Source organism: Erigeron canadensis, chromosome 7 (assembly GCF_010389155.1).
Source record: "Erigeron canadensis isolate Cc75 chromosome 7, C_canadensis_v1, whole genome shotgun sequence".
Lineage (NCBI taxonomy): Eukaryota > Viridiplantae > Streptophyta > Magnoliopsida > Asterales > Asteraceae > Erigeron > Erigeron canadensis.
Genome location: NC_057767.1, coordinates 8,957,682 through 9,029,156, shown reverse-complemented (window position 1 = coordinate 9,029,156; position 71,475 = coordinate 8,957,682). Strand labels below are relative to the sequence as shown.

The window sequence follows — 71,475 nt, the reverse complement described above, 5'->3', positions numbered from 1 at the left end:
GGAAGACAGAGGTATATAAGAAAAACAACTTTTTGGTACACAATTACATGTCCTTTACCGATATGTAAAATATACGTGCATTGGTTATATAATCGGGAAAGATTCGATGGTTTTCTTGTTTCGAATATGGTCTTTGGATTTGCTTTTGAGTCTTTCCTACCTGTGACAAAGATTATGTTTTTCGTGTTTAGGCGCCTAAATATAACAACATGAAAAATGTATAAAATTATTGTAATTCCACTTTATAAACTCATGCATTATTGACTTATTGTCTACTTACTCCAAACAATTGTGTATATATATGCTGATACGATCTACATTTAAAGTCTTAATTGTTGGGTCCAAAATCCATTATTGCTTAATATTTTGGTTTAGCTTTTGTGAATATATATATATATATATATATATGTGATTCTGTTTAAGAAAATGATGATTTTCTGAGACGGTGTTAGGAAAAATATACAAGAGAGAACAAAATTAAAAAAACTGCCGTAAATATCACTTTCTTGCTATGGATCTCAAACATAACCTTCGTTGATGACTCGATGAGAGCCTCTATAGTAAAGCCATATACATATAATACATTAATTTAGGTAGAAACTGGAAGCAGCCTCTCTACTTAGGTAGAGGTAAGGTCTGCCTACCTCTTAACCTCCCCCATACACCGTCGAGGTATTAGGGCTCAAAACCCACAGAAGACGGCACTGAGCAGTTACTTTACATTAATTTAGTTACTTTAAAATATCATGTAGTAGTAGGGTTGTCTTCCAACTCGGCAACTCTATTATCTTTTCTAAACATAAAAAGTTAAAAACACATGATATCTATTTTATCATACGTCTCTTTCAAATCACTCGCTTCTGACTCAACGAAGACCGAAGTCAAGAAGATATCGTTAGGTCTACCATGAAAGCGTGCATTCTATCATGTTCATCTTTATTTGGGCTAGTTCTAGTCTTATAGATAAATGTAACATGTGTTGCTTAATTATCTCAGCGAACTAGGCACACTTCTAACAAACTTTGAAAGTGAGAAATTGATGACAATCGACAGTATAAATCGTTGCAAATTTTTATGAGTCACAAAAATACTATTGTATTAACATTTTGGAACAAACATAGCTTATAATTTTACCAATGGCCAAAATTATCAATTTAACTTACCTGGAGTAAAAAAAAAATAATCCACTTATTTTAGTTAAAGAAAGTGATACGTTCCCATAAAATATGAGCCTAATAATCGTCATAGTAATTATATTATATCACATAATAAATTACTGTAATGTATTAATGTCCTTTGTTGTATGACTATCCTCTCTTGCATTTGCATGAGTTCTTGAGTTTAAGCCTCGAGTAGGACATACGTATTAAGTCCCTTTATTAAGGCTTGACTTGGGTATACTCAGATTCAAGTTTGAGGGGTAGGGTATTACTCATATTAATCGTCGTGTCTTCGGGCGTATTAGTAGAGGATTTTTTCCCCATCGGGTATTTGAAATAGAAATTTCTACTTCGAGAGAGCTCTCTAGCGCGGACCTGGTTAAGATAATGTATGCTAGATCTACCGCTGTCGAATCGCGACACGAAGTTTCCAACGAAATTCACCTTTAAAAAAAAAGTTTTATTTTTTAATTCTACAAATGTTATGATCAATTTGTAAATAGATCATGAGATAAAATTAAATTTATTTATTCAGAATAACAAAATATATCTTTAAGAAAAAATATCTGTTTGAAATAGATCCCCACATAGAGATTTTCATTTCGTTATATATACCAACTCAAGAATCAGAAGTCTACACGAGGGGCAATCCTAGTAGGGATGGGTACTGGTCCCAAAAATGAGCAAAACATGCTATTGATCTCGGTCCCATTTGAGCCGGTACTGGGACTGGTAACATACTAAGACGGGACCGGAAAATCGATACCAAATCCTGACTAGTCCCAAAAGTTAACACAACAGAACTATCAAAAGCATGCACCAAATGTTTCAACTATAAGTTGAGCAGAATGCAATATTTCAACAAAGTCCGTTACTCTCTGCTATGTTCTGCGAAAGCCTTTGGTAGTTCATTGGAGGGGTTATTAAATCTCCAATGATCAATTAATTCGTATGAAGAGGGGTTATTAAATCTTCCGTTACGGAAAATCTACATAATATAATAACTTACATGTTGATTTATTGGCGTCTTTCACTTTTCTTTATGTCGTTTGACATATCAGAGACACATGATGATAATTCATCTATTGTAGCTTGAAATATGATTTTGTAATCAACATCGCAAGAACTTCAAGAAGCCCCGTTAATTTAAAAACTTTAGTATTTACATTATAACTTTTACTACCATTTACTTGACGTGATAATGTTATTGGGTGCTTTATAAGTTCAAATCATGGTGAAACAATACTACTAGCAAATGAATTTTTAGGCATGTAGATGTCATCATGAACATTAAAATCAAGTTCCGAAAATGATTCAGCTATAGAAGTTGAGACTAGGCGGGATTTGCAGAATTTCCCGATACCGGTATCAATTAGTACTGGTCCTGAAAACTAACAAAAGTGAGTACCGGTCTCGATCCCATTCAAGATTCGGTACCACTTATTGGTACCAAGATATATAGTACGGTACCACGGATCGGAATTTGTGATTTTTTTGCTAATTCGTAAATCCTAGAACATGCCTACGCCCTACACTGTAGGAGTACGAGACATCTTAGTGGTGGGACCCAATGGAGATGTCACAATGACCGTCGGAGCAAATCAGCAATGACCGTCGAAGCAAATCAGTCGGACACGTGTAAAATAGTAGCCGAGACAATTATGCATTTGAGGAAAGCTTTCTACTACGTGTCAGCCTTTTATGGGGCCACAAAGTGGAATTCATCTTTTTGAGTCACTAGAGTAAGTTTAAAAAAAAGTCAAATTATAAACGTATAGCCCAATTGGTTTACTCTTAGTATATGGTCACACAATTAAATTGTATTATGTACCGTTTAATATTATGAGCACCATAACATAACCATACTATAATCATGCATGTCAACTATCATAAAAATAATTTTATAAACTGACCTCACAACCTCCAAAAATTATATCTCATACCACCTCAATAATTAATAAAAAATAAATTAATAAACTTCTCCCTTTATCCCCATAACGCCACCAATTCATGTATCGTCAACCTCAACGCACTACAAATAATATTGTATTTATTCACACTTTTAGGTGAGTGTGAACAAATTAAAAATTTTGTTACGCTTTTTAGTGTGTAGAAATATATTGATTTAAAAGTATATGGAAATTTCTCCACACTAAAAAGTGTGTATAAATAAAAGTTCACAGTTTTTAGTGTGAATTTTCATAATTATTTTGTCACATCTCATTTGTTCACGGTAACTTTTTTAATTATCGTGGACAAATGGAGTGTGACAAATGTGGAGAAATTTTGTGTGAACTTTTATTTATACACACTTTTTTGTGTGGAGAAATTTCCATACACTTTTAATTCAATATATTTCTACACACTAAAAAATGTGACAAAATTTTTAATTTGTTCACACCTTTTTTTAATTTGTTCACACTCACCTAAAAGTGTGAACAAATGCAATATTGTTTGTAGTGACGGCTCAAGGTTTGTCTACCCCTTCACCATATTACGAACACTCAAGTGCTACATTTTATCTCTTTTCATGTCAGAATGTTATACAATCGTTGCAGCCCAATGAAGACATATTGCTATGGTTTCTATTGTATAATGAGATTATGATTCATGAATTTACCTGAAACAATTAAGTCTCAATATAATAGGGCACCTTCAATATCGAATATATTTTTCAAAAAGTTTATATATAATAATCTAGTCATGTCATACCACATCAATAATCCATAAGAGACTAAGTTTTTTTAAACTGATTTATATAATGGACTATTGTAAAGATTTGATAAGTCACGTTAAAATAATACAATCTTACGATCTTATGGTCAAATTCGGTGAAGCAATATTACTGGCTAGTGCCATTGGAAAACTAGTTTGTTTTATTCGAATTTCCACCATAGATTTTTATTCCATATATGTATGAACTCAAATTGCAATACCATTAACTATATATGAGGTGAGCAACAACACCTTCGTTACCTGGTAACTATACACAATACATCACTGTTTCGATTGTTCTATCTGAAACTTGTTCTCTTGTTATTTATACAATACAATACAAAATTTGATCCATCATCAACTTTGCCGTATGAATTCAACTGTTACCCCAAATAGTGGATATTAATTGTTTCCTAGGTTTGACAATTACCAATTCTCAAGTTGCGTTTTATTTACACCATAAACTTAATTGCTAGAGAGATAATCCGTCAATAGTTTTGTAGCTGTTAACCAGAGTTTGTAATATTAACTTGAAGGGAAATACGTGCATAAAAAAACTTGTACATATTAAAAGTCCGCTCTCAGATTTTCATGATAAATTTACAAACAATTTATGCACCTTAAACACAGCCTCTAACTTGAAATAACTAACTACACATAAACATTTGTCGTTTTACTATCAGCTTCTTTAAGAAGCATCATGACACGTTAATATATATAAACATATGCTACAAAGTTTGCTTTATTTGCCATGGATAAAATAGCCCCGACTTGTATACAACAATAGCATGTGAATTATTTGGTGAAAGTAACTTTACACCTTCCGATCTATCAAGATATTTTGGTCCCCTCTAACCCCCATATAGGGTAACTACCCTATATAGCAAAATGGTATCACTCACTCTTTTTAATTATAGCAAAATTTGATACTGCGACGTCTTAAAAGATCTAACAATTTCTATTAAAGGGCAAGTTAATTTAAATATGAGATGATTTGTTTTAATTGCATATAACTTAAAATACATCCTCAGATTTAAATTAGTATCACAACCGTTAAAGTGATGTTAGTCGATCGGCTTTTTGTTTCATTATATCTTTCATTCTAGCTATGTATAAAAATTATCTAAGTTTGGTATGAAAGATGAGATAAATATACATCTAAGCATATGTCTTTTGCTTACTTAGAAAATCTATAGAGCTAATTAAAGTAAGGGAAATGCTAAATACAACCCATAGGGTTGTATTTAACGTGCATAAAAAAACTTGTACCTTCAATATTAAAAGTCCACCCCCTAATTTTCATGGTAAATGTACAAACAATTTATGCACCTTAAACACAACCCTAAGGGCTGTATTTAGCAAACCCCTTAAAGTAAAAGTAACTCTAAACCAAATTGTATCTCTTAATCAATTCTAAAACTGTTTATAGGTTCTACCAACATTAACTTATCGTATAACCTATAAATCCAAGTAACACCAAAACAACCAATATATAATCGGTAAAAACAAAAAAAAAAAAACTAAGTAAAATTACAAATTTAATATATTTATGCTTTACATGTGTTTGTTTGTTCCTTTTTTTTTTTAACATCAATTTTATAAACTAACGCCCTTTCGGCGAATTATCGAAAAGACACTAAAATTATATGAAATATGTGTTTGTTTGTTTGTTCCTTGGTTGGTTTATTTTTGTGATTCATAAACACAAACGAACAAAGATAAACATGTCAATTTTCTCAACAAACGAACATAAATACATTTAATTTTATATTCGTTTATACTTTATGCGTTCGTAAATCTAGCTTGAAGTTAAGTAAACAAACAAAATGTCTACATGTGTTTATCTAGCTATCTGATAAATTTGTGTAAATAGTAACAACCAAGAAAGAATGTATGGAGCTTCGAAATTCCCTCTTCACTTCACAATTACGTTTTCCACAACTTACACGTGGCATCATATCCTTAAACCCCTCCAACTTCAATAATTTGTATTTATACCTTCCTCCCAACAATTTCTCTCATTTTCCCCTTTACGCATTCTTCCTTTTTTCGCTCTTTCATCCATTCTTAATATATTCATCATCAAAACACCTTGTAACAAATTCAATCTTGAATGCCGGAAGACGAACAAAGAGTCACAATGTCATTGGGGGAGTCACCGTCTTTGCCTCCAAAACACAACAATAATTCGGACCCAAATTTCTTTTCAACTTTTCCAACCGCTGATGACGACTTTAGCAACCGTCCTAGCAACTTCTCTGGCTACGACCATAATCGTATGAGTAGTGACGCTTCACCCATTTTGATGTCACCATGGAACCAAAGCTCTCCATTCCATGCATCTCCTTGGTTTGGTGGTGTAATTGATAGTTCAAGCCACCACAAGAATGAAGAACAAAAAGATAGGTACATACTTATGCATTATTATATTCTTGACATATATACACATAATGAGTTTCCTTATTTTGTAAACAATTTTTTTTTTAAGAACCATAAGAACTTTTAAATTATATATTTGTTCATATGTTTTTTTTGTTTATTAACATGTGAAATGATATACAAATGTATGTTATAAAAGAAAATTTTTGAAGAAATCTTCAAAGTAGCATTTTGTGAACTTGTGAATGAATTTGTTTACATTTTATGTTCACATGTGACAAACGGCTATATATAAGGTTTTGAAAAAAAAATTTTCTTCTGCAACATATATTTTTATAACGTTTCATATGTGAATGAAAAAAACAAAAAACAAATGTCATCCAATATAAAGTTTAGCCGTTCATGGTTCTTAAAAAAAAAAAAAAATCAAAATAAGGTCCCTACACATAATAACTTATTTATCGTGACATTCAACAATGAATATTGGCCTTTTTAAAATTTTATTGTGACAAAACGTACAATGATTGATCTATTTAACGTGTACATAAATAAATGTGAATAATGTTACTCCCTCCGTCCCAATTTAAATGTTACGTTGACTAACTTTGACCGTAAATAACTTTGTTTGTGTCATGTAACACTTGATATAAAATATATAAATGGATTGAGTTTTTAATGTACTTTTCGTTCATATAAGTTTCATCAACTACTATATAGTACAAACAAAGTTATTTACGGTCAAAGTTAGTCAACGTGACATTTAAATTGGGACAGAGGGAGTATAAGAATGAAATAATATTAATATAACGTATATAAAATTAACGTGTACAATTTGTATGCTTGTTATAGGGAAGGACTCGTCGGGTCACTTTTTCGGGAGGAAGGCCACATATATTCCCTAGCCGCGACTGGCGACTTACTTTACACCGGATCCGACAGTAAAAACATCCGTGTATGGAGGAATTTGAAGGAGTTCACCGCGTTTAAGTCCAGTAGTGGGCTTGTGAAAGCGATTATCTTATCTGGTGATCGTATATTCACCGGCCATCAAGATGGAAAAGTACGAGTTTGGAAGAAAAGCCGAAAAGATCCAAGCATCCATCAACGTATCGGAACATTCCCAACGTTTTTCGACATTTTAAAGTCGTCAATGAGGCCTAAAAATTACGTTGAAATAAAACGAAAGTGCACAACACTTTGGATGAAACATTGTGATGCGATTTCTTGTCTAAGTATTGACGAAGAAGAAGGTCTTTTATATTCGGGCTCATGGGACCGGACATTTAAAGTTTGGAAAATATCCAACTCTAAATGTTTAGAGTCAGTAAAAGCACACGAAGACGCTGTAAACAGCGTCGTCATGTGCAAAAATTCCAGACTGGTGTTCACTGGATCCGCAGATGGATCCGTGAAAGTCTGGAAACGTGAAGGACAAGGAAAACAAACAAAACATAACCACGTTGAAACTTTGTTAAATCAAGAATGCGCGGTGACGGCCTTGGCCGTGTCGGAAACCGGTTCTTTTGTGTATGCCGGGTTGTCGGACGGGTTGGTTAACTTTTGGGAATGGGAAAAACAGTTATCTCATGGTGGTCTTTTGAAGGGACATAAATTGGCTGTTTTGTGTTTATCGGCAGCTGGAAACTTATTGTTTAGTGGTTCGGCTGATAAAACAATATGTGTATGGAAAAGATATGGGAGTATGCATAACTGTTTGTCGGTGCTGACGGGGCATACCGGACCGGTGAAGTGTTTAGCGGTGGAACGGGAGACGAAAGGGAGTTCCGGTGAGTCGAAATGGGTGGTTTATAGTGGTAGTTTAGATAAGTCAGTAAAGGTATGGAATGTGTCCGAAAAGGCTCCGGAGATGCAACAACAAATGAGTATCTTGCCTTATGTTAGATCTTGATGTTTGAGATTGAATTGGTGATTATTAGTTTGGTTTTGAACACTTGAAATGGGCCTTGAAGAGTGGGGAATTTTACTCATTATTTGTATATTTTATGGTTTAACTTAATTTATATGATGAGTTAAATTTAAACTTGATAGGATAATTATAGATCCAAATAAGGTCCTAAATGTCGCAAAGCATATGGATGTATGTTAACAAACACATGCATAGCAAAGGGTTAAATTAAATTATGGTAGTATCTCAAGTTTATGAAAAGAAGCCGCTATGATAATTCGGGTGTTCACAATTTTATGTGATTTAACATCTTAACTACGAAGTAACAGAACACAAAAATAAGGTAACATAATCTCCTGTCACGACAATATTGAATGAAAGTATAATTTTAGTTTCCTTAGAACTTTAGAAGCTCTAGATTTGTAATATACCTGTATAACCTTTTGTTTTGTCGTAAATTAGACAACATACTTTTTAAATTTTCTTTTGATATTAAAATATAATAATTAATTACTAGACAAAACCTTTTTATCATGAAATGTTATAAAGTTAGTCTATGTAGCTAGTCCATATATGTATTTTTTTTTGTTAATATTGAAATCATTTGATTTGATTTTTTTTTTTTTTTTTGATAGTTAGCTGTGTTAAAATTTTTCTATAAGTAAATATATTACCTACAATTAGGGGTGAACAAAAACTGAACCAAAAACCGAAAAAACCATAAAAACTGAAAAAATCGAACCGAAAAAACCAAAAACCATTGGTTTTGGTTTTCTAAAAACCGAAAGTTGTGGTTCGGTTTTGGTTTCTATATTTTTACTTTATTTTATATTTATATCATTTTATTATTAATTTTTGATAAATATGTTATTATATTTGCATTTTTAGGTGTGTATAATAATATATATATGTTTTAAGTGAAAATACACAACAAAATTAATTTGTTTTAATAATCGTATAATTAAACAACGCGTAAAAGATATAAATAGTTATATATAAAATTTGTTTGAATTTATACAACGTACTTTTATGGATTTGTTGTCATTGTTGTAGCGTTATTATTACTAATATTGTTTTGAAAACTTGTTGAAATTAACTAAGGTGTAATTATAGGGTATAAACTTATAAACTTTTGAAGCTCAATTTAACCTAATTAATCACAAGTGGTTGAAAACCGATTAAAACCGAACCGAAATAGATCCAAACCGAAAAAACCGAAACCCAATGGTTTTAGTTTTCAAAAACCGAATTATAACGGTTCAATTTTGGTTTTAGTCAAAAACCAAACCAAACCAAAACCGAACCGTCTCACCCCTACCTACAATGATATGTTTGGAGTTCATTACTTAAAACATTTCAAAGTTAATTATTAGTAGTTAGCATCCGAAACATCATATTAAGATCTAATTGTTTTTTTTTTTTTTTTTTTTTTTTTGAAATCCTTATATCTAATTGGAAAAATATATTACAACTTAAAAAAACTAGATTTAGAATTCATTATTGGGGTCACACTATGGGCAATTTGGAAGTTCCGCAATCAACTCATATGGCAAGAAGGATTGGTATCAGAAAGATCTTTGTCATCAAAGTGTTAATTATTTTTTTTTGTCTCAAATATAAATAGTAAGACCCATGTTTTTTTGTAATCAATGGATACATAATCCTTTGTTAGTTAACACTTGTAATTGTCTAGCTCTTTTTGTTTATATTTATAATAATAATAATAATATTCTGGGCTATTAAAGAAAACATCGAGTAGTAAACTACTAAACTAGTAATTGATTGTATAGATGATATTTCACTTGCTGTTTGATGTAAGTAACAATTAGCTCATATTTACAATTACTTAATTAGATTGGAACATGAAAATATGAAGACCACAACATGACATTAATTTGGGCTAGTTTGGTGGTTAATAGAAATGGAAACGGATCAAGGCCGTGCATATATACTTGGAACCTTCAGGGGAAAAAAATATAAATAGAAAAAGAGACACATTCTCGTCACCCGCTTCTTAAACTAACATCAATGTTTTTATGACCCGACCAGACCAGTTGGATCATTAGTAAGGCCGATCCTGTCATTTGTATTGAACCCGTCTTGTCTTGGGCCGGTCGGTCTCGACAACAGTTAATTGGACCTCATAAGTGTGGGTTAACTGGAGCAGCCGTTTTTTATCTCTATTTATTCTTTAATTGTCCTTTTAACTCTTTATCAAACTATTACAACCCTTTTATCAAATTATTTTCTTCTCCTTTGGCAACATAACTATTCGAATCAAAAGTCTCAAAAGACGCAGCTACTCCGTAAAACACAGCGGAAGAGCCTTCTAGCGCCTAAGAGAAGAGCTATTACAACATACCATAACAGTACTTAATTTATTAACCAAGAATCACCATTTTTACGTTCAATATCATATGAGGAAGACATAATGAAGCACGAGGTTATGCACTTGCATAACTCAGATGGAAAAACATATACAATCATTTACTTTTATTAAAATTTGTTAGTTTATCCATGGTGAGTTTGAGGGAAGTTGTCATCATTATAAATTGAGCATTGTAATGCTTACACCCCATTTCAGTTTAATTAGGCTCATATTGGTTTCCCAATTAGCACTTGTAACTACTCTTTTTTTTCTTTTTCTTATTTTAAATAACTTTTATTCACAAACACCGGCATCGATACTTACACGGCTATACTATTTACGACATCAAACGGATTCCAACTATCTAGACTGGTTGTTAATTTGAACTCCTTTGTATATTCCTTTTTCATAATCGTATTGCATTGAATAAAACTTGATTTTAGCTTCTCTTTGATTTCTACAATTCTGATTGATACGCTTAGATCTCAATACAATTAACTTGTTTCTCCCAAATATCTTAAACAGGAAAAAAAATAATAACATGACTTCAATGTTATCATGTTTAACTCACTATATAGTACGTGAGAAATCCTCCCTTGTCGTAGGCCTAAAATATATTTATGCATTATTGTTTTAATTCAGGAAAAATAAACGCAATATTAAAACTTGCAGGTATAAGGTAGGGCCCGAACAGAAAACTACAAACAAAATCTACCATTGATATCTGGGATGATACTATCATGATACGTGATAGTGATCATAATGATTAGATATGATAACAAAAATAATTAAGTTAATACACACGTTAGTAATATCCGCAAAAGGTCAATCTCAGGGGTTATAACTTAACAATTACTTGAACTAATTAATAATAAATTACATTATAATATCTCTAGGTTTTTAAACGGTATAAATCTTTATTTTTATATAACTAAAAGGCTAACCTCAATTGATCAATCACGACCCTCAATTTCTCAAAATTAATTAAGTTAATTTACACATTTGATTTCCCATCAATAATATACACTTTTAACCCAATTAAAAAATAATTAATATAATTTACACTTTTTAGTTTTTTATCACTAATTTATATTTTTAACTTAATTCAAAAATCTTTTATTATTCTAAAACACAGTTGCTCTAATAACTTATTAACCAATCACAGCTCTCAATTTCTTCAAATTTTAATTTTGACTTTTTTGACTTTAATTAGATAAGTAAATAAATATTAACAAGTTATTATGGAAAGATTTGCCGATTAAATATCTATATATTAGATAAATATAAATCTTATTTAATATATTAAAACCTAGCACAATGTTTCATAGTCGAGTTATCTATATTATCAAATAAAGATAAAGTTATTATGGATAAACATGCCAACTAACTATATTTATGTATTAGATAAAAATATAAATCTTATTTTATATATAATTTTAATCTTAATTTTCTTATCTTAATCTTAATCTTAATATAAATTCTAATAATCATTATCCAAATAGATTATTATATTAGTATTTATATTAGTTAGTAGAAAAAGTCTCATTAATTTATATTTTTTTGTTTTCCATCAATAATTTACATTTTTAACCCTTAATACTTCATTTATATTTATTTTTAGTCATCAATTTGAGAGGATTTAAAAAAAAAAAAATTAATCTTAATTTTCTTATCTTAATCTTAATATAAATTCTAATAATCATTATCCAAATAGATTATTATATATTATTTATATTAGTTTGTACAAAAAGTCTCATTAATTTATACTTTTTTGTTTTTCATCAACAATTTACACTTTTAAACCCTTAATACTTTATTTATATTTATTTTTAGTCATCAAATTGAGAGGTTTTTTTTAAAAAATTTAATCATTTAATTAATTAAAAAAACTTCAAATATTTAATTTAACTTCAAGTATATACTTGAATTTCAAGTATAAAATCACAAGTATGTTTATATTTTAATTCTTAATTATTTTTCATAATAATATCACATTTTGAGTACAACTGGTTTCAAAAATCTTTATAATAGAAATATTATTATAGCTAATAATATAATTCCATCAATATGTCTCAGCTAATAATGACAGTGACGAACCTGTGATTATTGTACAACAACTTGCAACGTATAACATTTGGAACCTTATATCTTCAAAATTATAAGCTGTTATGACTTAAATGTATGAAAATATAATATTGAGATATCGTAAATCCCGTGTCCAGTGTTAGACATGGGTCTAAAATCTAGTAATTAATACTAATTGCATAATTATATTATATCATTGTTGTTATTATTAATTGTAATCAAACTATAATTAGGATAATCATTTTTGTTATTAATAATTGGAATCAAACTATAATTAGGATACAAAATCTTATATTTAAGATTCAATATTATATATATTAACATCTCAATTCTTTTTACATTTAACGTATAAATACTTTTTTAATATATGAATTCTTATATTACAATGTTATAAAACCTGTGTATTTAACACGGGTCTAAAATCTAGTTCATTATTATTACGATTCATCTGCACACATAATGTGGCGCCAATGGTGGTAACGGCATGAGGTGGTGGTTGCGACGGTAGCGGCGGTGGTGGCGACATGTGTGGTGGTGGTGGCATGGTGTTGGCAAAGATGGTGATGACGGGTGGCGAATACGGCAATGTAAAAGTAATTGATATGAAAATGATTTAGTATACTTATTTTAAAGATTGAGTTATACAATTAATTTTCGATACAGTTTATTTGAGATACAAAACATGCAATATATATTAAAAAAAAAAATCAACATACTTTAAACACAATGATACATATCCTTCAAATATATCTGCAGTTAAACCATCATTGGAGGAAACCGTGGGGAAACTAGGACTTCAAGCGGACTAGCCTTAGCGTTTGTCAATCCAGCGCTCGCGGTCATATCAACCGGTTCATTATTTGGAGTCGACATTTCAAATTTTTGTAACAAAGTGGCAAGAACCATATGCAACATTTGAACCGCCAAACCCATCCCCGGACAAGACCTTCTTCCAGCACCAAAAGGGATTAACTCAAAATTTGCCCCAATAACATCTACATCTTTATGGTTCTCGGTTAAGAACCTCTCTGGTCTGAACTCACATGGCTCAGACCATATCGTTGGATCACGGTGGAGCTTCCACATGTTTATTAATAGCCATGTGTCTTTTGGGACATGGTAGCCAGCTACGGTACAATCTTTTGAAAAGGCTCTTGGACCTCCTAGGAACCCAGCTGGGTATAGTCGTAAAGTTTCTTTTATAATAGCTTGGAGGTAGACTAGATTTTTTATATCTGATTCATTGACTTGTCTATCTTTCCCCACATGTGTCTCTAGCTCTTCTTGAGCTTTTTTGAGAACGTGCCGATTGTTCAATAGCAACGAGAGCGTCCACGTAAGCATTACTGTTGTTGTGTCCGCGCTACTAACAATAAGAGACTGAAAAACATGTAAATTATAATTAGAACACTCTATAATTAAAGCTAAATAATATAAACATTCGTATATAGTTTATTACAGTTTTGATTATATAACCCCTTATTAATATGATACATACCGTACAAGTCGCTTTGATAATAGTATCAACATCATAATTTACAGAGTCATCGGCTTCAACCACTTCTATCATTACATCAATGGCGTCTTTTGCCTCTGTATCATCACCAGAAGCTATCTTCTGGCGATGTTCATCTAACCATTTCCCAACCATGGAATCGACTTCTCTGGCAACTCGATTCATAATCTTCACATATCCACCAATATCCAACCACCCAAGAAAAGGAAGCGCGTCCGCCACCACAAATTGTCCTAAATATTGAAACCATTCCCTCATCACTTCTCGGCGTTTCTTCATCTCTTTGTCATCTTCACCATCCACAGCTCCACTATACCTTTTTCCAGCCACCATTCTAAGCATTGTATTCATATTCAATTCCCAAAACCAGTTATTCATTTCCACTAACACTCTTCCTTCACTATCTTTCTTCTCCTTCCATAGCTCAAGCAAGTTTGTTATTGAGTTCTCTAGCTCATCAACTCGAACATACTTTAGCTTCTCTAGCTGACTACTTGACAATAACTCCAACGATATAATTTTACGTATTCCACGCCAATAAGGACCATATGGGGCGAATGTGAAAGAAGCATAATTATGTCCCAAAATCTTGGCAGCAAGGTATTTGGGACGATAAGAGACGATCACATCATGGGTCGTGAAGATCTCCTTGGCTATCGCCCAATCACTCACCAACATGACTCTACGTACCCCAAGCCGGACGGTGAAAATTGGTCCGTATTTGTCAGCCATGGATGCAAAGGCTACATGAGGCAGACCAGATGAACCATTAAATAGTTTGAAGTGGCCTAATATTGGCCATGCACCACTTGCTTCAGGTGCAGATATAGGCTTTTTTGTGTTTTGATAAATGTTTGACAAATAGTAAATGACTATAATTACAGCCAAGGCTTCAAGAATTATAGTGTGGTTTTCTAGTAGAGGGAATGGATCCATGAGGCAAGTACTGGTTTGGTTAGCTTGAAGGATGATGATGGTTGTAATTTACATGATCACATATTTATAATTCATGTACTTATTTTTATAAGATACTCGACATGACATGTAATCAATTATGGCCATAATAATTAATTTGATGGGTATCCACTCAATATAAAGACGGTGGTACGTAGTGATGATGGTCTGTGGTGACAGCAATTGGTGTTAATGACGATGACTATTAGTGGTGGTCGATGTTGAATGGTATAGGTTGATATAAATTTAATTGATCTAAATGTGATAGTTGACAAATTTTAAAAGATAAATGTTTAGGGTGTAAATTCATTAAGAATAATCGGGTAATTTCTTATAATTATTTTCCAGCAGGTTGGTTTATTAAGGGTAAATGGGTCATTTTGCATATCTTTTTTTGTAACGATAAGTACCCCGAAATGTAATTAACTATAACCAAATATATATATATATATACATATAGTAGCCTAGTAGGAACGAACTTGAGTTTTAGACACGGTAAGTTTACAACTTGTTAAAATGTTCAAATCATGTAATTGACCAATCAAAAAACTTGCGCGTGATAGCTAATATTGGTTGTCACATATTATGTTACATGATTTGGACAATTTACCCAAGTTTTCAGCATACAACGTTCAAAAACTTAGTCCGTTCATAATATTTAACATTTAATCATAGTTAGTTAAATTCCGGGTACTTATATATCTTTTTTATTACTCTTTTTATGGGGGGGGGGGGGGCGAAAATACATATATTCGAAGCCTCTACGGTAGTATAAATCTCTAAATATATATAAAAGATAAACTTTAAATCATAACTGAAAAAGTATGGACATTTAGATGAAGTTCAAGTTTTAATTAAAGCAATTAGATCAAATGATGATGTCATATATCTTATTTAACTTTACTTACCGAGATCTCTAATAGATGATGTATATTGTCTGGTCACTGTTAACCGGAATTTAAACGACCATTATGTAATTTCATGTTTTTTAGTGGTTTAATTATTACCTGGTTAAATATTTTCCAACTTATGATATTATAAAAATTTTACATATCATTAATTATATATGCTTCTCGCGTATTACGCGAGTAATAATATAATATAGATATTATCTTCTATTATACTAAAGCACAGATGATCTAACAATTTATTAACCATTCACATCTTTCAATTAAATATCTATAAATATCTATAAATCTAAATATAAATGTCGACCATCTTATATATATACTATAAGACAGTTGAACTAATGACTTATTAACCAATTAAATCGCTCAATTTCATCAAATTGACTCTCGCTTATATCATCATTTAGATTAACTATAAATTAAAAATACTAATAATTATTATCCAAATATATTATTATATTATTATTTATATTAAGTTGTAGAAAAAGTCTCATTAATTTACGCTTTTTAACCCTGAATACTTAATTTATATGTATTTTTAGCCATAACTTGCGAAAATTTTTTAAAATCAAGTTTCCACGTATAAAATATTGTTTACAAAAAATTATTCAAACATAATGACTTATTAACAAATATTTGATTAGATTTTTATAGATTATGAATATTAATATTTACTTTAATATTTAATATAAACACAATTTGAACTCTATATACATATCCCAAACATAATAACAGATGACGATATACAACATCCTTATTCTAAACACAATAGGAATCACAGAACATGGGACGATCACAGAAGAAATCACAATTTACAACAGAAGGTTACTTGAATACTAAATCCAAATCAATATGAACTCCATTCAAGATTCATTCTATCTCTCAATCAAAAAGGTACATACTTTTCTCCTTTTTTATATATTAGTTTTGCGTATTAATGTTTGAAGTTACAATTGTCATTCAAATCAAGAGTCCTAACTGTTATAAAAAAAATATGAAAACAATCATAGTTATTATATAATTATCATAGGACAGGTGATTGAAACTAAACCTATGCGTGTTATGGGTTCGCATCATGATCAAGTACAAATACTTGAATGAGATCAAGTACATGATCACAAGTATATTTATATTTTAATTCTTAAATATCTTTCATAATAATATCACATTATGAGTACAACTGGTTTTAAAAAATTCTATTAAAGAGAAATTATTATAGCATGTGCCTTGTGGAATGACTACGACAAATAATTTCATCAATATGTCTCAGCTAATTATGACAGTGACAAACCTGTGATTATTGTACTACAACTTGCAAAGTATAATACTTAGAACCGTATATCTTCAAAATTATAAGCTTTTATAACTTAAATGTATGAAGATCTAATTCTGATAATATCGTAAACTCGTGTCCAGTGTTGGACACGGGTCTAAAATCTAGTATTAAAATTAAAACTAATACACGATTATGGTTGGCAATCGGTTGACTAATTTGCAAAGTTTATTGAGTAGATTAAACGTCGTCATCTAGATTACGTATATTATAAAATATGTAATCTTTTAGAAAGAAGCTAATTTTAAAGTGTACGGATTTAATTTTATTATTATACTATCACAATGACATTTGTCGTCGTTAAAGAAAACAAGAGTGGATAATGTCATAGCTAAGCGCCTAGACAAACTATTCTATTAGTGGATTGTTTAAAATTGATCTTGAAATTAGTAGAATAAAATGTTTAAAAATGACCAATTTGTTATAGTGATTATATGTAGCATTTTAAAATCTGATCAAATTATATTTTATATATAATGGGGTTAGGTATTATAAAATAAGTATTAAAGTAAAACAAATAGGATAAGATCTTGACCCTTAGATCATGGGTAAATTGATGTACGAAGATTCATGAAACAATTGATGCACGATAATTTTCATGATGCACAGTGATTTTCAATGAAGAGAAATCTATTGTTTTATTTGTTTTACTTTAATACTTGTTTTATTTTACCTAAAACATATAATATATATATATATATTTGGGGATGGTAATATAAGGTTGTTGGGTATCTAAACTTAGGTGTGGAACACTCACATACTAATTTTTTTAAACCATAAATATCATGGGGCTCAATCATTTATTCATTAAACAAAAAATAATATAATATTGGTATGTGAGAGGTTCCACACCTAATATATATATATATATAGGGAAAAGGGAATATAAAGTTTTCCGACATCTAATCTTAGGTGTGGAACTCCTTACATACTAATTTTTTAACATTTGTTGAATTTTAAATAAATCACATGACCCCCATGAATTATATGGATTAAAAAAATAATATGTGAGAGTTCCATACCTAAGCTTGGATATCTAACAGCCTTAGGGGATGGGAATATGAGGTTGTTAGGCACCTAAGTTGGGTGAAAAACCACTCACATACCTTTTTTTTAAACCATAAAATCATGGAGGGCCAAACATTTATTCATAATATTAAAATATTGGTGTGTGAGGGTTTTTCACCCAGTTGGGTGTATAACAGCCCACACTCACTTTTCTTTACTACAAAACTATAATTTACCGACGACAAAAATCTGTCGGAAATCCATTGGTAAGGGCCTTTACTGACAGATTTTCGACGGATTTCGACCGTCGGAATATAAGCGTGGGTAATCCAAAATCCGTCGGGAATTTCGTCAGAAAATTTTATTACCGACAGAAATTGCTGTCAGATTTTTGTCGGGAAAGGTTTTTATAATTTAATTATTTCCGTCGGAAAAACAAAAAATTAGCGACAAATTATCGACGGGATTTTTTTTTGGTGACAAACTTTCTTACGGATATTTTAGCTACAGAATTCCGACAGATTTTAAAAAAAATATTAAAAAAATATATATATATATATATATATATATATATAATATTAACGTTTTTAATATCCATATTTCCAATCTCACAAACTAAATGGAACAAAAAAGAATTATCAAAAATAAACCTCATTAACCAAATATTAACATTTATACAACAATATTACATATTGCAACATCATATTTTTATCTAAAATCAATTAAAATCTTTTGTTTCTTATCCTTCCATTCTCTGGTCAAGATCTGAAAAAAGAAAATAACATAAGCCATATATTTATCAAAAACCTATAAATCAAATATATAAAACTCAAAAGGAAAAAAACGGATATAATCTAAAAAACCTAGATCTGAAAAAAAAAAAAAGAAACATAAACTATATATTTATCAAAAACCTATAAATCAAATATATAAAACTCAAAAGGAAAAAAAACAGATTAAAGCTAAAAAAACCTACTTGTTTATCTGCTTGTTGAACCATATATACAAAATACTTGTTCCTGTCTAACAACAAAAAAAAAAACAAACGGTAGTAAATATACAAGTATTTAATATATTTGATTAAAAGAAAATAGGAAAAATAAAAAAAATCACTAGATCTAAATCTGAATCGCGAAGAAGACCATGTAACACAAAGAATTCAACCTGGTTACTTAACACAAAGAACTGATATATTCAATTCCGTTCGCCGACCCTACTGTTATATGTGGTCGGAAATCTTTACGTTCACCGTTCTTTATTTTCTATTATTATTACTTTGTTCTTTTTTTTTTGTTCACGACTCTTCCATTGACCGTCGGTTTCCAGTTTGACAGACAGCTCTCCGGTTCAGCCACCGGTTCGATGCACGTTCGGTTCAACATGTATAACCGGATCGTTAATTATGCCGGGTCCTGGCCCAACCGGGTTGACCGGTCGGTCCGGTCCAGCCATGAAAACACTCGGTGGTTGTAAAAGTAGAGATTTATCTATAACACTAAAACAATTAATATTTAATTAAACTTTTTTTATTAATATTGTTTTCACTAAATAAATAACTTTTATTATCTAACAATAGTTATCAAGTACTTATCTTTAAATTTGGCATATATCCCATCTTATATTTTTTAATATATTATATTATTAGTATTGTCATCAAGATCATTATTCTAATTGTATTTAATTTTCATATATAAATTTTATAAAATAGTTTTAACAATGTTAATACTAAATATATTAGACATATAAACGTTCGAGTACTCCTAATAATGTATCTTCGAAGAGTTCCATATTATAGATATTTTTTGACATACATAATGGATTATTTATTTTCCTTGCTGATAACTATCTATGTAAAATAATATGTTATATTCATCATTACATTGTCAAATTAGGAATAAAAAAAATGAATTTAGTTCTAGATCAATAATTTCAGATACATGTTTTTTAATATTAGGCAATCATTTTAAAAAACAATTACATATAATGTAGCATGTTTAGATAATATATTTATTTACCAAACAACAATTAGCTCAATGGTACAAGGTATCTCACACAAATCTCTTAGTAATGCGTGACTTAGGTTCGAATCTTGCTGAGAGGACAAAAATTTCCCAATTAAATGTTATGCCTTTCGGCAGTTTAATTGAGTACTTTTCTCCTACGTGGTATTAGGGTGAGGGTGCTCTCTAGCGCGGACCCGATTTAGACAACGTAAGCTAAGTCTCCTAAGCAAATTAATATTAGTATATAAGAAACTGTACATCATAAGGATATTAATACTAGTATTTAATAAAAATAGCTTATTGTCGGTAAACAAATTAATATTTATACAACTGTCATTTTAGAACTTTTATTTATAAAATTTATGATAATACCAAATTTAGATCGGTAAACAAAATTTATATATTATATATAAGACAATTTGGTTTAAAACCTTGTTTGTTATTTCATTGGGTCTGTTAGGCTCAATATGTTCACCGTTTGTGTAAATGAGCCAAATGAGTTATGTGTGCTCGTCATTTACTTGAATGGACCCATTTGCCCTTAAAACTCGCTTCTTATTTCATTGGGCTTTTAGAGACTCAATATGTTTTTCGATCTTTCGGTTGGGCCTAAAATAATTTATCGATAAGTATGAATGTATATATATAATTGGGCTTAATAATAAGCAAATATGAAAAGCTTCCTTTTATAGTGTTTGTCTAATAATTGGGCCTAATGAGCCTAATATGTATCGAAATAGTTCGTTTGGGATAACAAATAATGTTTAGGGCCCAATAGGCCCAATCAAGTGAAAGATGAACAAACATTAGTGTATAATTTTATCGTAGTTGATAGGACCAGAGGGGATATCGAGGATTGCCTTTTTGTTATGATACCAAATTTAATTTCCCAAAAGTGACATACATACATACATACATATATACACATGAGACAACAAACAATATTTAAGACCCAACAGGCCCATTCAAGTGAAAAGCGAACACACACGGCCCAATAGGGGCAAAACGTGAGTTATATGTATCGTTATATATATTTAATTATAATAATTAATGATTATGAAAAAAGAAAAAAAATGTTATTCTTAATCACAATGTATCGTTACATATATATACACTAACACGGTACTTGCGCAATGCGACATTGATCATGACAGCGACGGTGTGGTGGTGGGGCGACTGTTGGTGGTAGAGTCATCTTCGAATGACGTAGATAATTGATGTAAAATTAATTGATATAAAGAGTTTTAATGAAAATATTTTTCAAAGATAAAGAACTGATGTTGAAAATCCATCATTGATTGCATTTTAGATAATTTATTTCCATGTACCTTTTGATAAAAGATTATTATCTTTATAATATAGTACATATTATAGAATGATACAAAGATATACCACACGAAAAATACTTAATCACGAAATATCATTATATAAAAATCAAAGTTTTCTTGTAAAATGTTGTCATAAAAGTTCACTTTTTTAACAATTGTATTTCCTACAGAATTCCGACGGGCTTTGAATTTTCCGTCGATGTTCTGTCGGTAAATACCGATAGATTCCCGACGGATAAAATAATAAAATTTTTTTTTTAAATAATTATATTTCCGACGGAATTTCGAAGTCCGTCATTATTCCGTCGGTAAGTTCCAACAGATTACCGACGGATATAATAATTAATTACCCTTTAAAATATAAAATTACCTTTTACCGACGGATATAATAATAATTATGGATGCATATTCATAAAAATGATGCATCCAACAAAAAACATGATTTTTTCGATTTTGACGGATCAATGTGTTGTTAAACAATTAAATAATGATAATTAGTTACGCACTATGTTAGTTTTATGCACTTTTAATGCATCAAAATGGTGTTTTTAAGTGTTTTCACCGTTCTTATATGTAGGGTAACAATCCGGTAAGAACACTCTTAAAATAAGAACGGTGAAAACACTTAAAAACATTATTTTGATACATTAAAAGTTCATGAAACTAACATAGTGCATAACTAATTATAATTATAAAAGTGTTTAACACATTGATATGTCAAAACCGAAAAAATCACGTTTTTTGTTTTGTGCATCCATCTTGAACGCATATTAATCAAAATGATACATACAACACAAAACGTGATTTTTTCAATTTTGATGGATCAGTGTGTTGTTAAACACTTAAATAATGATAATTAGTTATGCACTATGTCAGTTTTATGGACTTTTATATATGTATATATATATATATAGGGGCAATCAAATGAGAACAGTCTTAAAATAAGAACACTGTGAGAACACTCAAAAACTACATTTTGATGCAATTAAAGTCCATACAATTGACATAGTGTATAACTAATTATCTTTATTGAAGTGTTTAACAATAGAAAATTATGTTTTTTGTTTTGTGCATCCATCTTGGATTCATATTAATCAAAATGATGTATCCAACAAAAAACATGATTTTTTCAATTTTGACGAATCAATGTGTTGTTAAACATTTAAATAATGATAATTAGTTATGCACTATGTTAGTTTTATGGACTTTTAATGCATTAAAATTATGTTTTTAAGTGTTCTCACTATTCATATTTTAAGAGTTTTCTTACCGGAGTAATATTATAGGAAAAGGTTCATTTGAGAACCATTTGAATTGGAAGAACCATAAGAACCTCTAAATTATAACTTGATGTTCATATGTGAATGATGTATGTGAACAAATTTGTCACGTATGAACAAATTAAATTATAACTGAAATCACCAATGTTCATATGTGAATAGTTCTCACATGAACTATATATATATATTAAAAAATTTAAGTCCCTAACTATAAGAGACTTTTGTGTTCTCTTATCTTAATCACCAAACTTTTAAGTTTTTTAATTTTGACCATGAATTTTACTGCAGCCTTATTTACAGTATTATATTTTCATTTTTGCCCCACAAATTTCATTTTTTCTTAGTTTGACCAAAAACTTTCTTTCTTACTTTTAGACTTCACCATCAATTTTATCTATAACTAGTGGAATACCTCGGGTGTTGCGTGGGATCCCAATTTTATGCAACAGTTCCTACCTCGGGTGTTGACATAACTAGACTACTGACACAACTAAAATATAAGACACAAAATCCAACTGCCACTACAAAAATATAAAGTGTGATAAAACAAAGTAATAATACAGATAAAAGGACAATAGGACCTCATACATGCCGATCAACGAATGCTCATAATCACTAGGGAACTAGTGGTGTATACGAAAATAGATTCATAGGGCCCCTTAGCAAGTCTTGCTACATCCCATGGGCTGGTTGTCTGACTCTGAGAAGCGCCCTACCCATCCCCCACTCGTGGTGGTCGGTCGGCGAGGGCAGCGATCAGAAAATATGAAACTCCACTATTACATGCACTTGTTACATGTTCGCCTCCATCATCTATGATGAACATTTGGGAAAGTCGGGACATTAAAAATTGGGAGGCAAGCGTTCCATATGTTCCATTTTTGTCAACATTATTGGAGAAGAAAAGGATTATTCCATGTAAAATGAAATCGAGACATGAGAGAAGTAAACTTGTGAAACCAAAAGTTAAGGAGTTATATTTGCATAAGCGGGTTAAGGTCCTTTTTTTTTACCTGGGTTCAAATATGACCCTTAATCGTTGGCTTCACAAGTTTAATTTTCTCATGTCTCGGTTTCCCATTTACCCGGATTAACCCCTTTCTTTTCCAATAATGCTGACAAAATCAAACATATGGAACCGTTGATCCCCGGTCTCTAATGTCCCAACTATCCCAAATATTCATCATCATAATATTTCAAAGTAATAATGGAGGTGAACCTGTAACAAGTGTATGTAATAGTCGAATTTCATAGTTCCTATGACTGCCTGATCACTTTTCCTTGGTAGGATGTTAACATTCAAGATCACCGATATTACCTTGTACATGAAACAGTTGTTTAATCATTGAGAACCATTGTTCAGTGTTAGGCCCATTCTCAAACAAAGTAGATGCAGATGGATAAGTGTAGTCTTTATCCGGAATGGAAACTCCATTGTCAAATTCCCCTTCCGCCAATTCGTTAAAAGTATCCTTGGTAAGTGACACTACACTGTCTGACCATGAACTAGTCAGTTTTGTTGTGAATGGCGGTTGGTCCCCATCGTCCTTTTTCAATGTCGAACTAGTCAACAACAACATCAAGGTAAACTGTTACAATCTTCTCCTTCTTATACAACTTATAATTAATAGGCTTAAGTTCTGCCAACCAACCCCATCTTCTAAAAGGTTCGAACACTCCATATTGTTCCCAATCTTTTGCATTGACCATTCTCTCATAGCAATACGTATCCTCATTGTGTAAAACCTTATTCGTATACAAGATGGGCTGCCATTGAGGTCTTACTTCTAATAAGTTCTTTAAAGATCCCCAGTCTTTTATTCCCAGCCATAATTCTGTAGGATCAGAATATAGCGAACTCATTAGGGGCAAGGGTGTAGTCGGCAAAAATCATCGGCAAAAAGTATCGGCTAAATCGGCAACCCTATAGCACATGAATCGACAAGTTTTGACAACCAACATTGGCAAGTTTTGACAACCAACATCGGCTAGTTTTGGCCAATGCAAGTGAACGTTGGGGTGATTTTTTCGAGGTAATCAAACAAAAAAAACATTAATTTATATATATACTCACACATACAAATGAACGTTGGGCCGATGCAAGTTTCTTCCTTCCTTTCTCTTTTTCATTTTCCGGCCAAAGTGGTTGCACCATCATTATATATATATATATATAATAACACATACCTAATAGTGGTGGCGGGTGTGTGTTTTTCCGCCGGAGGTTCATCGGAAGAAAGAAACAAAGAGGCATCGGCGGTTCTATTTGGCAAAGAAAAGAAAGACGGTGTTTTATATATAAATGGAGATAGATATATAGAGAATATATAGATTGAAGATTATATAGATTGAAGAAAATAGGCATCCGCGGTGATGTATTGATGTGTGAAAATGTATATAGATAAAGAAATAAAGTGTGGCTGTGTGTGGTACTGATGGGTTATAAGAGGCTCCCCAATGGTAAGCATTAATCCACCAAAGACTAGTCTCTGTCAGCGCCACATCAGCAAAAAACACTCCAAGGACTAATCCCCCCAAAATGCACCCAATGGACTCATCCACCAAAGATTAGTCTTGGACCCACCAATTTATTTAATTCTACCCATTTATCAAAACTTTACACTTTTAACCCTCTAAATTATTAATAAAATACTTTTTTAGTCCATTAACACAAATTATTAACAAAACACACAAGTTCATTATAAATAAAAATACAAATACATTTAAAACATAAAAAAAATTACAAGAAAATAAAGCACAACCTAAAAATGAAAAAAAAAACACACACAACGAGATTTTTATTTTTTTAAACTAAACCTAAACTAGTTGGGACCGAATAGGAAGTCTTTGTACTCCGCCATGAGTTTCTTCTTAGCTTCCTTGATGTAATTCTTCTCCTCATCATCACATTCTGTTTTGTCCATGAACGAAAGAGCCGTATACATGGTGCGCTTCCTTTCTTCCTTACGAATGGCAGCCAAAGATAGTTGTTGTTCATCCAACACCACCTCTTTTTTACACCCAAGTTGGTCGAGTCGGGCGGCTAGGTCGGAAGCTAAAGAACGAGCAGACCCCGCATCAGAAGAAGCAGATGTTCGTGATGCCTTCGACTTAGTAGGGGGGCGCGTATACGTATCCGGACCGAAGAGGTCATTATCACCAAGGTCCACCGGCTCGAATTGGGTCCCCTCCTCCTCCTCATCTTCACTATCAACAACATTAAGAACGTTTTTCCTTTTATGCAAGCTTCGCCCCAGAACATCATGACCGGATGGAGCGAAGAACTTTGGCTAGTCTTTCACAAGCAACCAACACTCGTACATGGTAAACTGAGTTTTGGTTTGACTAAAGTACTCTGAACGCGCTTCCTCCATTACTTGGGCATCGTTCTCACCACTGCACCGATGACCATCATAGCCTTTCTAGATTGCGTTGAACTTTGACACAATTGTTCTGATCTTTCTCCACTTGCCACTTATCTGATTGTGGTTTCTTGGGTTATTGGGGAATCTTGCATTGTACTTGTCTATGATTTCCCCCCAAAAAGAATCAACAGATTGGTCTTTTTCGACGATTGGATCTTCTGTAGCATCAATCCAACACTCAGTGAGAACTTTCATCTCAAGCTCGGTCCAATTTGACGAGTTTGCAGTAGGTTCTTTTTGTTGTTTGCTTTTCTTGGTGCGTTTGGACATGGTTTTGACCCGACCCTTCTTTGGTTGTGTTTCAGGAATGGATTGGGGGGTGCGAACAGATTCGGGTGTGGGAGCAAATTCGGGGGTGGGGTTATATGGTGGTGTGGGAAAGGAGTGTTGATCAGGTTATTGAAATTGTGTTGCTGACGACGACCCCCCATGGTAGAAATTAGGGGGCTGTGAAGCGGCAAGTGAAGCATAATAAGCTGCCATGAATTGAGCATAACGGGGGTCATTTGATGGTGGGATGAATGGCATTTGTGATGGTTGGTTAGTGTACGATTGATTAAAATCGTTCACAGCGTTGTTCCAGAAGTCGTCGGCTTTTTGGTTGTTGAAGTTTGACATGATTTTCTGCTTAAAATGCTTTTGTATGTGTGAATATATCTGAATAATGCAAGTGTGGTGTATTCTAGTGCTTATGGAGGTGTATATATAGGCTTTTTCAAAAACTAGCCGTTAAAGGACTAAAAGTGTAAAGCTTTTGAACTCCAGCTGGTCAAACAAGCCGTTACAGGGACCTGTTTTGCCAACTTTTGAAAGTTCAAAAGTTTTGTCTTCTTCCTTAAAATCTATCCGTTGCATTCAAAAAAAATAAATAGAAGCAACCACTCGTCCCTGGAGGAACGAAAGCACCGGACGAGGCAGGCGAACGAAGTTGGGTGGGACTCGTCCGATGATGTCGAACGAACAGAGGGACAAGTCCATTGGCTACCCTCTAAAAAGCTAAGGAGGAGAGAATTTTTTTTTTTTTAATATGTATGAAATAGCCGATCGGTAACTTTTTAATCACTACACCCTATATTTTGGCAACTTTTGACAAAAATTGGCTTATTTCTTGTTTGGCCACGTGTCAAGCTTCGGTTGGGTATAGCCTTGCCAAAATTTTGACAAATCGACATTACACCCTTGCTCCTTAGAAAATAAGTGATGAACTCAAATCAACATCAGCTTGTCCTACACGACTCAATTACAACTACCCGCAAATGCAACTATCATGAACCATGTCGATTAACAATCCCATGAAATTATATAACCGTATGACATAGTCCTGCACATTATCAAGTTTCCATTGTACTATCATGTTTCAAAACCAACTTACAACATTAAACTAACAATACAATTAAGCTAAATAAAACAAAATTATTATTAAAAAAACGGGTCCATCAATTACATCCATACAATCCATCAAAATCACGTTCACAAAGATATACTGTAAACCAACTAGAAATAAACTAACATAAATAATATAAAATTAAAAGAAAAAATATAAAAAATAAATAAATACTATTGATTAAAAGAAACATACCTTGTTTGTTGAATGCAAAAGAAAAGATATATGGAAGTAATTATCTTTTGTTGAATGCAAAGAAAAGATATATGGAAGTAATTATCTTAACAAAACTTCAAATCTAACAAAACCCTCAAAATTTTATTATCAGAGCTCTTAAAACGAAAACTTTCCATGAGCCGTAAACTTAAAACAAAAACTATCACAATAGCTGCATAATACAACGAATCAACGATGATGATAACGGCTTAAATAATTAATGCAAACATATATGATTTAAAAAGGATAGTAAAAGTATTTTATAACATAAAAAACTTATGATATAATTTAATATTAAGAATTTATGATAATTTAATCTATTAAGAGTAGTTTAGTCAATCGATATATATATATTTTTTTAACTTTCAACATAGGAGTCATCATCATCTTTATGTAGTAGTACTATAGATGGCGGATGGGTTTCTTTGTCCATGTAATTATGACACACTTTTTTAGAACACCAACAAATTATGGTGTTTTGTCCTAAATTTACAGTGAAACACAAATGATATTTCTATAACAGAATTTTGACATCTACAATGAATGTATAAATTTTTATGCACAGAATACAACTGCATGATGCAGATATTATTGTAGATGACTAAAATGTGTTGTAGAAATATCATTTCCCATTAATTTATAGCGACTTTTTTTATGTCATGAATTTCAAATTTTGACTTGCATAACTATAAGCGCACTAACTCACCGACGGCGGTGTCAAAATTTAATTGACGTCGAGGTATTAGTTAAATATAAACCTACTAAGCCTTATGTTATATAAGGTAAGCGGGTATCGTATCCACGATGAGTGTAGGTGAATATTAAATCTAATTTCCTTAACTATGAAAAGATTAACTAAATGAAATGAACAAGAAATCAATTGAAGGTTGTAAATCCCTCCCAAATCTTAATAATCACATTAAATAACCTAATCAACTATACCACGTATTTATTTCAAATCACACAGACATAATGTATAAAAAAGAAATGAATAATTTTAGGCTTAACCTATGTTAATCAAACCACTGTTAACTCACAATAATGGTCTTGCAAGAATTCAAATCAAAATAATGTGAATAAATACTCAATCACTTATATGAATCACAACTAGAGAAATTAATGTTTACACGAATGAAAATAAAGTCTATCAAATGAAATAACCAACAATTATTTATCGGTAGAGATAACCTAGAACTAGTCAAACATGTCCATTAACATCTTGTCAATTGTTGATGAAGAAAATTTTTGTTACATGATTGAACGGTGAAAGAAATGATTATGAATGATTAAATGGTATGTATGTGTTTTCCTAGAGTTCCTCGCTTAAAATACCCAAAAAAGATGCCTAATAGTGTAGATTTTTATCCTTACATAGTCTTAAGTATTTACATTCGACACTGCTCAAAATGAGTTAAAAACCAAAAGCCTGACTTGGCCGTAAAATTAAAATTACGGTGGTTTATAAAAATGCATCGTAATTTGCGTCTAGCTTTTTTGCTTCTCTGGATGAAAATCATCCAAAACTTGTAATGGCCGTAATTTTACATCACTGACCATAAAATTACGGCCCACTGTATTGTCTGAGCATAAATTTACGGCTCCAATATTTCATGAAATACCATCGGATATAGATTTTCCAGTTGCTACCATAAAGTTACGGCCAGAACAAAAAAATAACGGCCTTCGCTATTTTGAGACATTTTTATCACCTTTCTTCATGTTTTTACTCCATTTTTGTTTAAATCTGAGATACACAACATATCATAGTAGGCCTATTTTTATAGAAATCGAATACAATTAATCATTTTTAGACCATTTTAGATGTATCCAATCACCACTTATCAGTCACTGTCACATCAACACCATCTATTTATGCACCCCTTTATCACATCTTTCTCACATATTCCTCAAATAATTTATATAATATTCTAAAAGAAAAATTTATATATCCTTTTGTTTTATTTCATAATTGGCTCAAATTTATCATGGCCCACATTATCTATTATTTTTTTTCTCATAATAAAACTAGCATTTTCTTGAGACGACACTTTGAGAAAATATGCTTATCATCCCGTATCTTCGAAAAAATGATATAAGTAATCCTTGAAAAAAAAAAGGGTTGACAATAGCCTAGCTAACTTCCCTCCATATTCCATATAGCATGATTTTCACTTTAAGAGTGCATTCTTGAGTTTTATTTTGAAGAGATAAGAAAAGAAAGGGTAAGAAACTTTTAGTTTTTGTATTCTTGAGATTTTGTTTTAAAAGAAAGGGAAGGGAAAGAAAGGAAAAAATAGGATGTTTTGATCCCAAAACTTTCTTGCCAAAAGTGGCAAGATTTGGAAGGAAAAATGGTGAAATTATTATTATACCCCTCAAACTTATATAAAGGTTTTAATTACTACAAGACTATAAATGTAAAATTGTATCTTTTAATCCTTTCTTTTCCTTCCCTTCTAACTCAAGAATACATTTAACTATCAACTTTCTTTTCTTTTCTTTCAACTCGAGAATGCCTTTTTTTTATGTAATTATCTATCCTTTCTTCCCCTATCCAATCTTCTCCTTTCTTTTCTTTTAATAAAAACTTGAGAATACAGTGTAAAGAAACGCTAAAACCATTTTGCCAGCAACAGTGTGCAAGTGTTTATAAATGGGAGATGATCTGTACACCACTCCCTTTTGACCGTACACCATTAAATTAATTATCTTGACTTTTTTGCCCTTTTACAAACTAGTCCTTTAACTTTAACCATTTATATATTAGAGGGTTTTTCTCACATTTTTCTGGAATAAGGTCGACTTCACTACCAATATATAATACACCGTAATACAAACATTACATCAGGTTTGCTGTGTGCATGAATAACAAAAAAAATTGAATTGCAACATGCGTAACAACACAAGAAAAAATAAAGATGATAATGACAAACATAAATTATAAACTAGTAACCAAGACAAAAGTCACCAAAAAATCTAACTTCAATGTACAAGTCTTAAAAGTAAATAAATGAAAAACATAGTCTGATTATTGCTAGGAAACTAGAAAACTCGTACCATCTGTGTGCATAATAACCTACTTTGATCTTTAGACACCAAAAGTTACTGTCCAATGTCACTTGAAACATCACGATATATACTAAAATCATATGAGATGTTGTCATTATGGCCATAGCTAACCTCATTGACCAAGTCGTTGCAAATTTGGAATGAACAAGCAGAACTAGAAGGATTCTGTGTTCTTGATGATTCGACTAACTCAAATCTTGAAGGATCTTGTGTCGTAAAAGTTTTTCCTTTTCTCTTTTTGGACTTTGGTGGTCTTCCTTTTGGTCGTTGAACCATCGGCTCAAATAGTATCTCGGATTGATTAATAAGGTTGAAAATCATTGAAGTGGCAAATTCTTTCTTGTTAAGCGGCCACACTAGGTACTTTGAATCCAACTCATCAAGCAACTTATGAAATGTGCTATAACCGTCATAGACTAAGGCATCCTTTGTATTCAGGGACAATGAATTAATCCTCCACTGTGGATGAACAAGTTCCAATGAAAGTGACTTTTCTCGATGACCTTTGATCTTGTGAGCACAAGGAAGGCTCATAGTTGCCGTGAAATGACCTGTGCAAGGAGTCATTGTACCTGAAAATATACATGTAATAAAGGTTATAATGTTCTAATATAGTGTAACAATCTAAAAATGAACTGATAACAAAAGATACTAATGACAAAATATACATTTAAATAAAAGTTACCGTTACTTATTTTTTCATACTGCTTATATATCTCCTGTAACGCAAAATGAGATACTGATAACAAAAGATCTCTAAAAATCGGCATATCGCAATTGTGAGGAATTTGAATTTTCTCACTTGCAACTCTTATTTTAATCTCGTTAAACTCGTGCTCAACTGCAAGACATATTTTATCTTTCACTTCTTTAAAACCACCCGTAGAAACTTCCAAATACTTTTTGACTTTGGCATGAGCGCCTTCCGCTCTTGAAGAACAACGATTACCAAAATGTAAATACTTCTCGGTCCAAGCATTAACAAACTTTTCTTTCCAAGGCAACCATGTGCTTTTTATGTACTCTAGTGCTTCTCTCTTATCGTTATAGAACAACTCGAACTCAACCCAATTTGTCACAAACATGGCTTCTCTTACTGAATATACAACATTATTCCAACTTGCCATGAATATATCAAACTCCTCATTATGTTGAAAATGCTTCTTACATTTCGCCAACACATTCTTTTCGATATGCCAAACACACAAAAGATTTGTTACCGTCCGGAAAACATTTTTTATGGCATTCATTAGTGCCAATTCTCTATGTGAAATAATAACCGAAAGTTGACTCCCTTGTCCAAGCATATTCTTGAACGCTTTAAGTGCCCAGGTATAACTTTCTTCATCCTCGCTTTCCAAGAATGCAAATCCTGAATAAAAAGATGTGTTGAAGCATGAAATTCCAACAATATCAAGTAGGGGCATGTTAAATCTGTTTGTTTTATAGGTGCAATCCATCACAAAGGCATAAGAGAATAGTTTGGCCAACTTAATTGATAAGGGATGTACAATGAACAAACTGGTTATATGCCTTTCTGAATCGTGTAAAACATCATACAAAAAACCATCCTTTTCAAACTCCTCAAATAATGCACCAATGACTGACTGATTTCCCAAATTATCCCTTTTGATCTTTCTTTTAACATTGTATATGGTTCTAGAGTTCGCCGGGAGATCTGGGTTTTGTTGGCGCAAAGAAGAAAGGATCTGTCTTGGGGGTGTTCCAGACTTGGTCATCTCTTCTACAGTCTGTACAGTATCTGGTGGTAATTTACGGAATGACGGGTGCCCTGACATATCACTAGATGGTTCGTGGTTATGTTTTAAGTGTTTTGGCTTATACACCCAAGTGCCATCTACACCCTTACTACCTATAATTCTGAAAGGACAGCTGATCAAGCGAGTTGTTGCCTTCTTTTGTCTTTTATCTTGAATACCACGAATATCTCGATAAGAACCACCGCGATCACATTGCAACGTGACAAACTTGTCTTTTTTAGAATTACGGATAGATACACCATATCCTTTTGTATAATAATATTCTCGCGCACTTTTAACCAAAGCTTCACACGACTCAAATTTGGATGTTGTTAGATAACGATCTTCGTTTTCAATTAAAGGCCTTGATGAGTCCATGGAGGGATTCTATAAAATACAAGCAAAATATCATATTTTGACAATGTTTTTCTTAGATAGTTAATGAACTTAGTTTGTTAATGCAAGTCGAAATAACTACTGTTAGTCAACTTTACTAATAAAACTCATAATAATACATCATACGCAAACATACATCGATCTCCAATCATAAGATATCAAAGCACTTCAATCCCGATGTTCCATAAGCCTTTAAAAAAAATATAATCTACTTTTACTAAATTGATTTATTGTTTCTAAATGAAGTTACCAACACCAGCATTTAGAAGAATAAAAAACCAAATAAAATTGTAGAATCAAAATTATTAAACATGAATATGGCGATACATGGATGGACACCAAGGAAACGAGAAATTGGAAGACACAAATAAACATATGTTTTATATGTATTATAGTTTATAAACAAAAAAAAAAGAGAGAAAGAGACTAAGATGTACCTATGTGTCCATGGAATGTTATCCAAGAAAAAATGGGGAGCAGCGTCAGGAAGATTGTTAGGGATTAGGGATTTGGAATTTTGGATAAATGAGGAAACGGAGAGTAGCTAAATAAAATATATGTAAAATAAAAGGACTAGTTTGTAAAAGGGCAAAAAAGTCAAGATAATTAATTTAGTGGTGTACCGTCAAAAGGGAGTGGTGTACAGATCACCTCCCTTTATAAATACATTATTGACGGTTTATGAAGGTTGAGATGTAAACAGTTTTACTTCCACCTAAGTAGATAGATTGTTTCGAGGTTGTATATAAATGATAGAAAAAGAGCTTCGACCTCTATCTCTAGATGTAAGGGTATTAACCAATTGATCTGACGCATCTAATTTGCTGCCACCCGAAGCTTTGACTCTTAATTTTAAAGTTGTCGTATTATTAATGTGACTTTATAACATTAAAAAATATAGAAAAAAACAGTACCCACTTTTTTTTTTTTATAAGTTTGGATGTTTTTTTATTTATCCAGGTAGAAATAAGAATAAGTTTTTTCACATTAAGATCGAGTCTTTCTACTTAAAGATAAGACTGTCCATCTCAACATCCTAAATGTACTTTTAGATCCATAAATTGTAGAAGCCAGTATTAAGAATTACTTGTACTTTTAGAAAAAGTAATCGAGTGTTAACAAAAAACAAATAAGATATAAACACGACTCGGACTTAATTTGGTGGATTTTCTTCATTCCCCATAAATATATATTCCGTACATTCTTCTTCTATAAAAACAATTTCACTATTCTATCTTGAATATCTTTTGTGGTCTTCATTTGGATTTCAAAAATTCCAAGTTCTGATTTATAATTTGTATATGATCAACACTCTCATGTTTGAAGTTATATCTATAATTCTAGTCATCCTCTTTTCCTTCTTATTCATTTATTATAAAATCACTAAAAACATTGTTAGTACTCCACCTCAAGCAAGTGGCGCATGGCCTATAATAGGACACTTAAAACTTTTTGGTGATTCAACTAATCTTCCTCATGTAGCCTTGGCATCCATGGCTGACCGATATGGCCCGATCTTCGTGGCCCGGCTTGGCATACGTAGAGTTTTAGTGGTGAGCAGCTCGGATATAGCCAAGGAAATCTTCACAACCCATGATGTAATTGTTTCCAACCGTCCCAAATACCTTGCCGCGAAGATTATGGGACTCAACTATGCTTCTTTTTCATTCACTCCATACGGACCTTATTGGCGTGGAATACGTAAAATAGTCTCTTTAGAGGTGTTGTCTAGTAGTCGGCTCGAGAAGCTTAAGTATGTTAGAGATTTTGAGCTAGAAAACTCTATTAAAAGCATATATGAGCTATGGAAGGAGAAGAGAGATGGAAAGGGGAAAGTGTTGGTGGAGATGAGGAAATGGTTTTGGGATTTGAGTATGAATATAATGCTTAGAATCGTGGCTGGAAAACGGTACACTGGAGGTGTTGATAGTGAATTATTAAGACAATGGTTTCATTACACGGGACGATTTGTGTTGGCAGATGCTTTTCCTTTTCTAGGTTGGTTAGATTTAGGTGGTGTTGAGAAGTCCATGAAAAGAGTTGCCTTTGAACTCGATTCCATGGTCACGATATGGTTAGATGAGCATCGAAAGAGAAGGGCTTCTTCTAGTGAGTCTACAAAGGAAAATGACTTCATCGATGTGATGATGTTGGCATTAGAAGATCAGAAATTGGAAGGTTATGATGCGGATACCGCTATCAAAGCCACCTCCATGGTAAGTATGTCCTCCCGGAATATGGATCCTCTAAAGTTATAATCCTAAAAAATTAAAGTTCCCAATTAATCAAAATATTTCAAAAATGAGTCTACCAACAGATAATATATTTTACTCCATTGGTAACGTTTAAATTTTAAAAGATCTCAATCCGTAGTTTGATCTTTAGTCATTTAGGATAAGCATCACCAAATGATAGAAAATATATGTGATATACTGTTATAATTGACTGATGCAATTCATGATTGATATTTTTTTGATAAAAAGACAAAGAATGATGGGGATTTGCGTAGTTCCGTAAGAAAAAACTCTTTGACAAAGCTCTCCAATTAGAACTATAGGTGATGGGTACATTTGAGCTAGGTTAATTTTCTATGAAGTTGCGTTAATGTTGATTGATGCACCTTTGTTTTACATGCACATTTTCTTTTCTTCCATGTGTTGTAGGCTTGTAGCTCTATGTGCTTTACGTACTGTTGGTTTATATATATCCAAAACGTCATATTCCAATATTCTGAATTTCAAAAGAACCTAATTCGTTATAGCTCCGATTCAATTTCTTAAGTTACCAAATTAAGTATATATATACAAAAGTGTGAGTTTGTCTGTCATGAGTTTTGTTCATTAGACGTGTTTGATTTAAAAGCCTGAGATGATCCGAAGGGCCAACACTCTATATATATTGATATACTCTGTTGCAGACCCTTATCATGGGAGGCGTAGATACAATTACTGTCATGCTTACTTGGATACTCTCGCTACTACTCAACAATCGCCGCACTCTCAAACTAGCTATAGATGAACTAGATGCGCAAGTGGGGAAACGTAGACAAGTAGATGAGTCAGATATACAAAATCTTGTATACCTCCAAGCTATAATAAAAGAAACATTGCGACTCTACCCGGCTGCATTCTTAGGCGGTCCAAGAGCCTTTTCAGAAGATTGCACCGTAGCCGGCTACCATGTCCCAAAAGGCACTTGGTTATTAATCAACATATGGAAGCTCCACCGTGATCCAAACATATGGTCGGACCCAAATGATTTTAAACCCGAGAGGTTTCTAACCCCAAACCATAGGGATGTGGATGTTAAAGGGGCCGATTTTGAGTTGATCCCTTTTGGTGCTGGAAGAAGGTCTTGTCCTGGGATAGGTTTCTCGCTTCAAATGTTACCGATAATTTTAGCCACTTTGCTACAAAATTTTGAGATGTCGACTATAAACGATGAACCAGTTGATATGACCGCGAGCGTTGGGATGACCAATGCTAAGGCAACTCCACTTGAAGTCCTAGTTTCCCCACGCTTATCACAAACATAAATGGAAGTTCGTATTTTGGATTATTCGTGTGTGTATCATATCTTTTCTTATAATAACTATTGTATCAGTGTATCCAGTTCTAATATATTTACTTTCTGTAAAAGTATATATAGTGCATATATATATGAATATGTTTGATCTTTTCCATCCATATGATGTGTGCAGGAAACTGCATTGAGCTAAACACCTTGAAATTGTATATATAGTTTTAAAACATTACACCTTGAATTGAAATTGATATTATTTGTAATACAAATATTGTTGAATTATGAAACAAACTTAAGTCAAGATCAAAAGTTAAGATTAATATATGAATTGTGCATACAACATTTGGATTATATATTGGTGATCAAAGCCAAAAAATTTAAAAGCCAAAAGATGAGTTTACATAGCGAATTCTTGTTACATTACAAGATTCTTTTATTTTACTATCACAATATACGGATTCTTGTTTTAAAAGAAAACATTAAGCATCATTTCAAAATTTTGACTTGTTAACCATAGAGCTCACGTGGAAGGCGTGGGGTCAAGAGGACTTCCAACGGCTTGAGTTTTGGAATAGTCATTCCAGGGCTTTCGGTCATGTCCACTGGGACACCTCCTGGTTGACCCAAATCAAAACCATGAACAAGACGGGCCAATGTCAAATGAAGCACTTGGAGCCCAAATGTGGCCCCAGGGCAAGAACGTCGACCTGACCCAAAAGGCATCAGCACAAACTGTTGTCCTCTTAGGTCGACGTTCTCATGAGCTAAGCTCAAAAACCTTTCAGGTTGAAATTCTGTTGGTTTATCCCAAACTCTCTCATCCCTTTGTAGCTTCCAAATGTTAACTATCAACCGCGTCCCAGCTTTTACATTGTACCCTGCTACGGTACAATCTTCCATTGCCTCCCTTGGCCCTAGAAGCGGGCCTGCAGGATAAAGACGCAATGTTTCTTTGATTACAGCTTGAAGAAATACTAAGTTTTTGACGTCGGATTCATCAACTTGTCTCTCTCTTCCTACTTGGTCATCTAGCTCTTGCTGCATTTTCCGTAGGACATCTGGATGGTTTACCAACAATGAGATTGCCCAAACTAGTGTCCCAGCAGTCGTGTCGCTCCCTCCAAGAATCAATGCCTACAAGATTTATCGTGCGTAAACATAATAAGCGCGCTATAACAACTATAATTCAAGAAAAAGATCAGTCAATGTGTAAATAAAACGTACCAAACATGTAGATTTGATACTAGTATCAACATCATGCTCACTATTAGATAGTTGACCATCCTCTTCAAGCGACAACATTACATCTATAAAATCCTTTACGTCATTTTTATTTCCTTCTAAGTCTAATTCCCTCTTTTTTCGATGTTCATGAAGCCAACCTCCAAGTACTAAATCAAGATCTTCCGCGGTTTGTTTCATTTGCTTCTCGTAACCTTGTAAATCCAACCATGAAAGAAAAGGTATCGCGTCCGATACCACAAATATACCAATCAAACGAAAGAAATCAGTGATAGCTTTGTGACATCTTTCGGCCTCAGCATCACCACCATTTCCAGCCCCAAAATACCGCTTACCAGCTACCATCATCACAACTATATTTAACATCATATGCTCTAACCATTTATCTAGCCCTACAACAACCGGTTCACAAGAATTTTCATTCCATTTTCTATAAAGCTCGTTAATCCCCGAACTTATCTCCAGCATCCGAACATCTTTAAGCATCTCGAGACGTCGGTTGGAGAGAAGTTCAAGGGTTGCAATCTTCCTCATTTCACGCCAAAAGGGCGTGTAAGGTGCAAAACCAAAAACCGCATAGTTATAACCCATATGCTTCACAGCCGCAGTTTTGGGCCGAGAAGCAAGGGCCTTGTCATTTATAGTGAAGCATTCTTTAGCTACTTCCCAACTACTAACCACGAAAGCTCGGCGGGTTCCTAGCCGAATGTTGAAAGCTGGCCCATATTTGTCTGCCATGGCACCTAGTGTACGGTAGAGTAGCTTGTCGCCACCACCGAGTAGATGGAGGTGTCCGATGATTGGCCATGCGCCACCGAGTTCCGGGGCTTCTTTGTTTATTGTCTTGGATTTGAATTTGGTTCGACGGGTAAATGTGTAAGTGAGGAACAATAGAGAAAAACATAGCACAAGTAATTCTAGTGAATAGCTCATTGTGTAGTAGTTTGTATTTTTGTTGTGGTGTAGAGATTGTAGCATTTCATGTGGGTATTTATAGAGTAGTATTTGGAATTAGTTATAATATTATTTCAAACTGCATGGAGACAAGTAGCATATATATTCATATGACAAAAAAACAATATAATGTTTATTCTTCGTGATTCTATATGACGTTTGTAATAGCAAATTATACTAAGTTTTTTATATGGCAGTTATAAGCATGAAACATGCCAATCGATCTCTTGTAGAGAAAAAGAGTCATGGGACTTGAGGCTTTGGTTTCTATTCTTTTGACTCAAAGGGACTTAAAGGTTCAATGTGAGGGAGGTAATGATTGGGATTTTCCATATTATAATTATGGGATTATGACAACCATTATTTGTTTAATTATAAGTTTTTCGAAGATGTTTTGGTTTTGAAATGGAAAGTCACGTAATTACTCGGTTTTGCATAAACTAGTTCTCAAATTCGTATAATCTTGTTGGTTTCATAATTTGCACAAAACTTACGAGATATAAATGCCATTTCAACTATCTATTCTTAAAAGTCGACAAACTAATTAGAAATGATCAAAGTTTAAAACTTTATAAAGAAAGAAACTGCCCAGTGTTGTTTTTTGTGAGTTTTGAACCCTAATACTTCGACGGTGTATGGAGAAGGAGACCTTACCTTTACATAAGTAGAGAGCTTCCATTTTACTTAAATGGTAGAAAAGATCCTCTAACTTTTGCATTGAATGAAGATCGAATGCATGATCATTGATCCAACCAAGCTGCTTCAACAAAATATGGAGAGAAAAACATTAAAGCAAAAATATCAATTTAATTAGTTTGTCTCATATGACAAGTATTAATATACTATTTCCGTCTCACTAGATATGTCCTATTTTAAATATTCAAAGTCTTAATTTATAAATTTTGACCTTAAATATATGTACTTTTTGTGTTAAATAAAACTTGATGAAAGTTATACCAATGAAAACACTAGTAAAATACAATTAATTCATGTAAATTTCATCAAATATTTTCTAACACAAATAAAGTTATATATTAAAGGTCAAAGTTGTAAAACTTAAACTTTAAAAATTCAAAAACATGACACTTTGAATGAGACGACGGATTGAGTAAATATTTATTTGTAATTTGCTTGTCATTATATCATTTCTCTTTCAAGTAAATGATCAAACTAATCATGTGAGTCTTTGTCAATTTGTGAAGGTCAAATATGTGAACTTTCTATTGCAATGATTTCCTTCCAGTTTTTTCCTCTCAACTGACTTACATATGGTTACATGTTGAGAAAATATTTTTAGTTGAGTCAAACATATTCTTAACTAGTAAAATTCTGCCCCCGAATTGGTGTGTTGAAACAATTGCATTATTCTAATCTATTTGGTTCAACCATCAACCACCTAACTAATTTATTAGGTAAAATTTAAATGAAAGTTTTCAATTTAAAAACCATAAGAAAAAAATGTGATAAAAACTAAATAATGGTTTGTGGCAACAGAGACAGAGCCAAAAATTTGTGTGAGGGGGTAATTTTAAAAGTTATTTATCATATTCATAAGAGTTGTACCCGAGAAAGTTTAAAAAAAATGGGTCCTAACTCGAGAATAGAATATAAGCTTTCAAAAGAATTTTGTTCGTCATACCGAGTGTAACACTCATATTTAAAAATACCAGTTTTTTTAATTAATAAAAACCACACGTGTCGGACAAAGTTTTATTAAACGAAAACGTATTCACTCATAATCCATGAAACCCAAAAAATATACTTCTTAGAAAATTTTAGCTTGTATATGTATCTTTCTTTAATAACTATTATGGTTATTATAATTAGTTGTTTGCGATAAATATATATAATTATTTGAAAGAAAATAAAATTTCCACAATGTACTACATATTTACACACCCAAACAGGGAAAGATTTTTTTATAACCAATCTTCATTTTTTCTATTAAAAATCAAAAAAGACCAAGTTTTTTATTCTTCCAATCGAGAGATCTATCTAATGCTTCGATGACTAATGACTTCCAAAGAATAAGTTTATGACACAAAGGTAACATTTGTATTTATTTTTTATTTATTTTTTCTTACTTTAGAAAAAAAATATAAATATACCTTTTAACTTTTGAAAAATTACATTGTACTAAAATTAGAGTGGGGGTAGCTGACCCCACTGCCCTCATATTGGCTCTGTGTTTGTGTGGCAACATATATAATGGTATGGGACATGATAATGAAAAAGTTGCAATACATTGGTTAAATCCAAAAGAAAATTATGTGCAAAAACCAATAAGTAACCATGTTTGAAAACTCGAACGGGGTGTGATTTGACAAAATTCAATTAGTGGTTGAGTATGTGTAGTGGCCGAATAGTAATTCGCCACGCATGCAGTTATTATTCATCCTTTAATTTCTGTTTAAAATAAAAAATGAAAAGAAAAAACTATAAATAAAAGTTTTCAATATATTAGTTAAGAACTCTAAGGGGAAAAAGTGTGATAAAAACTAAATAATGATAATTATCAAAATGATGCATCCAACAAAAAACGTAATTTTTTTCCGATTTTGACGGATCCATGTATTGTTAAACACTTAAATAATGATAATTAGTTATGCACTATGTCAGTTTTATGGACTTTTAATGCATCAAAATGTAGTTTTTAAGTGTTCTCATTTGTTTTCATTTTAAGTTGGTTCTCATTTGATTGCCACCCTATATATATATATATATAGAGAGAGAGAGAGAGAGAGGACAGTTATTGTGAGAACTGATAAAAGGTCAAGAACTGCGAAAATCTCATCCATTAAATTGTGTAAATCAATGGTTGATAATATATAATGGCTTTTTATGTAAATAACGCTTCCATTGAAACCATGGAACGTGCATAAAGGTTATAATCGGCATACAAAAAATATTAAACAAAACATTTATTAAAAGCAAAAACTAGTTTACAATCAGCCTAAAAAATTACAGCCCCAAAGAACAGTCCGTGAAACACTCAAAAACCCTTCTATGAAGATTCATTCCAATCATAAAATCAAAACACAATCAGCAATTGAAACAAAAAAATCTGTGGGGTTTTTAATGATGAGGAGTAAAAGAGGTATTTTTGTTACTAAGAGTATATTTTAGGTATAAATACAGGATTTTAATGATGAGGAGTAAAAGAGGTTTTTTTTTAACCTAAAAAAACTTTATTGTTCGATTCATGTGGTTTGACACATGTGATTATTAAAACAAAATCACTTTTTAATGGAAAAAATATGTGGATTTCATGCGATTTAACCGGATCTAATAGTGAATCCGATGAAAGTATAGCTTAACCATTCTATATGTAGTACTAAATTTACTTTTTTTTTTCTTGTTTCTATGAATTTGGTTAGTCAATAATGTTCAGATTTGTTATGTAGGATTTTTTGTTCTTCGGTGTGTTGATGTATGGACAAGTGTTATGTGTTTTGTATGACGTAGTCTATCCCCGTACACATGTTCATAGATACAAGGATATAAACATTATTATGCGTATTCATCTGCTCACATATTCATAGAAACATGATAAAAATAAGAATGTGTGAATAGGTTGGAATACATGTGTCTTACTATGTAGGTTTGTGTGGTGTTTTTTTCTTAATGAGATGTAATATTAGTTATTAATTGTGTACACGATGAGGTGTACACAGGTGACTGAAACTGTACACATGTGTTATGACTTTTTACGTATGTGTTTCGACGTATAGCATGTATTTTATGTTGTACACTAAGCATATGTGTTATGACTATTTACGTATGAGTTCGGTCGTTATCATGTGTGGTTTGTGTTAGACCAAACACATGTGCTCCACAAACATAACATATTTACGTGAATGTCTTATAAATTTGTTTTCCTTTGCTTTATTATTACATTCGTATGGTCCACATGTTATTAGGGTTTTTTTTTATTTGTTAAATCCTAGACCCGTATGATAATAATGTTACTGTGACAATGTATACAAATATACAAGAATTATCATTGGGTCAAGATGTGAACGAAGGGATCAAGAATTATCATTGTGTCAAGATATGAACGAAGGGATCAAACGGGAACAGGGACGACGAGTTAGGGATTCTAAATTTTAAAATGCAGCACAAGGTGTTTTTGGAATATCTAAAGCACATAGGAAATGCCAAATGTATGTGAGTTGTTAGTGCACTTCCTTGGATACTTGAAATTAAGTTGCAGACAACTAAAAGTGAAGTTGACTGCAACAGTTTTGATGTAGCATATGAGACCGTACATGGGAGAAACTGGTGCAAAGTGGGATTGTGAAATGGAGATCGAAGGTAAAACCCAGAAAACAAGGTTGGCTAAGTTGCGAAAGAAGTATGCACTGGAACTAATGACCAGAACACAATATCAAGCGGGAAGGGATTCTGCCAGCTGCTAAAGATTATGACAAGAAGAATCGAGCAAGTAAAAAACTTAAATTTAGTTACTTATGGTATTAGTCTTTTTTATCTGAAGTGTATGTAATGTTTGCAACCGTGCCTAGTTTGAAGATCACTTTTTTTTAAAGACAATATGTTACACGTCTGGATGTTGCTTGTTTATGTTATGAAATTGATCTAATACGTTGAAAGCCTTTAAAATTTAAAAGGTTTGTACATGTGTGTTGTTTTAACAGTTAATATTTTGCTCTTAAGTTATGGTTGATATATTTTGATAAGCAATAGGCGGTACACATGTTTCTATGTAAACTTGGAGTCATATGTGTTGTATTGCTCTTGAGCGGTTAGTACATATGTTTATTGGTGTGCACCTGTGTTTGTATAGTGCGTATGTTAGGAAACCTAGATCATAAACATTAGGCTATATATAACAATGCATGTATGGTGTCGAAATAGATGGTAACAAGTATTATTGATGAAAATGAATAGTAACTCAATTCATAGTCTATTATAGGTATGAAGACAAAAAAAATGATAACTTAATGAGTTTAACAGAAAAACAAATGTCAATGAAACAAAAATCTCGAAATGAAAATAATAGCAATATAGCAGAAAAGCAGATGTAAATGATAACGGCTCAAACTGAATATGCACCGTGCTCTACTTCCCTTTGCTTTTTAGCTGCAACCCGGGCTTCAGCTTCGTCCTTTTTCTTGACTTCACATTTGTGTATATCATGGTTGTCTTGAACCTCATGACAATATTTGCACTTACGTCACTACCATTTTTAATCAGAGATAGGATTCTCATCTAAAAAACATAGCAAAATGAATTTATTAGAACCTAAAGTGACTTGAATTAACAAATCAATTATAAATCCTCAATAGTCTATAGTCACACATATTCCAGGGCTCAATTAGTTATATGATAAAATAAATCAAGCTAATATATTACTAGTAATATTTGTATCTTATATCAACGTAATAACATAGGCTCCATAATCAATGTATTTATATGAAGTATGAAATGGATGTATGTATGTGAACCTTCGATCATGTCATGATTTTGAACACCAAAAATTGATTCATAGGTTGCATCCTAGTAACTCATATGGTTGTAGCTCCAATTTCATGGGAAAAAAAGGGATTTTTTTTTTTTTTTTTTTTTTTTTTTTTTTGTGTAAATGCTATTTAGTGATAATTGCAAAGAATGGTGATAACTGCAAAGAGATTAAAGTGGGGAACGATTCAGGTGGGCATTATTTTTCATTTTTAAGTTAATCTAATTCTATTTATAAAATGACCATACTAACCTTGTTCCTTTTAATCAAATATTAGTTCTCGCATTTTTGACAATTTTTTGGTTACCATTTTATCTTTTGACTATATATATATATATATATATATATATATATATATGATACTAGTCCTAAAACCCGTACGATGTATGGTAGTTAAATAGATTGTGAGTATGAAATAATTTTTGGTTAGAGTAACCGATAATCGAAACTAAATTATAATAAACAGTAATGAAAAATATAATATATATTTAGTTAAAGTTTTAGATTTACCTTAAATTTTTAAAATCACATATAAATCTGAATTTGTAAGTATAGAGAATGACAATAAATAGCCTTTTAATATTGAATCGTTAATTTAGTTCTTTGAAGTCTTCATGTTATTAACTTATTATAAGTAATATAAGTAATAAGAGTTGAAAAATTGAGAAGAAGAAAAAAAAAAAGACAATTTTATTAATGAAAAAGTGATCAAACAATAAGGTTATAATGTGTTTTGTATTTGTAAGCTAAAAGTTAGAGTTTAATTCTAATTCTAATAAGAGAAGAGAATCCATATATAATTAAAAAAACCTAACTTAATAAAATAAATAATTTAAAAGGACACGTGTCGATCAAGGATTACGTCACGTGTTGTTTTAAGAATATCTCAATCTTGTTTTAGTTTATTGGTAGATATGAATCTCTGTTCGTTAATTTTAACATAATCTAATGCATATTTTATTTGTTTTACCTTAATACTTATTTTACCGTAACCGACCTTTTAAGTTCTCAACTTTTACACGGAACACGTAAGCTCTCAAGCCCATGAGTCATGAAATTTAAGATAATGTTTGTTTACAATCCAATTTATGTTGTAACCCAATATCAAAACCAAAAAATAAAGCCCAATTAATAAATAAATAAAAACAAAAAAACAATCAAAAGTCAAAAATATATGTAAAAACATTCATTACTTTCCATCTCTCGGATCTCATCATCGATTTTAACAGTCCAAGGAAAGATGACGATGTTTCATTTCTTCAACTGTGCTATCTTAACCTTCGGACCTCACGCCGTTTACTATTCCGCTACTCCTCTGTTAGTGTTCCGTTATCTCTATCTGTTTTATAGTTAATTTTAATTTGAATTGAATTTTTCTTCATATTTTTATGTTATTAATTTTGTAGAGCTTTTAATTGCTTACTTAATTAATGAATTAATAATCAGTTTGATGATTGTGAATTATTTGTTTATTTATTTATTTATTTTATATATTAGATGAGATTTTTAGTTAGACTGTTTTAGAGTTAATTAATTTTGTTATGTGATGATACAGTCTGAGTTACTTTAAGTTATTAATGACTATTCGATTATTCGTAAAACGTTGTCTCGCGGATAATATTTAAAAAGATTGAGACAGACTATAGTTTAGTAAAACTGGTTTTCGGAAACCATGTTTACAGTTAGCTTTGTGAAAGGTTATTTGTGCTTTTGTGTATCTATATATGCAAGTTCTAGTTCTAGGAAGTATTGCTCAGTAAGTTAGAACGAATCGTTTAGAAAGTTAGCGTTGTTGTCCTGGAGATTTGGGCTTTTTGAAAGGATCGTAAGTTCAGTCTATATCGAAGTCGAAGAGGTATATATTTGGTTTAAAGATTCCGTTGGTGAAGGTGGATTAGTTAGTTGGGCCACCTAGGTGAGTTTTCAAGTTCCACGTGATAGGTCTTGGGCGATCTAGTTGGGTTTTTCGGGCTGTTGACTTTTTTGTTGCTTATCGTTAGCTTTGGAAACGATATTGCACTTTAGAGCTTTGGGACTATTAGTGTTTGTTTGTGTGGAAAGGAAGCAGGATATAGATTATGTTTTTTTGTTTTGTTTTTGTACAAACTCGCACACTAAGACAGACATGAAAGAACAAGACTTTATTAGTTTGTGCAACCTAGAACCAATGTGCTTTAAAGTATTTTTTTCTTTTTTGCTTTAAGGTATCTTTAGGCCAACTATCTTGCTAGTTCTATCCGATAACAAGGATATAGTTAGTGTTATATGCTTTCTGTAAATGTAGACACCAAAGGTTTTTCCTTGATTAAGGGTTACCCTGGGATGGTGAGTTATTTTCAGCTCATTGTGGTGGTCTAACCGGGTTTTGCTCATTCATGATCGGTTCCAGCTATTTTCCTGGCCACCCCAAGATATTTCTAGGCAGGATTCGAACCTAAGACTTCTTGTGAGGAAACAGGACTCCTTGCCACTAGACAAACCTGCTGATGCTTGTACTTTCTTAAGATGTAATAATGGAATTTAAGTTAAAGTTTTAGAGGATATAAAGAGATTTATATTAAGGGCAGAGAAGCAGCACTAAGAACACATATTTATACCCGGGAAGTCCAACTACGATCTATGATGACATCAGATGACTACTTGAAGCTAATACTAAGTTATAGTTATTGGATTTTCCGTCACATATCGTCTGAAGTGTGTATAGTATTGTCACATAGTAATTTGTAGCCTAAGTAGTTAAGGACTGGAATTTCGGTGTTTTGGTCAAGGACCGTTATTTAAAATATCGGCTATATCAGTGGAATTTCGGTAATATTAATTTTATGTACAAAATGTTATATATAATTATATATACCAAAAATTTTTTTTTTTTTGCAATTATACACAAATAGCAATTATATTAAGTTAATACTCAATCTAAATATCAAAAGCCAAGCTTAAAAGTGTCAATATTTGATAGATTAGTATTTATACTTGCATATACTAGTGTTTCTTATGTTGTTTTTAAGTTTGGACAAAAAAATCAAAATAACCTGAAAAACTGGTATACCACCGAAATTTGACCGATTCGGTGAGATTTTGGTAAGTTTCACCGAAAATATCGGTACCGAAATTTTCGACAGAAATCTGGACCAGTATACCAGTGGAGGACCGAAAACCGAAATACCACTGGTATACCACCGAAATTTACTACATAGTTTTAGCTCTGACTTATGTTGAAGTTGCCTGAGATTTGTTCATATTGGGTTTGCTTTGCTACAAACTTTCGTACATTGATTGTTCGACTCTTTTAGTTCTTGTATTCATATTCATAGTTGGGGACTTTAAGAGCTTAACATACCTGTCCTTAAGGAGTTTCGCTTATCGAATTGACTCTAGTTTCCATAGACCTTATGTGTGTTTAGCTGGTTTGGTGCTTTTGTATTCATGAACTTTCTGTATTGGTCCTTGATATTGCTGCCTTTGGTGGATATTTGTTTGGAAGTGAATCGTTTGTAAATCATTTTTCATATGCTACATTCTGATTACTTGATTTTATAACTGAGTGTTAACTATTGTATGAAATGTTTCCGGTGCTGTCACGTTGTAATTCGTTATGAAAATTATTTACTAATTGTTGCTAAGTGTTGTAGTTATAGCATGTGCCTGTAGATTTAGATGAGATTTGTTCATATTAAGTGTTGTCCATAACTCCATAAGTGTGTTTAAAGTAATACATTTTACTTATCTACCTTGCAGTTTGTACCTCATGGACCCATATTAATATTTTTGCACTTGGTGATCCTTGTTCTTAGGGAAGTTTTGTGATTTGGATCAAACTAGTTTTCGAGAACCTTGTTTATCATTGGCACTCTGAATGTGTGTACTTACCTGCATTATTGATAGTCAGAATCAAATAGCAAATTATTAAGAGAAGTTGGGAATCATTAGAGTTATTGTTTATAACTTCTAAGGAAGCTTGTCATCTGCTTGAAATCGTTTGACGTTATGTAATCAAGTAGATGTTATCAATATCACTGTAGTTTCATTGTTTCCGGTTTTTATAGAATTTCTTGGACAAAGGTAAATATGATAGAACAATGGTTTATTATTTGTTTACCATACTTGAGGAGCATTGGGCTTTAAGGTACCTATAGAGTACCTATGTTTCTACTCCAGGATAACATCAACATAGCTACTGCATACTTTTCATGACTGTGGAAATGGCGTGCAAGTCAAATTTCAAAACAGTTAAAATGTAGTAATATGAAGGACAAAAAGAGTATCGCTAAGAAGGCATAACGTTATTCCTAGATTCAATCAGATTATTCTAAAATCACTATATCAGTGATTAAAACCTTGGGCCTGATAAGTTATTTCAATATAAGAACATGCTTTACCTTACTTAATAGTGATCATACTCCATGTTAAAAATATTTATCCTTTCCCTGTATGTGATGAATTGTTATTCGAATACTGGTATCTCTTACAATATACATCAACAGAAATCAATGTTTCAGATGTTTTACGTCAATGTGTATCTTTATCATGGTGGTTTTTTCTCCATTGCAGATCTGAGTATGATACACTTGGCACTTCGGTAAAAACTGCTGTTGTCTATCTCATCACAGCGTTAGTGAAGGTATGATTTGCTTGTCTCTGCTTTTAAAGTATGAACACAGCTCGTATGAGCATCTGATTAGCAGTTAGCACACTATCTGTTAACTAATATATCATTTATATCTGATTATTTGGACAGCTCGTTTGCCTAGCTACATTTCTTAAGGTTTCTGAAAGCGACATTTTTGACCCCTCTCAGGTAACATTGTTTTTTTAGTTCATTAAATGATTTATTGATTTAGTATGTGTTTATTCTTCACTTCATTAGCTCTTGTATTTTCCCGACTATGAAGTAATTTTCACTTTTTTTTGAAATAATTGGATAGATGAACAACCAAACTAGATCTTTGGAGAAGGTAATTATTTCAAATGAAAAAAAGTAAAGTATTGGTAAATTTTTGTCTTAGTATGTTCAAATAATCCAAAAACAGTTCTACTTCTAGTGTTTTGAATGGCAGATCTATGATTTGCTTCCTCTTAAGCAATTTGTATCAAAAGCTCACACAACTACTGATATTCACGTTGACATTTTTTTGGGTCATTCATCTGCAAACACTTGCTCGGCCATATTTGACATTCTAAGGACACCAATTTTATTTAATTTATGGTTTGACTTTCTGCATATACTTTTTGAATTTATTTACGTAGCTGACTTATGTGCTTGTTTCTGGTGCGAAATATGTTTGTTTATCCCTGTCTCCATTTATTTACTACCAAGGTAACTAAATCAATGTCCAAATACCTATTCTCTGATGCTGTTTCTTTTGTTTTTCTTACTGTTTAGGAATTGTTGAAAGCTTTAATTGGTTTTATAGATGTTGCGGGGCTTTACTTTGCCCTGACTCAGTTGACACATAGGAACATCTCTCAAAATCACAAATTTCAGGCAGTTGGACTTGGTGAGTGACTACTTAGCACTTTTATAGTATTCTCCTTTTGGTTGATCATTTTTTTATTTTTACCTTACTCGTTATCTGTACTGGCAGGGTGGGCTTTTGCTGATTCCGTTTTGCATAGACTGGCACCCCTTTGGGTTGGTGCTAGAGGACTTGAATTCACTTGGGAATACATTCTGCAAGGTCTTGAAGCAAATGCAAATCTGGTATGCTGACTTTTCACATTTCTTTCTAAATAAATGGATATGTTAGTACAACTTCTTAGGGGATTTGTGTTTTGGAACTGGAGATTTCACTTGTGTTAGTTTCTAATGCTCAATCAAAAAATTCTGTTTCTCTGTATCTATTTATCTTACTTACCGACTTAAGGAGTCTAGTTGTCTCACTGAAATTCCTTTTTCTGCTCATTTTATGTGTTAATAAAAGTAACCATATCATGTCAAGTGCTCAATTATCTTATTATGTGATTCTGATCATTTAATCACGTGAGCAGTGGTCTTAAAGAGTTAATAAATTTAGTGATATAAAAGTTGGCTATCCTTAGACAAAAGTAAGTATGTTGTTCTAATCCGTTATTCTTTAGTTAATTTGAACTTATGATGTGTATTTTGATTAATTCAGATGTTGAGTTTATCACTTGCTGCACTGGGATCTTTGATGTGGCTAAGGAAGAACAAGCCCAAGACATTGATTCCTATCATATATGCATGTGCAGGAATTGTGGCAACAATGCCTTCCATCACAAGGTCGATTTCCTTCTGTTAGTTGACATAAAGCTAAATGTGACAACTCCAACAATCTGCGTATGAATGGGTTGTTTTGGTTGTTTTATGCCAACTGGGTCATATATAAAAAGTTTGCTTACTGGTGGGGATTGGGTTATTTTCAATGCCATACAACCTTCTAGTTATGTTTGCACCGCAGATTTGTCAAGTATCTAATCCGTTCAGGCACGAAACAGCCTGCCTCATGCATATAGTTTATTAATACGTAATAGAAACCCCTGCTTGAGTCCCTTTTTCTAGCATAGTGATGATTTTTCAACACTAGTTGAAACATTTATTTTATTATTTTAATAGGCAAAAGGTTGGTGGGTCAACCTAACCAGATTTAGCCTGTTTTCACACCTAAGAATGTCCAGTTGCAACCTTACCTGGTTGACATGCTACCCAATCTACCAAAATCTTGTGACCCCTATAGAAAACCATGCATATTAGCTACATCTGAAACATGGCTCTCTGTAAAGTCGTGTTGTGTTCGATATGGATATGTGAAAATTGCTTAATATGTGTGTTTATTGTTGCAGCTATCTAAGATGGGGTTTAGGATGGCATCTTCCAGAAGTTGTGAGTTTTCAACTGTTGACCTCCTTTATCATGGCTTTAATCAGCTGGCAACTCTTCTCAGCATGTCAAAAACCATCTGCTTGAATTCAAAATCTGAGGAAACCTTACTCTTATCGGGAACTATTCTTGTAGAAATACAGACACCTTAAGTTTATAGACTGATTATTTCCCCCAAATTTTAGGGTGTTTTTCCCCATTCAACAACCGCACTGAAGATCAACACCTGCTGAGAATTAGCTCTCATTTTGCTGCGCATTCTAAATCTAGTTAATGTTGAACTACGATATGAGAATCCATTAAATGTGGTAGCCAACAATGTTGCGTATTTAATATGCTCATATTGCATGGAAATCAAATGTAATTTAGATGGTTTAATTTTGTTGTTTCGGAGAGGTCAGGATAGTTAATAATAATCTTGAAAGAACATAAATCGAACTTTGACATTTTTATGTAAAGAAAAATATACGCCTAGATACCCATAGTTCTATACCCGTCCTTGAAGAGGATCAGGTATTGTTACACAAACATATGCCTAAATTTACCAAATTTAAGTGAAAAAAGGAAAAATAAATTAAGGAGGGCACCTTGTCCTCGAATTTCAGTGAATTAACTTTGCGGGAAAAAATTACTGCACGGCAACACCTAAAGATGGTGGCAAAAACATTGGGCTATCCAGGTTGGTGAAGTAACAGTTTCTTTTGTATGTTGAATAATTAGTTTAGAAGAGTATTAGCATGTCCAATGGTCATTGTTCATGGCAGTGCTTCACATAAAAACCAACACATACATTCTCCAAAGAACTTGAAACACAGACAGGACAATTCAATCTGTGTAGAAACCTAAACGAAACAACGACACTATAAATGAACATCCTGATACCGAAAAGTATGAAAACAGATTTCCTTGCAAATAATGAAAGTGCATTTGTTGCTAAGATACAAGTTTATAATTTGCGAAATTTATAATATAAACTTAAAATAACTATAAAAAATCATAAGTGCATTTGTGTATGAGACATAAAACTGTTGTTGGTGTTGAACGGTTGATAAAGAAATTGCTTTGCTTGGAATAACAATAAAGTAGTGGTGGTCACCTGATGGCTGATGATGAAATAAAAATATGATATGATTTGTAAAGTTGAAAGAAAAGGTTTCATAGAAGAAAAGAGGAAGCTTTCAACACACATAACAACCACACTACCCTACACCTACAACTATTGACAGGCAGGCACGAAGAGGAGCATCTCAATTCTTATTGATTTAAGTCAATGCGGGGATTAGTCAAGGGTTAGGAATTTAGTAATCGGTCACACAAGTCACAAACAATTAAAAAAACAAAAAAAGAAGCATTTCTATATGATTAACATTTTTACCTCTGAAGACATAATTTAAGGGTTTGATTCTCATTTCATGTGATGACATTAATAAAACCTGTAAGCAACTTCTCTACCTAGATGAAAATGCGAGTGTCTACATCCCAACTCCCTTATACATCGTTAAAATATTAACACCCAAAATCCGTATAAGACGTTATTACTTACAATTTCAATATGCCGTTAAAAAAAAAAAAAAAAAAAAACTTACAATTTCAATAGTCATTGAAAAGGGGGTGGGGGTGGGGTGGATGGATGGGGACACTGTCATGTGAATGTGAATTGGGATAGTAATTACGTGCGGCACGGCCATGTGAATATGTGATATGAATTGGGAGACTTGCAGTAAAATAGTAGAGAGAGTGTATAATGTATGTATAATCAGAATAAAGAAAGAAAGAAAGATATATGTGCTGAATAAAAATTAGTTAAACTAGATTAATTAATTAGGTGGGGGTATTACAGATTCTTCTGATGATCTGATTTGTTGTGACTTGAACCGAAAGTAAAAGGGTGTCGACTTGACTAGATTACATTAAATTAAGATGATTGATGATAAAGAAATTGGGAGATGGATGGGTTTTGGAGTTAAGGAAGAAAGGTGACCAATCCCTCTCATAACATCCATCACTCTCTTAATTTCGCTTTCCATTACTATTAATATTATTATGGACCTCTTTTTATATTTCATAGTCGATAATTAGTAGTGAATTTTACTCCATCCATCCAACATCTTCCTTTCTCTCTCTCTCTACAATATGATACTACTTTGATCAGTTAAAGAAATAACAATAATATACTACTACCAAAAAAAAAAAAAAAGTGGTCTTAATTTCCGATCGATCTTTCAATTTCAGTTCCAAAAGAGACAGAGGGTGATCAATAGATGGCGCCAGCACACAATGTACAAAATTTATTTCATTTCTTAACTTTAATTAACCTTACAAACCAGACATATCTTGTGTATATATAATTGAATTGATTATGTGATATAGGAGGAAAAGGTTACTGTGATGATCTTGGAAGTTGATCTGAAATGTCATTGCTGTTACAAGAAGGTCAAAAAACTCCTCTGCAAATTCCCCCGTACGTACTTCCTCTTCCTTCTTACTTTTTACTACTTCAATTCTATATATATATACGTATTATTAATCAAAAAATGATCATCATCAACTACTCGTCAATAGATCTCTTTTTCTATATATTACTTTTCACTCAACTTTTATAATAACTTTCCACTTTTGGCCCATCCGTGTGCATTTTTTTTATTTTTTTTTAAAAATATTTTTTTATGATCATCAGGATGCTTGTTAACAATTAATTAATTAAATATAGGCCCATGTAAGTAATGGTTTTCTTTCATTTTGGATCAGAAATAAGAGATCAAATGTTTGATGTGGATAAAAACAAGGTAATGATCACGGTCGTATGCTGCGATCCGGAACGGATTAGAGACAAGCTATGTTGTAAGGGTGGCAAGGCCATTCAGTCCATTGAGATTGTTGAAAATAACAAACCTAAACCGCAACCACCGCCTCCTTCTAAGCCGCCGCCTCCTAAACCACAACCCCCAGTTGAACCGCCGCCTAAAAACCACCCCCCGCCGCCTGCGCCTGAGAAACCCAAACCTTCTCCTCCAGCTGTTGTTGTTCCTCCTCCTGGACCCAAACCTGCACCTCCTAAACCTGATCCTCCTCCGCCCAAACCCGATCCTCCACCGAAACCCAACCCAATGCCACCTCCCGTTGACCCAAAACCTAACCCACCCCCACCCCAACCCCAACCCGAGCCTATGCCTATGCCGTATCCAACGGATTGTGGGTACCCACAGCCTTTCTGCCCTCCTCCTGTCTCAGTATGTTGCCAGGAGTGCTATGAAGGTCGTGGTGGAGGCCCGTGTCACTATGGGTACGGTAGACCCGTACCACCCCCACCGGGCGCATGCTATGACGGCTCCTACGGATACCCAAACCCTTGGAACAGGCCCTATTGTGTCAGCAGATGTGGTGAATGTTTTAGTGAAGAAAATCCACATGGCTGCTCAATCATGTAATCCGGCGCCGCCTATCTTTTTAGTTTTGATGATCAACATCTGGGAAAGATGAAAATTTCTCCTTTTTATGCATTTGTACGTGGCTGAAAGATGAGAAAAAGAGAGAGATACATAGCACCAACTTTTTATTCTTTCATACATAGTAATACAATTATAATAAGGTGCATATATATACTGATATATACATAGCAGTTGTAAATTTTATACAATATATTTAGGGGATCAAGATGATCTCCGAATTGAATAAAGATTATATACAATTTTTCTTTGCTTCTTAAATTGGTGCCACTGCCTGCCTGCATTTAGCATTGCATTTCCAGGTCTGTCTCTGTCTCTTTGATGGATCACTGGACTAAATTAATCCAACATTAATATTTTGTGCAAAACTTATGCGTGTTTGAGTACGGGTCAAGAACGGGTCAGAAATTAGTGGGTAACCCAGCTGCTAACGGATCACATATGAAGAATTGGTCTTGACCGGGTATTCAGGAAGGGTGGTTAAATGAATGGGAACGAGGGTATACGAGTTAGTGACTTTTCTTCCTTCTTGGAAGAAAAAGAAAAGAACCAAGCAGGTGAGAAAACAGCAGCCTTGGCATGTTGTCGTAGAGTTGGGGTATGGTGAAGTTCCCAGCCGCAAGAAAGAAACTACATACTGATGTGTTAGGTCAGTAAAACAGGAAACAAAAGGCAGGTTGAAGCTGCCTTTAAGAGAGAAAACAAAAAGGGAGCTCGCGATCAGAAAGAAAGAGAAAGAAAGAGAGAAGAGACGCCTCAAGACATAAAACGAAAAGAAAAAAGGCGGGAGTCGCTAGCAAGTAAGCAAGAAAGATGACAGGAAAAGGAACCAAAAAAGATTGTAAGAATGAAGGTTCGAAAGTAAAAAAAAGAAAGTCGATATCTGGTTCAATTCAATACTTGAGGAATAGAATTGGCAACCAAGCTCTTGTCGATAACTATTCATTAAATTTATAGGCTAATTACTTTCCCCGAATTTGAGGGTGTTTTTCCTCATTCAACAATGGCATTAAGGATCAATTTTGCATTGCATTCTAAAACTAGTTAATGATGCACTATGATATCAGGATCCACTAAATGGTGTAGCTACAAAACAAAGTTGCATATTTAACTTGCTCGAGATGCAAAATCCTCATACAGGATGGCAATCAAATGCGAATGGTTTAATACTATAATTTAGTCGTCTCCAGAGGTAAGGATGGTTATAATCCCGAGAATATAAATAGAAAACTTTTTTGAAATTTTCCGTAAAGAGAAACATATGCCTAAATACCCCTTCATTGGCAGGATCAGATAGTCTGAAATCGCTGTTCCCCATTGTTCAGGGGTTACTTCACATAAATCCAACACATACATTCTCCAAAGACTTTAAACACAGATTCGTACAATCCTATCTATGAAGAAACCTAAACGAATTAATGATATTATCATAGTAGTCACTGCAACTTTGATAGCTGCTATCAATCTAACAACTGTATCATTCAAGCAAAACAAATGTTTGAGACACAATTCATCTGTTACAAAGAAAAGCAATCGGAAAGCCTTTGAGTTGTAGCCTGAGACATCTTGACACTATAAACTAGGTATTATACCAAACCATCCTGATACCAAAAAGTATCAAACATATTTCCTTGCAAACCCAATACTATATCGGTATGGGTTTTGATACAGGTTTATTTGGTATTATATATACGGATGTGTCACACAACCATGTGATGCGCCACATTATATGGAAAAGTTTCTGTGACTTTACAGCTCAACAACAACAAATGTGGACAGATCTTTGGAGGCCTTATTAATGTAGTCATGAACAAGTGAACATAAGACCACACATGACGGAGCAATTAATTGTTCCATACTACACACAAAACAACAGTTTTAATTCATCAAGTCCAAAACGAACAGCTGAAAAACAATGACATTTTGACCTATGCAGATTCCAGAACAATGAAATAACTATCTTGGTCTAATATTACCCGAAACCACTGGTATCATAGTTGTATCAAAAGAATATAATCAAGAGTCCTTTTTGTATAAAAGGTTACCCACTACTATTTCATCATAAAATTTTTGTGTCAGAGTTTTATTCTCTTGGCAAACTCCAATATTTTAAGACTATTTCTTCATGTTATCATTTCTGTATAGCATGGATGTACTCGATCAACAGTATTATTAGGGAATGGGATGATTCTTTTTCCCTTTATATGTGAATTGGACCAGATATAAGTTATAACTGTACTAAACTAAAGGATTTATAGACCAAATAGGTTATGTACAAGTCCAGGAGGTTGTTATGAGTTATGGAGCAAGATGTAATTGTATGACTAACAAAATGTTCTCCAAAAGGGTTGACAGATAAAACATGTACCATAATCTGTTTTCACTCTTGCTAACTTCCCATTATGTTTTGCCATAACATTGACACCAGCTCAAATAAGCAACCTCCCAAAAGAGAAGAAAAAGCACCACCTGCAAAAACAGTTGGTCACAAGAGAATACATCTGCATCCATTATTCTGGAATATTGGAGGATTTATTCAGGTAATGGTGAGATATGACTTATAAAATATATATACGAACACAAGATTTTTCAAATGAAACTGCACTACTTTTATTTGCTGCAATTGGTCTCATATACGGAAAACACTGAAAATATAAACAAACACAAGTTTTGCAAAAGCATGTGCCAACATGGATTATGTTTTATCTTTAATTGGGCATACGAGAAAAAAAAAATCCAAATAGGTATCTGAGAAGAAATGGATCAAAAGTTGTGCAACATGTATTTATAATATGTAAATTGTCAATCTAAGAAAAAGTAGATTACTATTGAAAAAAACATTTTGCACAAAGTGTTTCAGGTCAAACCCAACCCACCTATTTAGCCACCTTTGATAAAAAGATATTTGAGTTGACATACAAGGTTTCCGCCTTGGTAACAGAATGCAATTTATTCATAAAATGATTGAAACACCTGGTACTCACCAGTCTTTTGTTTATCAATCTGACTCATTGCCTAATTCATTTGGAGGTCAGTTGGATATTCTAAATCAAAGATATTCTTTCCAGCACTAGATATGTGCACACGCATTTCACATCTACCGATAAGCTCAAATATGCAGATATCTCCCATTTGAATGCCATTATCACGAACAAAAGCCATCCATCCTCCACAAAAGGTATGCAGCGTCTGTACTTTAACTGTTGGAACTGAGTTTACCGTCCAGCGTTCTCCTTTTAAATTGTGGAGAATAATCGCTGTTCTGCAGTTAGGAAGGTGCTCCATGGAGAACTGATACGGAACTTTCTGTTTGTTTGCAACATTATAACAAGCATGTTAAGCGATACAGAGGGAGAAAGTACTAATGACGATGTCCATCTACACCGGCTATACCATATATTAGACCACAAAGTCTGTTTTAAGCGAGTAACACCGTTAACTGTCAAACAATTTGATTTTAGGTACTCAAATATGTTTACCCAGCCATGATGACATAGCAGTCACCTTGTCAATAGTACCAACCATGTTCAACGTTTTTTCTTATATGGAGCTGATAAGATGTCTGCAAACCGATTAACTTAAAAGATTACATTTAATCATGTATTAAAAAAAGTTCAACTATTTTTACAAGTAAATATAATGTTCGTAACCTAAAATCGGAATCTGGCTGAATACGTACTAGTTATGCAAAGAGCCATTTAGAAAACAAGTGAAGACTGAAATACTCACAAGAGTGTAAGATCCACCGGTGTTGAACTTTTTCATGACTCTAACAAAATAAGGGAAGGTAGTAATGAAAGATTCGGCAGCTATTTTTTCCTCCGGTGCTGACTTCAATGACGTACACCCCGTCTTAGAAGAACCCCTTTTTTCTGGTAAACTTTTTATCTTCCCTATCAAGATTTCACTTCTTAGCATTAGAAGCTAATAAACGAACAAATAAATATAACCGTAATCAAAGTCATTCTCTATTTATACCTGACTTTCCATCAGCGGTTCTTGATTGGGAACCAGCAACAGATCCCTTGGCTGCAATACCGTGTTTGACCTTATCAATGGAGAAACCAACCTTCTGATCTCCAAGTAAAGCGAGACTCTGGGTTTTACGAGATTTTGCTTTGACATTCTTATCCAACCTTCCATTCATCTTCTGAGAAGCCCCATTAGTCAACCCGTTAACATCACCATCTTCATAGTCTAATGATTCCTGTCTAATTCTAAGAATATTCACACGCAACTCACACTTGCCTATTAGTTCAAATATGCAGACATCTCTCACATTAATGTCATTATCACGAACAAAACTCAGCCACCCGCCACAGAAAGTATGTGAAGTTTGCACTCTTATGGTTGGAATTGAATTAATAGTCCAAGATTCACCTTTTGAGTTGTAAAGAACAACCTTTACTTTGCAGTTTGGAAGGTATGCCGTCGCAAACTGATATGGAACATTCTACATCATAAGGTAGCAAGTCAGGATCAACATAACAATTGGTTATCTAAAGTTGGGCAAACTGCATAAAAAAGTAGCAAATTTCCATTATCATTTCGGTTTTGGGCAACCATCTTTGTTTTCAACCATTAAATAGTAACCAACTTCAAAATGACAAATCGTAAATCTTAAATGGTGACCCCTTTACAAAAATCGGTTAACTTAAATGCTTTAAATGAAAACTTTTTGAAAGTTCAAGTCTTTTTGTGTAAAGTAAAGTGTTGCCCAGAACTTCAATCAGGTCAAAGTTTTGTCACCCTTTTTATGCAACTTTCCCTCTAAGCTGAGAAGTAAATGACTTTTTAATAAAAGGAAACTTAATAAAGGAGCTACCCACCAAAGTATACGAACCGCTTACGTTGAACCTTTTCATAACTTGGCTAAAGTGAGGAAAACTTGAAGTAAATGCTTGAACTATCTTGTCGGCTTCAGACGCCGATAACCGTCCCAACTCATCATCAGTAGGGCATACCTCTGCATAAAGACTCATGAGAAATCCATATACATAATATCAATATATACATTTAGAAGGAAAGTAAAATAGCAAGCATTTTTACCTGATAGCGGCATAACGGAAATTATGGGATTCTTCAAGGCACGGCCACAATATTCCGAGCCATTCAAAAAGTCTGCAACTTCACAACGCCCATTGATGGTTTCTTGTTGTCTTGTGTACATCTTAGATAGGTTCATGGCTTCATGGGAAGGTGAACTTCTTGCTTTCTTTGGCACAGAGTCAACCTTATGACTCAACAAAGATGCATGTTCCCTTTCCCTCTTCTTTCCAAAATGCTGATCAAAAATACTCAAATCTTGATGGCACTCGGCAGAAAACGCCGTTTCTTTCTCACATGCACTTTGGTCAAAGATTTGTAATGTAAAATGCAAATTACCATCATATCTGAAAACTAAACAGTCCCCATTCTCTAAATAATGATCTCGCACAAAAGCTTCCCATCCATCCAAGATATACAAACCATCGGATTGCTCTCCCAGATCAGCCTGCCATGTGTTTCCACTGGGACCCTTTAAAGATATCGTTCCGCTTGTTTTCCCTTCTAAATGTTTGTCAAACTTTGAAGGTATTTTCTGTAACAGGAAACACCGTAGTCACACTATGTACAGTAAACAATAATATATTCACACCACATTAAGTCTACAAAACCACAAGGGAGCATTTTTTTCTCAAAAAAGTATCCGAAATCCGTACAAGTGTCTAGTTTCTTCATGTAGAGCTATTTCCAACTGGGCAAACAAATCACATAAAGAATGTTCCTAGCTTTATCAATTCTTGACATCTTCTTTTGTCTCAAACGGCTCAATATTTGACATCTACACGCATAGTTTCTACTTTCTAGTTTAAAGCACTTTTCTTTCTTAAGACTTGATAGCTAGATAAATAATCTTTCTAGCATACTGCATACACATTTTTGAAAACAAAATGGAACAAAGAGTTGTCCCTGTACACGTTACCAAGGACGGCAAGTTTTTGACTCAGATGTATACGACCGTGTAATACCTTACCCTTCCCAGGCCACCCCAAAGATTGGAAATTCAAGCATTAGACCTCTTTGTAAGGGCATAAAAACGCCTAACCACTAGACCACCTTAGTAAAACCTTAAAAATATATAAAGTCGATGTAACATATGCGAAACCTAAGTCCTAAATCTCTATCTTACATGTATACAAAATGTGAGCCCAAAAAAAAAAACAATCAAAGCATTAATGAATAAAAAGGGAGTAATCTTTTGAACTTATATATCATCAGTTAGTACTAAAAAAGGCACACTTAACAATTAATATATATATATATGTATACATATAAAAGGTTTATTTTTGTGTACCAGTTTATCATGGCTAATGCTAGAATTGTAACCCTTGATAAAATAAGGAAGTCTTGCTGGATTCATTGTATATAGATTAATATATATATATATATATATATTGTGTTTATATATATGTGTGTGTGTGTATCAAGTGATTACGGGTAAAACCCAAGATGAAGAAGAACTATTTATATGAATTTTAACACACATTTGAGATGAGAGAGAGAGAGAGAGAGAGAGAGAGAGAGAAATCGGGAAAGAGTTTAAGGCAGAGAGAGAGAGAGACAGAGAGGAGTAACAGAAACAGAGTAATAGAGAGAAAGAGAGTGAGAGAGATCGTTTACAATTTTACATGTATGACCTTTGGAGCGATATAATGTGATGTTAATGTGAGGTTAGAAAATGATTAATCCTTTGTAAGTTAACATCTTAATAATATGAACATATGGTGAAATTAAAGAATGAAATTATGAGAAAAAATTAGTAGATTACGCTTGATATTGAGTTAAGGTATTAAGAGAATTATTAGAAGCAAAAGTTAGTAGGATTAATATTTTTCATTTCTTTATATTTTTTAAATGAGTGAATTATTTGCAAATATTGGAGGGTTTATTAACCGGATTCGTGTTAGATAGTTCACTTGACAATCCAACATAGGTAGAAATAAAATACATGTGGACATGTGATCACTCTAAATATGTTTAGGATAAGATTCAAATTAAACCACTGACTCTTTTAAGAAAATGGGTCTTCTTATCGCTAGACTATTGGGAGATGGTCCCTAATTTGATTACTTATTTTCTTTACTTCATTTTTGTATTTTTTTTAAAAGAAACAAAAATAAGTTTAGTAGTTCCAAGACAATGACCGCCCGAGCTTTCGATATCGTGTTCGGCTTTGGCTTCGTTCAATAGTGTATTTGGCGTTGTTTGACAATCATAACAAAATTTTCATAATCGGCTATCCAGGATAGACCGCAACATGAAAATCCTTATTATTTATACAATTATGATTGTTTCTTTTCAATACAAACAAACGATCATGAATGCAGCCTTAAATAAAACTATCTATTCGTCAATCATTTGTTAAAATAAACAAACTAACTTTAAATTAACATATCAATTGGTGAATCATTTGTTAAAATAAACAAACTAACATAGACAACACTTTTTTTGTTCAATCTTTTTAACAATCCTAATAGTGTTCATTTCTTTAGATAAAGTCTTCATTTCAAAATACAATACAACTTTTTTCGTTTTATCTGTTGTTTATCTAAGAATTTTAATTTAAAAGATCAAGTAAAATTAACCTATTCCAGCCATAACGAATTATTAAAGTCAACCTAAAACAAATTATAAGGCTATATGTATAATACTACAGGCCTTGACAGCCGTTAAGCAGGTCTATTAATCAAACAAATCCTAAGTCGCATCATCATTAATATGTTAGGTCAAATCGCGCTTCCCTATTAAGCAATGTGTCATGGTGGCGGCTTATAACATACTTTATCGATCCAACTTCATGCCTTAACGGGTGCCACTTAATTCTTAACACTTGTTAAGTATCACGGATCTTGGCTTCTTCATTTTAGCATCCTTTCCAACCATATCTTTCACCATTTTTGTCTATGAACTTCAATACTTACCTAGAACATCAATTTAACCATAATAAGTATCGATGTCAACTATTTTTTTATGAATTCAAGTATAATTGACTGTGAAATGTTCATTTGAAAACTAAAATTTATGTGAAAGCTGTAAAACTTGTTAAAACACACTGCGATTTGAATCTAACGTAATGTGTTTTAATTGCGTTTTTATTGTGTAAATAAAAAAAACATTGTGTTAAGTTTAAATCAAAGTGTATTTTTAATAGCGCGTGAAATCGGAAAATTATTCAAACACACTATGATATGAACTAAACACAATGTTTTTTTTTTTTAAATAATTAAAAACACATTGTATTAAATTCAGACCACGATGTATTTTGACCAACTTTTTAATTTTTACGAAAATTTTTGTTTTCATACGATCCATAATTGATTAATTGAACATTTGAACCAATATTGCATATAAAAAAATGTATAAAATGTGCAATATGAGACTAGTGTTAGATCAGAATGGACCTCATTAAACCTCCATTTTGTCACGGGTACTAAATGATTGTATAAAATTGTTTGAAAGATACTTAAGCATTGGTCCCACTAAAACATGTTCGCAATGTTATGAAAGGGGCTCGAAGGTTAACCCATGTTATGAAAGTGACCCGATTGTAACTATAATACAGTAAAAGCTTAGATTTTGTTAACCGTATCTCTTGATCTTATCATTAACACGTTATAACGTGTTCTATATTGACCACAGATGTTCACCTACTTTGACTCTGGACTCGCAAAATGTGTCAGTTATTGGGATCAGTCTGCTCGCAGTGGGACACCCATGATACCAAAAACGTGTTCTATATTGAAAGTTAATAGTTATTTTTACGAAGCCGTTATTTATACATACAAGTATACAACACTTTACTCTGATTAAACCGGAATTGATTTGTACATTGAAAAGACTCTTTTCAGTTAGTCAAGTAAAAATCAGGTGCAAAAACTATTCCAAACAAGCCTCTACTTAGAATCCATAGAGTCACATACATTGTGATGTTCAAGCCCGTTATTGCACGATATGGTGAGATTAAACATGTACAAACATATAACATATCTACATTGACAAACTTATATCAAAAGTCATTACTGAACAATACACACTAAATGCAAGTTTAAGATAACAGTATTCTATGAAAAAATGTCAAAATGTAAACTTTCACCTTACATTACACTTATCATAATAAACTGTATATATATCAAATTACACAATCAAACCTCAAAACTCAAAACCACATATAGATACAATCTTTAGCTAGGCTTAAAGAACTTCAACTTCAGCCCATTGTCAACAATACTCCAAATACCTCCAATCGTAAATGCAACACTAAATGCGACACCAAGCCACCCGAGTGACCAATTGAAGTACCAATTAAAGCTATACTTTGTTGGCTTCTTAATTAGCACCCACATGAAACATGGGTATGCAAATGTCACTGGAAGTGTTAGTCCTCCCAATAAACCCGCAAGACTAGAAAGAAACGGTAATGCCACCCCAATGAAGAAGTTTATGAACCCATAAACCACCCTGAAACCAGACCGAACCCAAACTGAACATGGTCTGTTTGTGCGGTGTGTGTAGCTAGCTTCAAAATTGTCGAAAACAGGCATGGAATAGATTTGGAAGCTGCTTAAACAGCTGAATACAACTAAGATGAACGTTGTTGCAAGTAACCATCGTGAAATATCGTGTTCATGGAAGCCAAATAGCGCGTTTAGAATCCCACTTGGTGGCATCTATAGTAGATTTTGAAGATTGACATTAGAAACTTAATTTATATTATAAAATGTAAAGTTAAAAAAGGTCAAAACCATCATAACGATTTACTTACGAGATTTCCATAAGCCCAAAAACCGCCTATGGCTACCGGGAACAAACACATGGCAATGAAGAAGTATGCAACTTTGGCTCCTTTCCACATTGGCACGTGAGCAGGGTGCTTGAATGTTGATGGCATTGTCGACTGAGAGGATATAACAAAACCGCAATTATATATAGTTTTGATGTTGATTCCATGGCAACAAAAGCCAACAATTAACATATTTCAAAAGTTAAAGCATCTTATAAAAGTATTAATTTATAATCAAAAATTTGGTTAGAATTTCTGAAAAGCAAAGTCTTTTGAAATCAAATGGTATACAGTTTGACCATAAAAGTCAAATTTACAATCTCCTGTGTCCTCAACTAGGTTCTGAGCATACATTTTGACTTTTGAGGTCAAAGTGATTTACAGTTCATATATATGATTCTGATACTAATTGATATGCTATTGCTAGAACTATATGGAAAACAGAATGTTTTATCATCAAACTAAAAGTTACCTGTATCTCGAGTACTAAATTATGACCTCTGAATGCGAATGCTATGATACCGAGCGCATTAAAAACTGAAAATACCGAAGCAGTAAATGAAGGTAAAGGAATGGGTTCATAAGAGATGTTGGGTGGTCTCTGCTCACTAACCGAAAGGAGCCAAACCATCGTGGAATAAACGATTGCAGTAATGGCTCCTATTAAGGAGAGTCCAGCTATGGAGTTAAGGTTTGGAAGTTGGGACAACACAATGCATAGCGACGTGAAAACCAAATACCATTCGACAGTTGTTAATGGATTGGATGAACAAGCAGGCCCACAAACTATCTCAAAGAAAAGTTTCATGGTCTCCCCTCCAACAATTATCAATGCTGTCGCGGTCCCAGCAGATAAATAAGCTGTTGGAAAGATTGATAGCCATGCTCCTAATCGATTCCCTGAATAATAGTAACAAAAAATGCCTTAGAATCACATACGAAAATACTTAACGTATCCGTGATGCTATAGCCTGTATCAAGTAGGACTTAGATGATAATGATAGAGTATATATACAATAAGTCGTGTTTACATATGAGTCGTATAATTAAAATGTCCATCAATTGCCAGACGGCCGAGTTAATGGATTCTATGAATGAAAAATCGAATAGGACTAGATGGTTGGTTTGTGACAACTCTCACCAAATGCTGCTTCAGCTAGCTCGACGTATCGGTTATACCTCTTGCCTGGAATTGCTTCATGAAGTTGTACCAAGATCCATAAGGTGTATAATTGCCAAATGTAGGCTATGGTTAATGAAATGATCCCCCAACTCCTGTATACATAACCAATATATAAATATATAATAGGTGAACTTGTTTATTATTCTTAATATATTTTTAGATGATTAACCAAGTATCATTCAATGTTATGCTAGTCCTACGAACTAGTTCAAATCACATACACGAAAAGAAATGGGTCTTTGTTAGACCCCTTTTCTTTATCAGAACAATACTTTTTTTCGGTAACATAATGCCGGGTTTTTTAAACGGCAAATACAAAACTTTTGGTCTTCAGTCAAAAGCCAAGAGCCTCTTCCAAATGGGTTAACCTCACACTGGCACATGATGACCGGTTTAATGGCATATATTTTCAAGTTTTAAGAAATTAACATTTAAGAAGAAAATACGAAACAAGTTAAGAAAACAAAAGAAGAAACATTTATTATTATACTAATACATACCAATGGGGTAAAAGTGTAAAACCTCGTTAGTAGCGGCACCATGTGACCAGATAAGTCCACAGATGAAAGATGCATATCACGGGTTTGAAACTTGTCAAAGACAAGTGGAGAAACTATATATTGTGATCTATGTGTGAGGATGTCGAGTCATCGGCATGAGTTATATGCAACGTGTGCTCTGGATTCCATAACAGTACATGAGACCAGACCAACCGCTTATCTTTTTAATAAATCCAATACGCATTTGTTTGACCTTTATATGGTCTAAACTCTATAAAGTATGGAATGGATAACAGGAAGTACAACTTATAACATACATGGGATGTCTTCGATGCCGTATTAGACAAAGAAAAAAAAGTACAGATATTTCCATGCCCAAAGTTATTTCAAAGTACATATATGTAAATACTTATGTAGCAATATACGAGTAGTATTGATTCTAGAAAAGTATACCACTGTACTTTATTTCACTATATTAAGAAAGGTGTTTACTTTAAGAAATCTAACAACTTGTATACTTCTGTCTCCCACTGATCTAGGAGTCCACTTCTAATCTTTGTCTGTATTTTTCTAACAAAATGTTACGAGTAATAATAATAATATTCTATTAATATAACTTAATTACGGAATATTAAATAAAAATCGATAAGTGTTAGCATTTGAATTTATTTATTTTTTTTAGACGAGATGGGTACCCGCGCAATGCAGTGGCGGTGGCGGCAACGGGTAGTGCTAGTGGCGGTGGTGATAATGATGTGGTTATTAATCTAAAAGTAATTGATGTAAATGACAGTGTAGTTATTCTTTGGTTAAGAGATTTATATTTTTTAAATAACTTTATTAAGAATATTATAGAGATATTAGGTGAAAGTATTTAAATTAATTAACAAAAGAGATAGATAATTTAGATAAATATGGATGTAAAATATTTTAGGGATATATTGGGTAGATTTAGTGTATAAGTTAAAATGTGTTGATTTTGGATATTTTAAATGTAAAGTGTTGAAAATGGGGGAGGATAGTTTGTTTATAATATACGTATAAATATAAATATAAATATAAATATAAATATAACTGTATGCATTTTGTTTCTCTATAACTTTTTTATAACAAAAATGAATATTGTTATTAACACTTAGACATCATTGACATTATTATAATTAGTCTTTTTTACTATCCTTGCTTTTATCTTGGAACGGTAAGAATGATATAATTTGACAAAAAGTAACCTAACTCCAAAATTGATACTTAACATCTTTAGTTAACTCTTTTTAATTTATGTATAATTTTATTTAAAATGATAAATCCACCTAACAAAATAACCTAATAATTCTCCTAACCACAAGATGATTACATGTGTTAAAATGTATTAGCTAGATTAGGAAGGAGACCAAGTGGAATCCACATGTAATTATCTTGTAGTTTTAGAAAAAAAATTTAAGCTAAGTTTTAGGAGTATTTATCATTTTCTCTATATTATACTATCCTGACAACCTGACATAATATAATATTAATGAATTAATAAACTAATGAAAATATTGCAACTCTATGAAGTTTAAGTAAAATTCACACCACATAATCAAAACATGAACTAAATCATGATTAAATTCAATAAAAAATAAATGTATATAAATTATTTCTACATATCTAGCTAGATAGATTACAATAAAAATTTTAAGCTAACCTACAGATACATGCAAGTAATTAACTAATTTAGTCAACATAATATATAGTCTTCTACAATTAGTCTCTAAAATTTAAATTCTTTTTTATTTTATTTTATTTTATTTTATTTACTCTATAGGTCGGGAGTTTAACTCAAATATTGCGTATATATATATATAAGTTACTAGAGGTTAAAAAATAATAGATTTACCAGCCGAGAAACGAGAAAGCAACGGGTAAAAGCAAAGCTTGAAATCCAACACCGGCATTAAGGTTATGAAAGGCAGCATAATGTGCATTTCCATTTCTTGACTCCGTGATAGGAAGCCAAGCATCTTGTGGATTAAGTTTTGTCAAATGACCAACTTCCTCTAAATAGCCTTTCATATTCACCAATACTTTTTTCATAGGTGTCCCAATGGGACTTAAAAACCTTGGAGAGATAAACGACGTGGGAGTCCACGCTGTTGAGGACTTCCCGCCTTCTTTGGACTGCAGTCTAGGTGACCGCAGTCCAGAAGGCGTGAGTATCTCAGGCGTGGAATCACGTGGCGTAGCCGGAATGGAAATGAGCTCCGTTTCCGGTCTTTCTTCCATTAGAACTTGATTAATATTGATTTTATGGGGTTTGGTATTTTTGGTTTAAGTGAAATGAAGTGAACTTAAATAAGCATTTGGTCTTGTTGAAACATATTATTTTTATATATATGTTGTATATATATTAATATTAATGGCATGCATAAAGAATGTTTTTGAGGGTGTGAAAGTTTGGGAAGGTGAGATCGTGACCGTGGAGAGTGGGGGGATTTAGAGACTGATCTCGAGATGGTCATAATGAAGAATAAGTGTGTGTCGGGAAAAAGTTAGAAATGGGAGCGGTAAATATGTGAATGTGATGATATGGAATTATAGATATTAATTTAGGCGTGGGTTAGTCGGAATATAAAAGCTTTTTTAACCTTTATGTTGTTTTTAATTGTGGATGCTAAAGCTTATTACACTTTTGTCTAGGTAGATACTAAAGCTTATGTAAATCTGATTTATTACTTTTCAAAATATCTTTTTTATTCTGGTTAATAGTTGAGTAGTAGAGGCGGTTTTTACTTTCTCATGGAGAAAATCAAAATTCATCCTCTTATATTGATGTAGCTTAGGATAAAGAATAGACGTAAAAATAATAGCGTTAGAAAAAAAACTTGGGGACATTGCTTAGGGTCGTTTTCCGTAGGTATTGAGTCACAATATCTCGACAGTATATATGGAAAATTAAGATGTAGATAGACCTTACTTTATCTAAGTAGAGAGTTTGTATTAATATTTTATCTAAATGATGCAAAAGACCCTGCGACCTTTGCATGGGATGAAAATCAAACCCATGATTTTTCTCTCTAGAGTTTAGGGTATTTAACATTGATTTAAAGCATGTCGCTAAATACTGTTATAAAAAAAGATACATATTCATGGCATCCCGTTCACGTTCCGTTTACATCTCATTTTTATATATACTTTTTGGTTCTTTGCACACTTTAAATAAACATATTTATGACAAAGTTATATTTAATTAACTGGTTGAAGGTTTGAACAAATATATATTAAAATAATATTTTCGACTAGACAATTGAGAACTTGTAACGTGGAGTCCGAAATAGTTCGAATCAAGGCGTGCAATAAATTCTGTAGCGGATTTGTAGTAATCTTAAAAGTCAACTTAAACGGTGAAATGGATTTGTATGTAAGGGGGGTGGGAGTGGATGTGGTGTGGTGATCGGGGAACCCCGGCCCCGCCTGGGAACACCGCCGCCAGGGGGTCGGGGTGGGGAACGGAAGGAGGAAAACGGGGAAGGTTCACCGAGGAGAGAGAAAGGATCGTGGGGCCCGCGCGCAGGAAAGGAGCCACTGGTGGCTTGACACGTGGCGAGGGGAGCGGATGAAGTAGCCGTTGCCTTTTTTTTTTTTTTCTTTCTTTTACCTCTTTCTCTATATATATATACACTCTTTTCTTCTTTAAACAACACACAACTACTCTCATTTTCACTACATTTTTATAAAATTCAAACACCCCAACCTTTTCATCACTAATTTCTTACACCCAACACCAAAAAATATGGCTTCCGGTATTTTGGATAATTCGAGCGACTCTCCCGACGAGTCAAACGATAGCTCTATGGAATTCTTTGTTAACGGGTTACACTTTCTTGAAGATACGGCAACTTCTAGTGCTCCTCAAACTCGACGGTATACGGACCGGCATCGGGAAATTGGTCTTGATACTCTTTTGAACAATTGGTTCGTTCAACAACCAAAATACGAAGACGATTACTTTCGAAAGAAGTTTCGAATGGACAAGACCATGTTTTTAGATATCGTGCGCGACATTGAAGCAAACTTCCCGTATTTCCAAGAACGTTACGATGCAAGAGGAAGAAAAAGTTTTACGGCGATACAAAAATGCACATCCGCCGTTAGGCAACTCGCGACGGGTAACGCACCAGACGAGTATGACGAGTATTTGTGCATGGCAGCCAGAACCGCACGAGAGACCCTTGATTATTTTTGTGACGCCATCATTCGGTTGTATAGCCGAGAGTACCTACGCAGGCCGACGTCACACGACGTTGCACGCATCTTCGAGGCCCGAGTTTCGTCATCATATGCCTGGATGCTTGGTAGCATCGATTGCACACATGTCGAGTGGTCGGCATGTCCTAGACGTTTGAGAGGGCAATACACAAGGGGTGACCACAACGGTCCAACTATTATGCTTGAAATCACCGCGTCACATGATTTATGGATTTGGCATGCTTTTTTCGGTGTCCCGCGGTCGAACAACGACATCAACGTGTTGAACCAATCCGATTTGTATGTCACAGCGCGTAACGGAACGGCTCCGGATTCTTCATTCCACGTGAATGGGCGAGATTATAAACGTGGCTACTATCTTAGTGATGGGATCTACAACAAGTGGTCAACACTTGTTAAAGCATACCCGTATCCAACCGACCCTAAGGAAAAAGATTCAAGAAATTGCTAGAGGCGGCGAGAAAAGATGTCGAGCGAGCTTTTGGTGTCCTCAAAGGTAAATGGAAAATTCTTCAACGACCTCTTCGACCTCTAACGAAAGACAAGATTGGAAAGTATGTTCATACATGTATTATCTTACACAACATGATCATTAAGAGGGACGGGAGAGCAATCTCACCGGTCCATATAATGGACCCGCCAGTGCAACCGGTGTTCGATGAAAAGTGTGTATGCGGAGTTGATTGACGAAGAAGTTCACCATCGCCTTCGATATGATCTTACGGAGCATGTATGGGCTCAAGATTTGGCGTATCTCGATGTTTAGTTTTTTTTTAGTATTATGTTATGTTTCTTTTTTTTTTTAGTATTTATTTAATGTTTATTGTTTTTTAGTATTATGTAATGTTTTTTTTTTTTTTAAGTATTATGTAATGTTTCTTTGTTTTAATATAATAAAAGGGTATGTTTTTTAATTTTAAAATAATTTGTGATTTTGTTAAGTAAAAATAAATGGAAATAAAAAAAGATGATGTGGAAATTGGGGTTGGGGTGAGTAGCGCCACCATTTTGGGATGATTTGGGATGAATTGGGAAAGTTTGAGGTGGAGA

At 33.0% G+C, this 71,475-nt stretch overlaps 10 protein-coding genes across 10 annotated transcripts; 5 read left to right on the top strand and 5 right to left on the bottom strand.

Annotated features, from left to right (window-relative positions):
• Positions 1-5,916: 5,916 nt before the first annotated feature.
• LOC122608238 (protein JINGUBANG-like) lies at positions 5,917-8,205 on the top strand. Its single transcript, XM_043781327.1, has 2 exons — positions 5,917-6,281; positions 7,104-8,205. The coding sequence occupies exons 1-2, from the start codon at positions 5,989-5,991 to the stop codon at positions 8,161-8,163; spliced, it is 1,353 nt and encodes a 450-aa protein (XP_043637262.1). The 5' UTR covers positions 5,917-5,988; the 3' UTR covers positions 8,164-8,205.
• A 5,005-nt stretch (positions 8,206-13,210) lies between these two features.
• LOC122608052 (cytochrome P450 CYP82D47-like) lies at positions 13,211-15,096 on the bottom strand. The gene is made up of 2 exons (XM_043781135.1): positions 14,112-15,096; positions 13,211-13,993 (listed from the first exon to the last, which is right to left on the bottom strand). The coding sequence occupies exons 1-2, from the start codon at positions 15,063-15,065 to the stop codon at positions 13,370-13,372; spliced, it is 1,578 nt and encodes a 525-aa protein (XP_043637070.1). The 5' UTR covers positions 15,066-15,096; the 3' UTR covers positions 13,211-13,369.
• Positions 15,097-31,070: 15,974 nt separating this feature from the next.
• Positions 31,071-33,175, bottom strand: LOC122608917 (protein FAR1-RELATED SEQUENCE 5-like). Its single transcript, XM_043781988.1, has 2 exons — positions 31,723-33,175; positions 31,071-31,609 (listed from the first exon to the last, which is right to left on the bottom strand). The coding sequence occupies exons 1-2, from the start codon at positions 33,173-33,175 to the stop codon at positions 31,071-31,073; spliced, it is 1,992 nt and encodes a 663-aa protein (XP_043637923.1).
• A 1,194-nt stretch (positions 33,176-34,369) lies between these two features.
• LOC122608408 (cytochrome P450 CYP82D47-like) lies at positions 34,370-36,879 on the top strand. The gene is made up of 2 exons (XM_043781510.1): positions 34,370-35,409; positions 36,111-36,879. Exons 1-2 carry the CDS (start codon positions 34,495-34,497, stop codon positions 36,726-36,728), a joined length of 1,533 nt encoding a protein of 510 aa, XP_043637445.1. The 5' UTR covers positions 34,370-34,494; the 3' UTR covers positions 36,729-36,879.
• A 343-nt stretch (positions 36,880-37,222) lies between these two features.
• LOC122609547 (xanthotoxin 5-hydroxylase CYP82C4-like) lies at positions 37,223-38,890 on the bottom strand. Its single transcript, XM_043782578.1, has 2 exons — positions 37,940-38,890; positions 37,223-37,849 (listed from the first exon to the last, which is right to left on the bottom strand). The coding sequence occupies exons 1-2, from the start codon at positions 38,888-38,890 to the stop codon at positions 37,223-37,225; spliced, it is 1,578 nt and encodes a 525-aa protein (XP_043638513.1).
• A 6,669-nt stretch (positions 38,891-45,559) lies between these two features.
• LOC122607674 (transmembrane protein 147) lies at positions 45,560-51,606 on the top strand. Its single transcript, XM_043780693.1, has 7 exons — positions 45,560-45,707; positions 48,942-49,011; positions 49,129-49,188; positions 49,774-49,888; positions 49,976-50,091; positions 50,507-50,631; positions 51,192-51,606. The coding sequence occupies exons 1-7, from the start codon at positions 45,631-45,633 to the stop codon at positions 51,313-51,315; spliced, it is 687 nt and encodes a 228-aa protein (XP_043636628.1). The 5' UTR covers positions 45,560-45,630; the 3' UTR covers positions 51,316-51,606.
• Positions 51,607-53,271: 1,665 nt separating this feature from the next.
• On the top strand, positions 53,272-54,935 carry LOC122607574 (leucine-rich repeat extensin-like protein 3). The gene is made up of 3 exons (XM_043780581.1): positions 53,272-53,507; positions 53,599-53,689; positions 53,977-54,935. The coding sequence occupies exons 1-3, from the start codon at positions 53,490-53,492 to the stop codon at positions 54,654-54,656; spliced, it is 789 nt and encodes a 262-aa protein (XP_043636516.1). The 5' UTR covers positions 53,272-53,489; the 3' UTR covers positions 54,657-54,935.
• A 1,962-nt stretch (positions 54,936-56,897) lies between these two features.
• Positions 56,898-61,090, bottom strand: LOC122607917 (B3 domain-containing protein Os01g0723500-like). Its single transcript, XM_043780991.1, has 7 exons — positions 61,012-61,090; positions 59,724-60,255; positions 59,504-59,640; positions 58,653-59,127; positions 58,404-58,567; positions 57,659-57,980; positions 56,898-57,143 (listed from the first exon to the last, which is right to left on the bottom strand). Exons 1-6 carry the CDS (start codon positions 61,075-61,077, stop codon positions 57,690-57,692), a joined length of 1,665 nt encoding a protein of 554 aa, XP_043636926.1. The 5' UTR covers positions 61,078-61,090; the 3' UTR covers positions 56,898-57,143; positions 57,659-57,689.
• A 2,671-nt stretch (positions 61,091-63,761) lies between these two features.
• Positions 63,762-68,512, bottom strand: LOC122608020 (lysine histidine transporter-like 8). Its single transcript, XM_043781103.1, has 5 exons — positions 68,057-68,512; positions 65,639-65,772; positions 64,970-65,397; positions 64,480-64,611; positions 63,762-64,384 (listed from the first exon to the last, which is right to left on the bottom strand). The coding sequence occupies exons 1-5, from the start codon at positions 68,440-68,442 to the stop codon at positions 63,899-63,901; spliced, it is 1,566 nt and encodes a 521-aa protein (XP_043637038.1). The 5' UTR covers positions 68,443-68,512; the 3' UTR covers positions 63,762-63,898.
• Positions 68,513-69,949: 1,437 nt separating this feature from the next.
• Positions 69,950-70,876, top strand: LOC122608916. The gene has a single exon (XM_043781986.1). The coding sequence runs from the start codon at positions 69,950-69,952 to the stop codon at positions 70,874-70,876; it is 927 nt and encodes a 308-aa protein (XP_043637921.1).
• Positions 70,877-71,475: the final 599 nt, after the last annotated feature.

What these genes read in the sequence shown, in the direction of transcription:
- LOC122608238 (XM_043781327.1), top strand. Translation starts at nt 5,989, where the DNA reads ATGCCGGAAGACGAACAAAGAGTCACAATGTCATTGGGGGAGTCACCG. An exon ending in AATGAAGAACAAAAAGATAG is followed by an intron (nt 6,282 to 7,103) that starts GTACATACTTAT and finishes TGCTTGTTATAG; the next exon opens with GGAAGGACTCGTCGGGTCAC.
- LOC122608052 (XM_043781135.1), bottom strand. Translation starts at nt 15,065, where the DNA reads ATGGATCCATTCCCTCTACTAGAAAACCACACTATAATTCTTGAAGCC. An exon ending in TTATCAAAGCGACTTGTACG is followed by an intron (nt 13,994 to 14,111) that starts GTATGTATCATA and finishes CATGTTTTTCAG; the next exon opens with TCTCTTATTGTTAGTAGCGC.
- LOC122608917 (XM_043781988.1), bottom strand. Translation starts at nt 33,175, where the DNA reads ATGGACTCATCAAGGCCTTTAATTGAAAACGAAGATCGTTATCTAACA. An exon ending in GTATGAAAAAATAAGTAACG is followed by an intron (nt 31,610 to 31,722) that starts GTAACTTTTATT and finishes GTATATTTTCAG; the next exon opens with GTACAATGACTCCTTGCACA.
- LOC122608408 (XM_043781510.1), top strand. Translation starts at nt 34,495, where the DNA reads ATGATCAACACTCTCATGTTTGAAGTTATATCTATAATTCTAGTCATC. An exon ending in CTATCAAAGCCACCTCCATG is followed by an intron (nt 35,410 to 36,110) that starts GTAAGTATGTCC and finishes ACTCTGTTGCAG; the next exon opens with ACCCTTATCATGGGAGGCGT.
- LOC122609547 (XM_043782578.1), bottom strand. Translation starts at nt 38,890, where the DNA reads ATGAGCTATTCACTAGAATTACTTGTGCTATGTTTTTCTCTATTGTTC. An exon ending in GTATCAAATCTACATGTTTG is followed by an intron (nt 37,850 to 37,939) that starts GTACGTTTTATT and finishes TAAATCTTGTAG; the next exon opens with GCATTGATTCTTGGAGGGAG.
- LOC122607674 (XM_043780693.1), top strand. Translation starts at nt 45,631, where the DNA reads ATGACGATGTTTCATTTCTTCAACTGTGCTATCTTAACCTTCGGACCT. An exon ending in TACTATTCCGCTACTCCTCT is followed by an intron (nt 45,708 to 48,941) that starts GTTAGTGTTCCG and finishes TCTCCATTGCAG; the next exon opens with ATCTGAGTATGATACACTTG. An exon ending in TCATCACAGCGTTAGTGAAG is followed by an intron (nt 49,012 to 49,128) that starts GTATGATTTGCT and finishes TTATTTGGACAG; the next exon opens with CTCGTTTGCCTAGCTACATT.
- LOC122607574 (XM_043780581.1), top strand. An exon ending in ACTCCTCTGCAAATTCCCCC is followed by an intron (nt 53,690 to 53,976) that starts GTACGTACTTCC and finishes ATTTTGGATCAG; the next exon opens with AAATAAGAGATCAAATGTTT.
- LOC122607917 (XM_043780991.1), bottom strand. Translation starts at nt 61,077, where the DNA reads ATGAATCCAGCAAGACTTCCTTATTTTATCAAGGGTTACAATTCTAGC. An exon ending in GCATTAGCCATGATAAACTG is followed by an intron (nt 60,256 to 61,011) that starts GTACACAAAAAT and finishes TTCCTGTTACAG; the next exon opens with AAAATACCTTCAAAGTTTGA. An exon ending in AACCGCTGATGGAAAGTCAG is followed by an intron (nt 58,568 to 58,652) that starts GTATAAATAGAG and finishes AAATCTTGATAG; the next exon opens with GGAAGATAAAAAGTTTACCA.
- LOC122608020 (XM_043781103.1), bottom strand. Translation starts at nt 68,442, where the DNA reads ATGGAAGAAAGACCGGAAACGGAGCTCATTTCCATTCCGGCTACGCCA. An exon ending in GCTTTCTCGTTTCTCGGCTG is followed by an intron (nt 65,773 to 68,056) that starts GTAAATCTATTA and finishes TTATGTATACAG; the next exon opens with GAGTTGGGGGATCATTTCAT. An exon ending in GCTAGCTGAAGCAGCATTTG is followed by an intron (nt 65,398 to 65,638) that starts GTGAGAGTTGTC and finishes ACTATTATTCAG; the next exon opens with GGAATCGATTAGGAGCATGG.
- LOC122608916 (XM_043781986.1), top strand. Translation starts at nt 69,950, where the DNA reads ATGGCTTCCGGTATTTTGGATAATTCGAGCGACTCTCCCGACGAGTCA.